Below are 72,089 nucleotides of genomic sequence, written 5' to 3' on the forward strand. Positions count from 1 at the left end.
AACCCCTGCCCCTGTTCTGTTTTCGGAACTGGGCAGATCACTCCCATGGAATATAGGTCTTCTACACAGCGTAAGAACGCCTCTCTTTTTGTCTGGTTTACAGACAATTGAGAAAAATGGAATCTCCCCCTTGGAGGAGAAACTTTGAAATCTAGAATGTACCCCTGGGTTACGATTTCTAAAGCCCAGGAGTCCTGAACGTCTCTTGCCCAAGCCTGAGCAAAGAGAGAAAGTCTGCCCCCTACTAGATCCGGTCCCGGATCGGGGGCTACACCTTCATGCTATCTTGGTGGCAGCAGTGGGCTTCTTGGCCTGTTAACCTTTGTTCCAAGTCTGGTTAGGTCTCCAGACTGACTTGGATTGAGCAAAATTCCCCTCTTGCTTTGCAGCAGGGGAAGAGGTAGAGGGACCACCTTTGAAGTTTTGAAAGGAACGAAAATTATTTTGTTTGGTCCTCATCTTATTTGTCTTATCCTGAGGAAGGGCATGGCCTTTTCCTCCAGTGATGTCTGAAATGATCTCTTTCAGTTCAGGCCCGAATAGGGTCTTACCCTTGAAAGGGATGGCTAAAAGCTTAGATTTTGATGACACATCAGCAGACCAGGACTTAAGCCATAACGCTCTATGCGCTAATATGGCAAAACCTGAATTCTTTGCTGCTAATTTAGCCAGTTGAAAAGCGGAATCTGTAATGAAAGAATTAGCTAGCTTGAGAGCCATAACACCAAAAAGCAGCTGCAGTAGTTACAGGAACAATGCACGCTATAGGTTGGAGAAGAAAACCCTGATGAACAAATATTTTCTTTAGGAGACCCTCTAATTTTTTACCCATAGGATCTTTGAAAGTATGCTTAGCCAGGGTAGAAATAGCTCCCTCCACCTTAGGGACTGTCTGCCACGAGTCCCGCATGGTGTCTGATATGGGAAACATTTTCTTAAAAGTAGGAGGGGGAGCGAACGGAATACCTGGTCTATCCCACTCCTTAGTAACAATGTCCGAAATCCTCTTAGGGACCGGAAAAACATCAGTGTAGGCAGGAACCTCTAGAAATCTGTCCATTTTACACAATTTCTCTGGAACTACAATAGGGTCACAATCATCCAGAGTCGCTAAAACCTCCCTAAGCAACAAGCGAAGGTGTTCTAGTTTAAATTTAAAAGCCATCATATCTGAGTCTGTCTGAGGGAACATCTTTCCTGAATGAGAAATCTCTCCCTCAGATATAAAATCCCTCACCCCCAACTCAGAACATTGTGAGGGTACATCGGATATGGCTAATAAAGCGTCAGAGGGCTCAGCATTTGTTCTCACACCAGACCTACTGCGCTTCCCCTGCAACCCAGGCAGCTTAGATCAAACCTCTGTGAGGGAAGTATTCATAACTGCGCCCATATCTTGCAGGGTGAAAGAATTAGACGCACTAGAAGTACTTGGCGTCGCTTGTGCGGGCGTTAATGGTTGTGACACTTGGGGAGAATTAGATGGCATAACCGGATTCCCTTCTGACTGAAAATCATCCTGCAACATACTTTTAGTAGCTAAAATATGTTCTTTGCAATTTATTGACCTTTCAGTGGATGAGGGACACATTCTAAGTGGGGGTTCCACAATGGCTTCTAAACATATTGAACAATGACTTTCCTCAATGTCAGACATGTTGAACAGGCTAGTAATGACTACAAACAAGCATGAAAACACTTTATTTAGTGAAAAAAATAACAATCTTAAAAAACGGTACTGCGCCTTTAAGAGAAAAAAAGCATACACGTTCTGCAAAACTGCTTTAAAATGCACCAAATTTTTGATAGCAGGCTCAATATGTATAGTTAAGTTTGCTCCACAAGAAAATTTAACATTTAACCCTTTATTGTGCAAACCGGATTGAAATAAGGCCTAAATCCAGAAAAAAGACCCAACACCTTGCCACAGCCCTGATGTGGCACCTACCTGCCCTCAGGGATTGTAAATATGGGGTTAAAGCTTCGATTTGGCCCAAAACATTCACAAGGGCCCTCAGGAGTTGGAGCTTGCTGCTTGCAGAGTGAAAACAACTGCGCATCTAAGGCGCGAAAATAGGCCCCGCCCATCTCACTCGATGTCTCTACAGCCTCAAAGAACCGCACCAGAGCGGTTTAAAACTAGCCATGTGGGTTCTGAGACCCAAAAGATAAGCCAAGTGTACCCTCAATAAAGTGCCCAAAAAACGTTATTGCCCACAAAACGTTAACAGCACTCCCAGTTCTAAAAACGTTTGCCCACAAACATTCAAAACTCAGTGTCAACCATTTTTTAATTAGCCCCTTATACAAGCTTAGTAATGCCTTTCTATAGCTCTTAGGATTACTGCTTACCCTTACCCTCATGGGGATACTGTCAGCCTTTCTGAAATACACAGTCTCTCCAGAACAAAATGACTAAACATATCTCACTGCTATATAGCATTAAATTATTTTTTATCACCTCTTTCACTTTACCCTTCCTAGTACTTAGAGTAGGCAAAGAGAATGACTAGGGGGTGGAGCTAAGGGAGGAGCTATATAGACAGCTCTGCTGTGGTGCTCTTTGCCACTTCCTGTTAGCAGGAGGATAATATCCCACAAGTAATGGATGAATCCGTGGACTCGTCGTACTTTATAGAAGAAATGTGGTATGTGTTTATGTATATTTATTTAACAAAGTTTTAAATGTTATCCATTTATCCTCTGTATTTTTATTAGAGAATACTTTCTCCCAATTTATGTTATTTGACGATTTCCTTATATCATTGAATTTTACTTTCTTAAAATTAAAAGTCTTAGTTATAACTTTTAGACACTGCTTATGAAAAGTGATTTAAAATGTGACCATGTTATGATCACTGTTACCCAAATGTTCTTTGACTTCTATGTGTATCGTTTGATAGCACTAAATCCAATATAGCTTTATTCCTAGTTGGCTTCTCTATTAATTGTGACAAGAAGTTATCGCTATGAACATTTAAAAATTAGGCAATATTTGGTACTGAAAACAAAGGAGGAAAAGACAAAACCTCTTTAGCGTAAAGCTTTATGCAGCCCCATCTACTTAACTCCATTTAGAAACTTAACACCAGCAGTAAAGGATAAGCACTACTTGAGGAGTTTAAAGGGCCATGATGTCCAAATGTTGAAACACTTGAAAGTGATGCAGCATAGCTATGTAGAAAGATGACTAGAAAATATCACCTGAACATCTCTATGTAAAAAAGAAAGTTATTTTACCTCAAAAGTTCCTCAGTAGCCACATCCCATTGTAAAGGACTTCTAAGCAGCAAATCAGTATGTTTGTCCCGGGACAGCGAAAGGAGCGAGCATTCGTGCACACTCATATTATTTCCCTATTCAGTTTAAGGAAGTTTGCTATGAAATCTCATGAGAGTTAAGTCAAATCTCATGAGATCACAGTAAAAGAGTTCATGACCTCAGCACTGTTGATGCTGATTGGCTGCTGTTCATTTCTTCATTTTTTTTAATTATTTTTTTTTACCTGAAGCTGGGAGCAGCTGAGTATAACTTTTTACACAGCACTTTCTCTGCTGAGCTGAGGAAATTGTGAGGTAAAATATCTTCCTTTTTTACATAGAGATGCTCAGGTGATATTTTTCTGTCAGCTTTTTACAGTTATACTGCATCAGTTTCAAGTGATTTAGCATATGAGTATCATGTCCCTTTAAACAAATTCAGTAAGGAATGAGATAATACTCTGACATATCAGAACCCTGAATATAAATCTGACAAAATTTAAATAAATGTTACTGTTTTTTTAAACAAAAAAGAAATAGGAAAAAAAAACAGTAAAACACGCAAAAAAAAACACAAAAACGCACAGCACATGAGATAAAAGAAAAGAATCTTTATTTAGTAGCCTTTTACATATTGCTAAAACAATTCTGTACTTTTCTAATAGTGTTATATTTACATCTTGGCCAATATAAAAGGCACTTGACATATTCCTTTCATTACAATCAAAGTAGCAAAATTAGTATATTATGGTGCAAAATACATTAGTAATTGTTTATCATAATTACAATGGCATATAATGCCAATGCATGAAGCTGCATTTGCACCTCATAAAACCCATAAAAATCAACCCTGTGTATCACATTGGCAGTACTTTTGTGCACTAGGTCATAGAAGCGTTGTTCTTTTGCATAAATACTACCAAAATATCATAGCTTCATATGAAACTCAAATTTAACATTGTATATGTTTGGAGAATCATTCCCAAGACAAACAGACCATCCTGGAGTCATTTGTTGATAATCAAACTACTTTAAAAGTCATTTGCACATCATCAGACAATATCAGGCTTGTAAAGTCATCAGCTAAGGTAAAAAAATCTGGACAATGACTTCAGAATGATTAGCTGATTACTTCACAAGCATGAACAGCCAGTGAATGACTCTAGTCATCTCATTTAAATATTTTGGCCTGTGGGCATACTTCAGGGTGGTTTCTGATGACTAGTCTGGAGTCATCAATTGCGTCAGAATGACTCAAGGTAGATCATCCATTTTCACTAGGGATTGTTTTCCACAAACAGAACACCAGTCAAAGCCATGTATTACATTTTTTTTTCTAGGCAAGAGTAAATAGATTCTCCATACACTATTTTTATAGACATTAAACAAACATCTGGACATATCTTCAGTTCCACATTACAGATTTTTCATATAGACAATTTGAATATCACTCTCATTCTTAGTATGTTGCTGGAATCCCTGGTTGATCATTTTCTTTTGTGCGCTGTCCAATATTCCCTTTTCTGCAGAGAGAGTCCATATTTGATTATGCAACTGATCAATAACCGATTGCTCCATTGGCATAGGTATGATTTAGATGAATTTATGCAAATAATTAATGCGGGGAAAGTTAAACTATGGCATAAGTGTCCAAGGTGGCCCTCATAATAAATGTATCCAAAAATAAATGTGATAATGTTATTTCATTTTATAAAAATAAACAAAGACAATAAAATGTGAGTAAGCTCACTGGAAATATTCAGTTTGTACTTTATTTAATAGTGTTCTGCTATGGTCTTTTTACTTTGATACAAGGTACAGAAAAATACAAAAATAATTTTATATAAATTTTACATTGGAATGATTAGCATAAGTTTTTATAAGGTTATTATCTTATTTATTTTTGGATAAACTTATTTAACCTGTGATTTAGTTGTGGTTCATTTATCCACTCCTCATTATATATTTTCTAGTCCTCTGCTTCTGGCCTACAACTAGGGATGGGCGAATGTGGTGAAAGTACAATTCGTTTGGTAGAACGAATAGTCCTACGGACATACGTTTTGGAGAATCGAATGTTGATAAGAAGGAAAATCCATTAAAATTCTGTAATCAAATGTTATTTTCGGTTTTCGAATGTTCATAATTAGATCAAACATCCACAGTCAAAATTGTAAAGGTAACATTTGATTTAACAAATACTATTCCGAAGTTCAATAGTTCATGCAGTAGGAAATTTAGAAAAATATTATACATAATAGATACAAATAGGTTGATTTAAATTTTTCAAATTTAAATATTGCATAATTTAAATTAAATTATTAGAAAAAAATGAATAGAATATTACAATTAAAGATAGCATTAGAAATACTATTACATTTAACAAATTTTAGAATGTTGTACAAACATTAAAAATTCTAAATGAACAAACTGATGTGTTGAAAATTAGTTTAATTTTTTGAATGTTGCAAAACATTTGCCCATCCCTACCTACAACTATACTGCTTGGTAACTGGAGATTTAAATAAATGATTTTCTTATGAATTTGAGCTACAAATCAGCAAAATAAGCTTTAACTGTTGATATATATTATGGATTTAAAAGAAATTAATTTGAATATTTCTTTAATGTCCTTTAAAAAATTTCAAATTATACCATGGGCACTCAGGAGATTTTTAGGATCATCATCAATTTGGGCACACATTCTCAAAAAGTCTACCCCTTATTTAATGCTTCAGCATGTAAGATCAGTCTCAATTCAAATAGTATTTTCGTTTTACAAGGATTAACACAGTGCAATACTCTGTTTTCAAATTCAAAGCCATTCTTCAAATTAATTATTTTTTGGGGGGAAATAGTTTTATGTTTTTCTAATTATTTTGTTTTTCAAATACCACCCTATTTAATCAAATACTTATTATTGAAAATGGTCCCTTATATTTTGATCATTGTGATATGGCATAACTAGCAACTTCTGTCTTGCTTAATTACAATATTAAAGGAATAGTCTAGTCAAAATTAAACTTTCATGATTTATATAGAGCATGCAATTTTAAGCAACCTTCTAATTTTTCTTCAGCGAGCGCTACCTAGGAGCTGAAACAAAAATGGGCCGGCTCATAAGCTTACATTCAAATAAAGATACCAAGAGAACAAAGAAAAATTGATAATAGGAGTAAATGAGAAAGTTGCTTAAAATTGCATGCTCTTTCTGAATCATGAAAGTTTAAAGGGACAGTCAAGTTAAAAAAAATATTTTGTCATTAAATAGGGCATGCAATTTTAAACAACTTTCCAATTTACTTTTATCACCAATTTTGCTTTGTTCTCTTGGTATTCTTAGTTGAAAGCTAAACCTAGGAGTTTCATATGCTAATTTCTTAGACCTTGAAGGCCGCCTCTAATCTGAAAGCATTTTGAAAATGTTTTACCACTAGAGGCGTTAGTTCATGTGTTTCAAATAGATAACATTGAGTTCAAGCACGTGAAGCTCCTAGGAGTGAGCACTGATTGGCTAAAATGCAAGTCTGTCAAAAGAACTGAAATAAGGGGGCAGTTTGCAGAGGCTTAGATACAAGGTAATTGCAGAGGTAAAACGTGTATTATTATAACTGTGTTGGTTATGCAAAACTGGGGAATGGGTAATAAAGGGATTATCTATCTTTTTAAACAACACAAATTCTGATGTTGACTGTCCCTTTAATTTTGACTAGACTATTCCTTCAAGGAGTGATGCAGAGTTTTAAACAAATAAAATATCAATATCTGAATGTTCATACATCATTAAAAAAAAAAAAAAGGTTTTTATTTGCATACATTTGAGTTGAAAGTATTTATACACACACAAAAAAATACCATATAGACACAAAACACTGTAATGTAGTCTTTTAATAGTATATATGAGAAGTAATATTATTCTCCTTGACTAAAAAATGTATTACTTCTAATAAAAGGGAAAAACAAAACTTACTTTCTTCTCAATGTCTCAATCACAAATGAAATCAAGCTATTACCTAATAGTGCATTTTCTAACAAATATATATACATTATCATATTCCTATATTCATATATAGATATGTTCATATATATACACACACATTTATATCTATTCAATATTTTGGTTTGTATATGTAAATATTAGCAAAGACTATCATGAAAAGCAACAATAGCAATAAAAAAATATTTAAAAAACAAAATAAAATTATATAACAGTATTTTCTCTTTAAGGAACTTTTGTTTTAGGATAGAGGGTGTATTTAATATTTTTGAGTCAACTTAAAAAAATTAAGTTTTGCTACACATATTTAACAATGCCTTGTAATATATGAATGAGGTTGTGAAAAATATATATCTGTATAATGAACTGCTGTACTCAGTCCAATATTGTATGATCTGCATGTATTTATGAGAACTATCTACACCTACATTGATACTTTAAACAAATTCCCTTTTTCAATTTGAGTGTATTTTAATGGAATGCAAGATACTAATTAATCCAATACAATAGAATGTTCTTAAAATATCAAACCAGCCAAAGATGTAACATGTACTCCCTCTTTATGATTTAGTAAGACATTACTGGATTCACATGATGTAGAGTTATTTATGGGACTAAAATCATAACCTCATTTTTAACATCATATTTTTACTACCACTCCATAATATTAATTTTAATGGTATAAAAATACCCTTTAGATGGGAATACGGTGGCGCTAAAATTATTTAGATATAGTAAGCTATAATGAAGAATAAGTGCAAAAAAAGAGAACTGGCCTGCTTCTCTTTCAACCCCTTTGTTGTTTTTTGTGTGTGACAAACTTCTAGTGTAAAACTCGTTGCCCAACACATTTAAAATATAATTAGACATTGTGGATTCCATCAAAGTTTTGTAACTGTTACCAGTATAGCATGGATACTATGCTTGTTAGTCAAACAAGATTCCTCTAATAGCTCAGAGTGAGCTAAAATGCGCATTTAATATTGCAATCCCAATTACTGGAGGAATGATTTATTATGGTCACATGACCATGAAACCTCTGGGGATCCTGATGCTAATTCAATGTCATTTCTAAATTTTGTTCATAATTTAACAATGCTTTATAATTGTGTACAACAATATTGTTCCTTTAATCTATCTTCACATTGAATTATTAATGAAGGAATGTAAGAAGTATGAAATATTTGAGAAATAATTAAAGCAGTAATGTAATCAGTGCATTAAGCCCAATATTATATGATAGTGCTGCTAGATCTGTTTTCAAACAGTAATATACAAGCTTTAGTCTTGTTACTACCAATTCTGGAGTGCTGTCTCACATCTCTACCACTAGGGGGCAGAAGACATTTTATAAAGAACGACAATTTACATGAATATGAGGTCCTTTGGCAAGTAAATTTCAGACCCCTTATAAGTCATGTGATACTGCATGTCTGGAGAGTGGAAAATACTGATACAAAGTAGGTGTGACACAAATGCAACTACGTGATGACAAGCATATGCACCACTGGAATAATGTTGCTATTTAGCTGGGTAAAACTAGTACGGTCTTTTTTCCATTTCAAAACCCATTTTCAGTACTTAAGAGTTCATTTTGCGTATGATCATTCATCATCTATATAAGAGTTAACTTAGTGCTCATTTTTATTTACAATATGTCTCCACATCCGATATACACTTTCTAGCTAATAAAAACAAAGAGCTACTTTTGAAAGTAAAAGAAAATGCATTGCTCACTGTTTCTAACTTTGATTCGGTTACAAATTCATCATAAAATGGTTCATAAGAACCATTGCTATTTTTTTAAGGCACTTTAAAAAAAAGAAATTAACTTACATCAGGTACTGGATATTGCACAGATGATACAAAAATCGCAGGGGGAGAATAAATTGTACCGCCTTTAAATACTCCCATGACTGGATGTGCCAATAGACAAAGTAACTTTTCACAGAGCAACACATGACTGGCTTGTCATGAAACATTTCTATTAACTACCATTTAAATTTATTGTGCTTTAAACATGGCTGTCAGGTATAGACAGATAAATGGTCCATCCAATCGTTTAAGTCATTCAAAAATGTATAACCCGCCTCCATTACTTTGCACTTTACATGGTGACAACAAAGCCCATTTCTTCCCAAACTTCATTATTCACAGAGATCCTTATATAAGGAAATCTAGTAAAAAAGCAACAACAAAGTTTACAGTCCAGGAGTCGGCCTACCTTTTACCTTTGTAACTTGATTGGCCTGATTAGATGAGCTTCAACTGGATTAGAAGGTCCCATCTAGGCAGAAGACTAGATAATAAAACTAAGATGCATGTCAAACTCTGTTATCCCAACGTTAAAAGGTTTTAGAGGTTGTTTTTGTCTAAGAGCGAGGCAATTTGGAAACAATGTACATATAATATGTGCATCTCACACTTCCAACCAGTGATAGTATGGAGTGAATTTTGCTGTTTACATGTGAGTCAACAAAGTCACCTAGTGGACAGTGACTGGACCACATTCATTATAATTAAACTGGTGCTGACAGATTGAGTAGAACAGTAATGGAGAGAAAATCACTTACTGTGTTCGTCCCTTTTAAAAATAATGCATAAGAAAAAGATGTAAAGTTTTTAAACATCATCAATAGCTCACTCCAGATCTCAGATTGCAATAAGATTTCCCTCAAAGTGCAATGTAACACTTTTGATCTGTGCTTAATATTAGACATAAATAAAATAAGTGGACTCTAATAGCGCAAGAGTTAGACAGGACATGCTTGAAAGCATAAATTCTAGAGTAATTATGTTACAATGCAACATTGTCATACATTTTTTTCAAGTGCAGACATAACATTGTCCTTTCCTTTTAGAATGAGCATAGCAGATAACTGTCATATCTATGTACTATATGTTTCACTAGTTGTTTAACCCACCTGTATGTCTCATTTTAGACAAATTGTGCACATCTTAATAACTTCCAAAATGTCAATACTGCACATTATAAATGAAAAAAATATAAATTTTCATGAACCAAGCAAGTGGACACACAAAATAAGCCATTTTTAAAGCAGCAATCAGAACTGCTTGATAGATGGTTCCATAGATTTTGGGAGTCAACACAAAATAACCTCTAACCTTGACACCGAAAATCCTACACATTATTGGCAGGTTCCTTACACGTTTGCATTCTACCTCTCAATCACTTTTATATTGGCCCTTGCATGCATATCAGTGTTTACATGGAGAGTAACTCAATGCCTATTGCGTCTCTACACATGAAGACTGAATATTATATTCAGAGTTAACTGAATGGTTAGAGGAAACGGTTGCAGAGAAAAAAAAAAATACACTTCGATTAAAGAAGGCAAAGAATATATAAAATACAAATATTACACAATTTTCTCTACTACCAAAATAAATAACATGTATGTTTGATCACCTTAACTGTGTAAAGTATCTAGGCATGGAAAAGACTGTTTCAGCTGTATGCTTTAGTCTTGAAATGCAGCTACAAAATGCTGGTGTATCACTAGCTACCAGATGGCATCATTATTTCAATCTCTTTCCCATTTGTAAGGGAACCATTGTTTGAACAGTAACTACTGGATATGTCCACTGAAGTACCCAAAGGTTGATTGAGAGCTTTGGCTGGTGGTATTGGTGAGGCTGGGGACTGGGCTAGCCCTGGTTTCTTTGGAGGGATGGGTGGGGGGTTTCCTCTTTCTACTCTAGATATAGTAGGAGATTTGATCCCAGGAGAAACAGGGCTGAGAGGGCTGGAGACTTTAATGGGGTTTGGAGAGTGACTTCCATCGTTCTTCTGGCTGGAGGTATTTGCAAGGGTTCTGTAGTCTGTGCCAAAGGGGGAACTATTGGGAGGCACAGATTTGCTAGAAGTTTGCTGACTGGTGAAACGAGACAGAACTTGAGTGACAGTATTACGGGCAAGTTGTTTTGCTGCCAAGTTATCTGCCAATGTTGGTGACAAATCCCTGGAAGGAGGGCTTTGTAGGCCAGAAACATGCTGGTCATGCTCAGCCTGAGACTGAAACTTGTGGCGAGCTGCGTGAAAACGTTGGTTTATGCCTACTTGGTATGATGATTGATAACCAGGGCTGCTGGCTGTGGCACCAATCAATCTCCTGGACAGCACTGGAGAAGAGCATGGAGAGGAAGTTAATGAGGAGGCTGCTGTACTGCTGGGTGAAGAGGAAGCACCACTAGATGGAATGTGTGTTATCATATGTAGTGGAGATTCAACTCTGACAGGTGAACTTCCATTTTCAGACGAGCTGTCTTGCCCTGCTAGCTTCTCTTTCTGATTTTCCCCTACATTTAACTTTAAAATGTGCTCACTACTCTGTGCACTTGTATTACAGTGTCCGTTTATTTTGGAATATGGCTGGGGAATCTTAGATGTGGTTGGCAAGGAGTTGTGAGCTTTTGTGGAACAATCCACATTATTTTTCTCTTGCTGGATGCCTTCTGTTTGGCAAGCCACAGATATAACTTCAGGCTTTTCTGTTGTTACACTGATGGATATCATCTCTGGATTGATCTTAGCAAGAGGTTCACTAGTAGGGCAAGCAGATTTCAGCTCCTCCACAAGTCTCTTCAATGATTCTAACTCATCCTTTAGAGTTTTGGTGCGATTTTCTTCACGGTTCAGTTTGGCTTTCAACTGCTCTCTCTCTATATCAAATTCTGAAAGTTGCTTCTCCACCTGGGCTTCCATCTGAAGGCTACGTTTCTTCTCCAGAGCAAGCTCTTCCTCCAGTTGGGTCACTCTGCTTTTTACCTTCTCCAGCTTCAGGCTGACATCCTCTACTTTTTGGCCTTCTTCCATTGCTCTGTTTGTTGCCTTTGTGTATTCTTTCATTAACATGGTGGACAGGTGCTTGTGTTGAGACTTCTCTTCCTCCAACTGGGTAGAAATTTTCTTCTGTTCTTTTTCAAGTTTCTTCACTTGTGACTTCTCAAATTCCAACTGTTAATTGGATATATAAACAAAAACAAACATACATAAATGTGAAAAAAGCCTCAATTTGTCATGAAATTAAACATATAAACTGTACTTTGGTGTAAAACCTAGTTTCTCTTGAAATGTAACTAATGAGCATTGAATAAAATTCTCATAATTTATTTTTATTACCTTTACTGTCCACATTTGTTTTCATTTTCTTTAAATGGATAATACACTAAAAACCCATGTAAATATGCTAAAATATGAATAAAAAGGTTGAAGATGTCTATTTTGGAACTAACAGGAAGTGCCACAGATGCTCACAGGCTAATTAGAAAAATGCTCACCACTCTATTGATAGAGAGTAACGGTGCCCTCTTTTTTCACTATATTTAAAAAAATACTATAAGTATTATATATTTCCAAACAGCCAATATAATACACAGTGTCATACAAGGGTATATACAGCACATCCTAATAAGAAAACATATATTCTCGTACTTATGGAGCGGGAACCATATACCTGTTATGATGGGAACTTTCACAGTGGGCTACTACCCTGAATCCAATTTGAAGTGCATGAACTGCATTATGCCTTCCTTTGATTTATTGTTTATGTGTTAAGCCCCTATAGAATAGGGGGCAGTGGAAATAATAAAAAAAAATAGGTCTTGTAGGATGTTGATGGTTGTTGATCAATGTTGACCATGTTACCTGCTGTGCAAGTCTTTCCCTCTCCTTCTCCAGCATGTAGGTGACATCATCTCCATCGGCTGCATCCTGTGCATGTCTTCTTCGTTCTTCTTCCAGGTCCAGAATAACCTGCATGGCAATGAGAAGAGACAGTTGTTTTTAAACAGTACATTATTTAAACTACTCCTTTAACAAAGTTAAGCTGGTTACAAAAGAAAAGATTATACGACTTCTACTTTAAACATTTTTAAAGACTAAATTCCAAATTCTTAAGACTTTTCTTGGTTCTTAAAGGGACATGAAACCCACAATTTTTCTTTCATGATTCAGACAGAACATGTGCTTTTAAACAACTTTCCATTTTACTACTATTATCTAATTTGCTTAATTTTCTTTGTATCCTTGGTTGAAAAGCATACCTAGGTAGACTCAGGAGCAGTAATACATTAATGGGAGCTAGCTGCTGATTGGTGGCTGCACATAAAAGTCTCTTTTCATTGGTTCAATAGATGTGTTCAGCTAGCTCCCAGTTGTGCATAACTGCTCCTTCAACAACAACAACAAAAAATACCAAGAAAAATGAAGCAAGTTTGATAATGGAAGTAAATTGGTAAGTTGGTTAAAATGACTTCAGCTGGATAATAAAAGAACAAAATCTGGTTTCATCTCCCTTCAAACTTTTTTATCTCAGTATAATGGTAAAGTAAGACAAAAGAACAAAATTATTTTAGAACAGATATCATGTTATCTCTAGCAATGTTTATTTCTCTCCACACTGATCTTACCCCACTCCTATATACCGAAGAGCTAAATAATTAATACCAATACCCTTTACTACTGAGAATTATGGCATAAAGTTAACTTTACTTATACCTGTCAACTCCATAAAAAATAAAAACTTACCTGGAAACGTAAGAAAAAAAAAAAAAAAAAAAAAACTTACCTAACCTTTACAAAAAAAAACTACCATTACCAAAAATAAAAAACCTACCATTATAAAAAATAACTAATTACCAAAAATAAAGAGTTATGCCTATTCTAAAACACCACTTAAAAAAAACCCACACCAAAATAAAAGTTTTCCACTATTACGATCTTTAACAAAAAGTCTGAATATCAGGAAGCTTAGCAAGTTCCTGTGAAACAGAAGAGTTAAGGAGCTACCAGACAAATCCTCTAAACCATACTGGAGTAACTTCAGAACTCTAAAACTTTCATAGTAAGTGCTTGCATGGCACCAAGTCAAACAGGTATGCAATATCTTGAGGTAAATACGACTGGAAAAAGGCTTCTGAGCTGAATTGAGGTATCGGTCATTTTATCCAAAAGACCTTTGTCAGATAAAATCAGACATTCAAACTCCAAGCTGTCAAAATCAGAAACTACAGTTCCAGATGATCAAAAGGACCTGTGACAACAGATCTCCTCTTGGAGGATGAAGTCACTATCAGGTCAGAGTACCATGTCTTCCAGGGCCATGCCAATGCAATGAGAATCACTGGTGCTCTGTCCTGGTGAATTGCCACCTTTACAAGAGGGAGCATCACAAATGGAGGAAATATATACATTAGGCTGAATGATTAAGGAACAACTAATGCATCCAGCAGAACTGTTGGAGGATCTTTGGTTCTGAAGCAACAGCAGGGAAGCCATGAGATCATCCTACAGCGGACCCCAGTGCCCGTCAATGACCAAATATTTTCTGATGGAGAGCTCACTCTCCTGGATTTAGGCGTTGCAAACTAAGAAACTCTGCACCCCAGTGGCCTACTCATGAACGTAGATAGCAGAAAGGACTACCAGATGAAGTTGCACCCATGTTGCATGCTACTGCCGTTTTTGTGTAGTGACTCCTCATATCTCCCTAATGATTGACATGCTAGAACTGTATCATTGTTTGGGTGGAAGCATATGTGAGACAACAGTTCCAAACTGTTGATTGGTTACCTTGCCTCTAGAGATGACCAAACTCCTTGTGCCCGCTCCCACCCTGCTCCCCAGTTAACTAAATGAACATATATTGTAAGGACTATCCAGACCAAAGGAGGCCTCTAGGTTTATGAACAAGAGAAAAATCCACAACAACAGGGAACCTCTGGTTTCCTGATTTAGGATTATCACCTGGAATACAGCCTCATAAGTCTTCCAGAGGATGTTGATGAAACAGGCAAAAGGAACCACATATAAAAACAAAATTTATGCTTACCTGATAAATGTATTTCTCTTGTGGTGTATTCAGTCCACGGGTTCATCCATTACTTGTGGGATATTCTCCTTCCCAACAGGCAGCTGCAAGAGGACACCCACAGCAGAGCTGTCTATATAGCTCCTCCCCTAACTGCCACCCCCAGTCATTCGACCGAAGACAAGCAAGACAAAATGAGAAACTATAGGGTGCAGTGGTGACTGTAGTTTAAAAATAAAAAACACCTGCCTTAAAATGACAGAGTGGGCCGTCGACTGGATACACCACAAGAGAAATAAATTTATCAGGTAAGAATACATTTTGTTTTCTCTTGTAAAGGTGTATCCAGTCCACGGGTTCATCCATTACTTGTGGGATACCAATACCAAAGCTTTAGGACACGGATGAAGGGAGGGACAAGGCAGGCACTTAAACGGAAGGCACCACTGCCTGTAAGACCTTTCTCCCAAAAATAGCCTCCGAGGAAGCAAAAGTATCAAATTTCTAGAATTTAGAAAAAGTATGAAGCGAAGACCAAGTCGCCGCCTTACAAATCTGTTCAACAGAGGCCTCATTTTTAAAAGCCCATGTGGAAGCCACCGCTCTAGTGGAATGAGCTGTAATTCTTTCGGGAGGCTGCTGGCCAGCAGTCTCATAAGCTAAGCGGATTAAGCTTCTCAGCCAAAAAGAAAGAGAAGTTGCCGAAGCCTTTTGGCCTCTCCTCTGTCCAGAGGACAACAAACAAAGCAGATGTTTGACGAAAATCCTTCGTAGCTTGTAAATAAAACTTTAAAGCACGAACCACATCAAGATTGTGTAATAGACGTTCCTTCCTTGAAGAAGGATTAGGACATAATGAAGGAACAACAATCTCCTGATTGATATTCTTATTAGATACCACCTTAGGAAGAAACCCAGGTTTGGTACGTAAAACTACCTTATCTGCATGGGAAATCAGATAAGGGGAATCACACTGTAAAGCAGATAACTCCGAAACTCTTCGAGCCGAGGAGATAGCTACTAAAAACAGAACTTTCCAAGTGTCAGGCAGACAAATTTTCTAAAGAGCAAAGAGAGTATTTTAGTAAAACCACAGCTGCTGAGATTAGAATTGAGTTTTGTAGCTTAGGAGTAACTGATAAACACAAGTGCTACTTGTAAGCGAAGTGTGTCCCACAATAACTACTAAGCAATTTGATATATGGTTAGTTTGAATTAACAAACCCTGATTCTGCCACATGTGAATAAACACTGAATTTGCAGCAAGGTCGTTAAATCAGAAACCAGAATGTAGCAGAAAAAATAAAATAATTGCAAATATGGAAAAGAGGAAAAAATCATAAGATGCTAATGAGGATAATAATGCCTGAAAGAGTAATGAGGAATCACATGGATAATATCCAATAGATATAACTGGATAGGTAAACTGAATCAATTTTAGGAACCAAACATACAGGTTGATAATTTAAATGAGAGTATCCGTTTAAAAGTCACTTAAAGTCTGGTTATAATTATCACAGTGAGTGAAGATACCTGTAGAGAAGTGGTTGTCTATAATATTAGATACAGAGGTTCTTGCAGTCCGGTTTGCGGTATTCCGTGATATAGAGAGCTGATGTGTACCGGTCGGTCAGTGTAGTTGGCGTGTGACGTCACCGCGAATGAATCCAATAGATCCGGCCGGAATGATGTTAACTGTAGCAGCTCAAAGCAAGTTAGCAAGATACGTACACAGACTTGGATGGATTGCAGAGTAAGCCTAGAAACGTGTAACAGCTTCAATACCAAGCAATGAACTAAAGGGCTGATGGTCTTTTATAGGGAACAGGAAGTGAATGTAAAGTTGTCTTAAAGGTACAGTGGTTAGATAACACTAAGGAAAAGAGAGTCCTGCACACAATCCTGACAGAATCCCCCCTTCAAGGAGCAACTCCGGGGCTCAAGGACTGGGACGGTCAGGGTTCCTTCGATGGAACAGGTTAACCAATCTAGGAGCGGAGATGTTACCTGCAGGCTCCCAAGAATCATCATCTGGTGTATAACCCTTCCAACGAATCAGATATTGGAGATTACCACGATGAAGTCTTGAGTCAAGGATGGAATGTACTTCATACTCCGTGTTAGGGTCCACTACTACATCTGGGATGAAATCAGCGGAGGCAGGGTTCCTGAGGGCTCTATAGGGTTTCAACAGAGAGACATGGAAGGTAGGATGTACTTTCATAGACTCAGGTAATTTAAGACGAACAGCATTAGTATTGATGATGTGTATCACAGGGTAAGGTCCGATGAATAGTGGAGTAAATTTTCGACAGGGAGTGTTCAATTTTAGGTTTCTAGTTGACAACCAGACTAAGTCACCAATTGAGTAAGGTGGAGAAGGCAATCTTTTCTTATCGTAGTAATATTTCTGAGATCTTTTTGCATCTTCTATTGCTGCTTTAACAGTTGCGAAATTGGAGGCTATAAGATTTGAGAGATCAGAGATGTTAGGGGAATTACTTCGGTTGTCTGGAAGTATCTGAAATCTGGGATGAAAACCGTAGTTCACGTAGAATGGAGTTTGTTTGGTGCTAGAGTGAATAGTGTTATTAAAGCAGAACTCTGCGTAAGGAAGATGATCTGACCAATGAAGTGGTTGTGAAGAGCAATAAGTTCTAAGGAATTGCTCAAGCCATTGGTTTGACCTTTCTGTCTGGCCGTTAGTCTGAGGATGATAAGCAGTGCTGAGGCGTTTGTCGATGGAGAAGGCCTTGCAGAATTCACTCCAGAGTTTACTTGTGAATTGGGAACCTCTGTCAGTAAGCATGGTGTTTGGGAGACCATGATGTTTAAAGACGTGAGAAATGAGTAGTTGAATGGTTTCAGAGGCAGAAGGGAGTTTATGGTAAGGAATGAAATGTGACATCTTGCTAAAAAGATCAACTACAACAAGAATGGTTGTATTGTTTTTTGAATTTGGGAGATCTACGATAAAATCTAGAGCTATCTCAAGCCAAGGTCTACTGGGAGTAGGTAGCGGAGTCAAAAGTCCATAAGGTGGATGTTTATCCTTTTTGGAAATAGTACAATCTGCACAGGTGAGAACATAGTCTTTAACATCCTGACTGATTCTTGGCCACCAATAAGAACGCGTGACAAGTTCCTGTGTTTTCTTGACACCTGGGTGTCCTGCGAATAAAGAATCATGTGAGGATTGAAGTACAATCTGTCTGAGAGTAGGGGGAATGTACAATTTGTCCTGAAAGTAGAAGAAGCCGTCAGGTTTTTTCTGTAACTGGGAGATTGGTTTTGATGTATCCATTGTTTGTTCACGGGAGAGATGAGAATTAGTATCAATAGTGAAAGATACAAAGTTCTCGAGAGGAATAACAGTGTTTCTGGGAGTCTCAGATCGGATGTGCATTGGTAATCTTGATAGAGCATCAGCCTTATGGTTTTTGTTTGCTGGTCGGTAGACGATCTGGTAGTTAAACCTAGAGAAGAAAAGGTTCCAGCGTACCTGTCTTGCTGAGAGTGTTCTGGTGGTTTTCAGGTATTGTAGGTTCCTATGATCCGTGTATATGACGGTGGGAATTGAGGTGCCTTCCAGTAAGTGGCGCCAATGTTCCAACGACATTTTAATGGCAAGAAGCTCCTTATCTCCAATAGGGTAGTTTTGTTCCGAACTGGATAGACTGCGAGAAAAGAAGGCTACAGGGTGTAGAGGTTGATTGATGCCTGTTCTTTGGGAGAGAACTGCTCCTACGGCTACGTCCGAAGCATCCACCTCTAATACATAAGGCAAGTCAGGATTAGGAAACCTCAAAATCGGTGCAGTTGTAAACCGATGTTTAAGCATATCAAAGACCTTTTGTTTGTCATCATTCCATATAAAGGGTGTGTTATTTTTTGTTAATGAAGTTAAAGGTTTTGATATGTTTGAGTAGTTCTTTATAAATTTACGGTAAAAATTAGCAAACCCGAGGAACCTTTGCACATCTTTTTTGTTTTTGGGAGGAGGCCAATCAAGAATGGCCTGAATTTTAGATTCCTCCATGTGGATTCCAGTGGATGTTATTACATAACCTAAGAAGTTTATGCTTTGTGTATTAAAGATGCATTTCTCAGGTTTAGCATAAAGGGAGTTACTTCTTAATCTAGATAGTACCTGTCTCACGTGTAGAATGTGTTCAGGCAAAGTTTTTGAATAGATCAAGATGTCATCCAGATAAATGACAAGGAAAACATCTAGAAAGTCTCTGAAAAGATCATTGATTAAATGCTGAAACGTGGCAGGGGCATTACATAGCCCGAATGGCATCACGGTATATTCGTATAAGCCGTAGCGTGTACGAAAAGCCGTGAGCCACTCATCTCCACTTCTTATACGAATTAGGTTATAAGCTCCCCTCAGATCTAATTTGGTGAAATATTTAGCCCCTTCTAATCTTTCAATTAGTTCGGGGATTAGAGGTAAGGGGTATCGATTTTTTACAGTTACTTTATTTAGCTGTCTGTAGTCTACTATAGGACGTAGAGAACCGTCTTTGTTTTTAACAAAAAATATGCCAGCTCCTGCTGGTGAGGTGGAGGGGCGAATAAATCCTTTTCTTAAGTTTTCCTCAAGATAAACTTTTAAATGAGTAAGTTCGGGATTGGATAATGGGAATATATGCCCATAAGGTATTTCAGCTCCTGGTACTAACTCAATAGGACAGTCGTATTTCCTGTGGGGAGGTAGATTCTCTGATTCACTTTTGCTGAATACATCAGCAAAATCTCTATACTGTTCAGGTAGTTGTATATCAGACTGTATAGCAGAAGCGAGCATGATGTTCATTGGAAAACATGTATTATTGCAATAGTTGGACTCAAAAGTGAGAGCCATGTTTGACCAATTAATCTGTGGATTATGTAGAGATAACCAATTTAAGCCTAAAATGACTGGAGATACAGGTGAGGCTATGACATCGAATGATAAGTACTCCCTATGATGTTCAGGGGTTACCATTAATAGTGGGATTGTTTGATATTCTACTAAACCTGAAGATATGGGCCTCCCATCTATACCCCTTAATAATACAGGACATTTTTTGTGCACAAGTGGAATTTTATTGACAAGTGTAAAGTCCTTATCTATGTAGGAAGCTGTAGCTCCCGAATCAATTATTGCGGGTACGTTGAGGCGATGATGATCCCACTGAAAAGAAATTGAGAGTTTACAGTAGAATGTTTTTTTATCATAAATGCTGCAACACACAGTAGAGTTATTTGACTCACCCTTAATTTTCAGCAGGACTGGACAATCTTTAACAGAATGTTCATTTGAGGCACAATAGAGACACAGGTTATTCTCTCTTCGTCTGATTTTTTCTTGGGGGCTTAGAGGGCCTTTGATGAATCCAATCTCCATGGGTTCAATGTTTGATTTGTTAGAGGAAGTTGTTGGATTACAACTAGTACTTTTCTTAATATAAGTTTCAGGGTATGCTCTTTCATGTTGTCTTTCCCTTAACCTTCTATCAATAGTAATACTAAGTTTAATTAACTCCTCTAAAGTGGGAGGAATCTCCGTGCGGGACAACTCATCCTTAACGGCGTCTGAAAGACCCAGACGGAACTGATTCCTCAAAGATAAATTGTTCCACTCGGAATCTTTCGCCCACCTCTTGAAATCTGTAATGTAGTCTTCGACTACCCTTTTCTTTTGTTTCAAAGCCCTGAGTGCGGTCTCTGCAGTTTGTTGTTTGAAGGGGTCTTCATAGAGTTGACCCATAGCTAGGAGGAACTGATCCAATGAGTTGAGTATAGCTTCATTAGTCTCAAAAAAACTATTAGCCCAGCTACGTGGTTCCCCTCTAAGGAAAGAAATAATAGTTAAAACTCTAGTCCTATCGTTAGGATAAGACTGAGGTTTTAATGTAAAGAGCAGGAGACATGCGTTCTTAAAATCTCTATAGTGTGCCCTGTCTCCATAGAATTTTTCTGGCAGGCTAACCTGTGGCTCAGGTGAATGTATTTTAGTTTCAAGATAATCTTTAATATAGGCTTTAAGAGCAACATTCTCGGCCTTCAAGGTATTAAGGCCATCAGCTAGTAATTCTACTTTTTGATTTAAAGTTTGAATTTGTGTAGTCATCTCAGCTGGGTCCATATTTTGTAAGGCTTGGTATTCTGTCAGGCAGACAAATTTTCTAAAGAGCAAAGAGAGTATTTTAGTAAAACCACAGCTGCTGAGATTAGAATTGAGTTTTGTAGCTTAGGAGTAACTGATAAACACAAGTGCTACTTGTAAGCGAAGTGTGTCCCACAATAACTACTAAGCAATTTGATATATGGTTAGTTTGAATTAACAAACCCTGATTCTGCCACATGTGAATAAACACTGAATTTGCAGCAAGGTCGTTAAATCAGAAACCAGAATGTAGCAGAAAAAATAAAATAATTGCAAATATGGAAAAGAGGAAAAAATCATAAGATGCTAATGAGGATAATAATGCCTGAAAGAGTAATGAGGAATCACATGGATAATATCCAATAGATATAACTGGATAGGTAAACTGAATCAATTTTAGGAACCAAACATACAGGTTGATAATTTAAATGAGAGTATCCGTTTAAAAGTCACTTAAAGTCTGGTTATAATTATCACAGTGAGTGAAGATACCTGTAGAGAAGTGGTTGTCTATAATATTAGATACAGAGGTTCTTGCAGTCCGGTTTGCGGTATTCCGTGATATAGAGAGCTGATGTGTACCGGTCGGTCAGTGTAGTTGGCGTGTGATGTCACCGCGAATGAATCCAATAGATCCGGCCGGAATGATGTTAACTGTAGCAGCTCAAAGCAAGTTAGCAAGATACGTACACAGACTTGGATGGATTGCAGAGTAAGCCTAGAAACGTGTAACAGCTTCAATACCAAGCAATGAACTAAAGGGCTGATGGTCTTTTATAGGGAACAGGAAGTGAATGTAAAGTTGTCTTAAAGGTACAGTGGTTAGATAACACTAAGGAAAAGAGAGTCCTGCACACAATCCTGACACCAAGATAAAAGTTTAATATCTATGGAATGCAAAGGTTCAAACGGAACCCCTTGAAGAACTTTAAGAACTAAATTTAAACTCCATGGCGGAGCAACAGGTTTAAACACAGGCTTGATTCTAACCAAAGCCTGACAAAACGCCTGAACGTCTGGAACCTCAGCCAGACATATGTGCAAAAGAATAGACAGAGCAGAAATCTGTCCCTTTAAGGAACTAGCTGACAATCCCTTCTCCAATCCCTCTTGGAGAAAGGATAATATCCTAGAAATCCTGACTTTACTCCATGAGTAACCCTTGGAGTCACACCAATGAAGATATTTACACCATATCTTATGATAGATTTCCCTGGTGACAGGCTTTCGAGCCTGAATTAAGGTATCAATGACCGACTCGGAAAAACCACGCTTTGATAGGGACCTTGAAGTAGAAGGTCCTGCCTTAGAGGCAGAGTCCATGGTGGAAAGGATGACATGTCCACCAGATCTGCATACCAAGTCCTGCGTGGCCACGCAGGAGCTATCAAGATCACCGAAGCTCTCTCCTGCTTGATTTTAGCAATCAGACGAGGGAGCAGAGGAAACGGTGGAAACACATAAGCCAGGCTGAAGGACCAGGGCGCTGCTAGAGCATCTATCAGCACTGCCTTGGGATCCCTGGACCTGGACCCCTAACGAGGAAGCTTGGTATTCTGACGAGACGCCATGAGATCCAGTTCTGGTTTTCCCCATAGTTGAATCAACTGGGCAAATACCTCCGGATGGAGCTCCCACTCCCCCGGATGAAAAGTCTGCCGACTTAGAAAATCCGCCTCCCAGTTCTCTACTCCTGGGATATGGATAGCTGAGAGATGGCAAGAGTGAACCTCTGCCCATAGAATTATCTTTGAAACCTCCAACATTGCCAGGGGGCTCCTTGTTCCCCCCTTATGGTTGATATAGGCTACAGTCGTGATGTTGTCCGACTGAAGTCTGATGAACCTGACCGCAGCTAGCTGAGGCCAAGCCTGAAGAGCATTGAATATCGCTCTTAGTTCCAGAATGTTTATCGGAAGGAGGGCCTCCTCCTGAGTCCACGGACCCTGAGCCTTCAGGGAGTTCCAGACTGCACCCCAGCCCAGAAGGCTGGCATCTGTCATTACTATAGTCAATTCTGGCCTGCGGAAACTCATTCCTCTGGACAGATGGACCCAAGATAGCCACCAGAGAAGAGAATCCCTGGTCTCTTGATCCAGATTTAGTAGAGGGGACAAATCTGTGTAATCCCCATTCCACTGATTGAGCATGCAAAGTTGCAGTGGTCTGAGATGTAGGCGGGCAAACGGAAATATGTCCATTGCCGCTACCATTAAGCCGATTACTTCCATACACTGAGCCACTGATGGACGAGAAGTGGAATAAAGAGCACGGCAGAAAGTTAGAAGCTTTGACAACCTGACCTCTGTCAGAAAAATTCTCATTTCTACTCAATCTATCAGAGTTCCTAGGAAGGAAACTCTTGTGAGAGGGGAGAGAGAACTCTTTCCTTTGTTCACCTTCCACCCGTGAGACCTCAGGAATGCCAGAACAATGTCCGTATGGGATCTGGCGATTTGAAAAGTTGACGCCTGTATCAGAATGTCGTCTAGGTAAGGGGCCACTGCTATGCCCCGCAGCCTTAGAACCGCCAGAAGGGACCCTAGAACCTTCGTAAAGATTCTTGGTGCCGTGGCTAACCTGAAGGGAAGAGCCACAAACTGGTAATGCCTGTCTAGGAAGGCGAACCTGAGAAACTGATGATGATGATCTCTGTATATCGGAATGTGTAGATAAGCATCCTTTAAGTCCACGGTAGTCATATATTGACCCTCCTGGATCATAGGTAGGATGGTTCAAATAGTCTCCATCTTGAAGGATGGGACCCTGAGAAATTTGTTTAGGATCTTGAGATCCAAGATTGGTCTGAAAGTTCCCTCTTTTTTGGGAACTATAAACAGATTTGAATAGAAGCCCTGCCCCTGTTCCTCCTTTGGAACTAGGTGGATTACTCCCATAACTAGTAGGTCTTGAACACAACGTAAGAATGCCTCTCTCTTTATCTGGTTTGCAGATAATTGTGAGAGATGAAATCTCCCCTTTGGTGATGAAGTTTTGAAATCCAGAAGATATCCCTGGGAAACAATCTCTAGAGCCCAGGGATCCTGGACGTCTCTTGCCCAAGCCTGGGCGAAGAGAGAAAGTCTGCCCCCCACTAGATCCGGTCCCGGATTGGGGACTACTCCTTCATGCTGTCTTAGAGGCAGCAGCAGGTTTTTTGGCCTGCTTCCCCTTGTTCCAAGCCTGGTTAGGTCTCCAGACTGGTTTGGACTGGGCAAAATTTCCTTCTTGTTTTGTAGTAGCGGAAGATGAAGCTGCGCCACTCTTGAAGTTTCAAAAGGAACGAAAATTAGTCTGTTTGGTCCTTAATTTGTTGGACCTATCCTGGGGAAGGGTGTGGCCTTTTCCTCCAGTAATATCAGAAATGATCTCCTTCAGTCCAGGCCCGAATAGGGTCTGCCTTTTGAAGGGGATGTTGAGAAGTTTAGACTTTGAAGTAACGTCAGCTGACCAGGATTTAAGCCATAGCGCCCTACGCGCCTGAATGGCAAAACCTGAATTCTTAGCCGTTAGCTTGGTTAAATGAAAAACGGCGTCAGAAATAAATGAATTGGCTAACCTGTAGAGCCTCCTCAAGAGACTCGAACCAGAAAGCCGCTGCAGCAGTGACTGGGGCAATGCATGCAAGAGGCTGGAGAATAAAACCTTGTTGTATAAAGATTTTCTTAAGGAAACCCTCTAATTTTTTATCCATTGGATCTAGGAAAGCACAACTGTCCTCGACGGGGATAGTTGTACACTTAGCTAGAGTAGAGACTGCTCCCTCCACCTTAGGGACCGTCTGCCACGAGTCCCGTGTTGCAGCATCTATAGGGAACATCTTTTTAAAAGCAGGAGGGGGGAGAGAACGGTACACCTGGTCTATCCCATTCCTTAGTAATAATTTCTGAAAACCTCTTAGGGATTGGAAAAACGTCAGTGTAAACAGGCACTGCAAAGTATTTGTCCATTTTACACAATTTCTCTGGGACTACAATGGTGTCACAATCATCCAGAGTCGCTTAAACCTCCCTGAGCAACAAGCGGAGGTGTTCAAGCTTAAATTTAAACGCTGTCATTTCAGAGTCAGACTGAAGTAACGCCTTCCCTGAATCAGAAATGTCACCCACAGATAGAAGCTCTCCTGATTCGGCTTCTGTACATTGTGAGGGTATATCAGACATAGCTACTAAAGCGTCAGAGAGCTCTGTATTTGTTCTATCCCCAGAGCTGTCTCGCTTTCCTTGTAACCCTGGCAGTTTGGACAATACCTCTGTGAGGGTATGATTCATAACTGCCGCCATGTCTTGTAAGGTAAATGCATTGGACGCGCCAGATGTACTTGGCGTCACTTGAGCGGGAGTTATAGGTTCTGACACGTGGGGAGAGCTAGATGGCATAACCTCCCTTTTGTCAGTCTGAGAAACCTCTGGTGATAAATCTTTAAAAGCCATAATATGGTCATTATAACTTATAGAAAGGTCAGTGCATTTGGTACACATTCTAAGAGGGGGTTCCACAATGGCTTCTAAACATAATGAACAAGGAGTTTCCTCTATGTCAGACATGTTTAACAGATCTTGATAAAGCCCATAGGAGGGCGAAACGCGTCGTGTGTGGTGGCAGTGTTGTTGTTTTTATTTCTGTGACAACAATTTACATATCCTACTTAATAACCCGGGTTATACATTTTGAAACTATTTTCTCCAAAATAGGAGTATATCATCTTGTTTGGCAGCAATTCTGGGATATCATTCACATTGCCCAGTATCCAATCCCTTGCGTGCTATAAGCACTAAGTGCAGGGCTCATCTGAGAGGACCGTGACTACAGGTCATAGAAGTAAGCGCAGGAATCGGCTTCTTCTCCTGAACCGGAACATCTTTCAGTGACGTCAGACGCCAGAAAGTTTCAGTCGGCCCCGCTCGAGGTGAATACCGGGCGAGGGGAAAAGACATCCACCTCACGTATAAGGATCTGGTAAAGTACACGGCTGAATGTTTTGCTAAAGTGATATCTTACACAGTAAGAGGACTTTGGAATTGCAAGTATATAACTATCTACTTACACTGTTTGGCAGCAATTGGTCTATCAATTTGGCAGCTTGGTGGTATTTGACTAGTGAAACGCTGACCGCATACTCAGTTACTTTTTATATGGAGAAAAGACATTTCTTTCTGACCTTAATATAACGAACTGATTGGGACTGCTCTATACAGACTGTATGTTTTTTATCTGTGGGAATTTATATCAATTGTATTTTTTAGTATTTTAAGTAATTAAATAGTAGTATTCGTTTTGGGGAGACGTCCCCTTTTATATATGATATTGTATGCATATGTGTTTTTATAAAATTTTATAAGTGCTTGATACCTTTGGCTTTTTTAGCGCCTCCCTTAGTACCTGTATTATTCTCTCTTATTTTAGACAATTGTAGGGATATTTGTCTTTTTAAGGGGGTGTTTGGTTATCTATTTGGCCTAGCGCACCTATCTCTCCCTTTTACTTCATGTTTAACAGACTAGTAATGAGACCAGCAAGCTTGGAAAACACTTTAATAAATGTGAAAAGGCAATTATATAAAAACAGTACTGTGCCTTTAAGAGAAAAAAACTACCACATAAAACTGCAAAACAGTGATAAAAAGTATGTTTACAGTGTGTATAAGGTACTAAAGCAGCATTGCACCCACTTGCAAATGGATGATTAACCCCTTAGGCCCAAAAACGGATTAGAAAAATGTTAAAACCGTTAACAAACAGTCAAACACAATGCCACAGCTCTGCTGTGGCTCCTACCTGCCCTTAAACACGAATTTTGCAGGAACAAAACCCTCTATAGTGGCCCTAGATGCCAGAGGACTCCTTTAGGGAAGCTGGATGTCTCAGTCTGAAAATCAACTGCGCATTTAGAGCGCAAAAATAGGCCCCTCCCACCATGCACTCAATGTCAGAGGGCCTTAAAAAAGTACTCCTAGGAGTAATCTAGCTAGCCATGTGGAAAACTAGGCCCCAAATAAAGATTTATCAACCTCAGAGAAAAAACGTTTTTTCTATAAACCAAGCAAACGTTTTTACACTAAGCAATATGAGTATAAACATGAATATTACCCTTTTTTGCAAGCATGATCCCAGTCGTTGTTAAATCACTGTATCAGGCTTACCTCAAATATATCAGGCACTGTCAGCATTTTCTAGACCTTATCATCTCTCTAGAAAAAAATATACTGAACATACCTCAAAGCAGGTAATCTGCAGACCGTCCCCCCAACTGAAATTTTCTTTCCATACTCTTCAGTTAAGTGGGAGAACAGCAATGGACCTTAGTTACAAACCGCTAAGATCATCAAACCTCCAGGCAGAATTCTTCTTCCAATTTCTGCCTGAGAGTAAATCAGTACAACGCCGGTACCGTTTAAAAATAACAAACTCTTGATTGAAGGCAAAAACTACACTAAGTCACCACATATCTCTTGATACTTCCTTTCTTGTTGAGAGCTGCAAGAGAATGACTGGGGGTGTCAGTTAGGGGAGGAGCTATATAGACAGCTCTGCTGTGTGTGTCCTCTTGCAGCTTCCTGTTGGGAAGGAGAATATCCCACAAGTAATGGATGAACCCGTGGACTGGATACACCTTTACAAGAGAAAAGGCAACCATCAATGCCACAATGTCCATAAATGTCCACTATAGGGCAAGGATTGTCTCACAGCGTATATGAGGCTTTAAGTAGGCTGATTGAAGCTTCTGCCTGTATAACGCTATCAGCGACAGCACCATTGATGCTACGTTTAAACTCCTAAAAAGGGGGACCAACAAACTATTTAGTACATTTATGCACCAATTATGATTCCTGAGTAAGGCCAGCAGTGGAAATTGAGGGATAGTTCTGTGACTCATGGATAGCTTTGAGTGACTATAACATCCTGAGGTCTGGAAAACAACTTTTTTGCCAGTTACAGTGGAAATAATAGCATCCAGTCTTTGATGAAACAGGATCTTTCCCTGGAAGGGCAAAGGAAGCAGTCTACTCTTAGAGACCATATACGCTGACCAAGACTTCAGCAACAGAGCCTGTCTAGCTAACATCATTACAGTGAATCTCTTCAGCAGAGTCACAGAAACCTCCATAGGATTATCACACCATTCAGACTTGCCTGATCTTTTAACAAAGTACTTTCCTCTAGAGCTATAGTCGTTCAGTTGGCCAAAGTAGAAACAGTACCATCCACCTTGGGAATAATTCTCCATGCTCGCTATAATAAAAGGTAGGAATAAGAAACATGGCTTCAAATTTTGTTAAATGAACAAAAGAAGTTCCTGGTTTGTTCCATTCCTTGGTCACTATTTCAGAGATGGATTCAGGAAAAGGGAAGCAACATGCTACTTAGGTAGGGATTTGAAAAACTTTTCAATCACCCTATGCACTTCTCTTAGCAAAAGTGAGCATATACTCTTTCCAACAATAAAAGGATACATCCTCCACTGGAGCACACACAGACAGACAGCTTGGGATTCAGGCACTGACTCCTTATCAGAGGAATGGTCAGCAGAAGGCATAGCCTCTACTCTCAGAGAAGAACCTGACAATCCAATCACTAGAAAATACACTTTAGATATAAATCCTGGGGTCAAATGTGCGTAAACACCAAACAAAAGGTAGCTACCAGTAGTGTAGGATATGTACATATTATTTTCCAACAAAGGATATCAAAGGAACAAGGTCAATTTGAAACCAGACGTGCATTTAAAAGTGTCTTAAAACTGCATGCTCCATCTAAATCACGCAAGTTTCATTTTGACTTTCCTATATCTTTAACATAGATGCATGAAGTATTCAGTTTATAATAAAACTATTTTTCTGTTTAAACATTTTATAAAAGCAAAACTGAGATCAAAAATAGACAGTTTTATTTGAATATTATTTGTGCACGTTTCATTATTTAAAAGTGTGATTTTCTTCATATTTTTTTTTTAAAAAACTTTTTTTAAAGTGGGACACAACAGTGTTTATTAACAGATAAACTGAGCTGCATAAACTCATTTAAGCCTTTTAAAGTTTGAAACCCCACAATATGCCACCTGAAACTAGAGAGTAATACTGTGCAGTTAGATAAATCCAAAAACTGAATCTGGTACACTGCTATAGAGGGCTATTGATGCCAAATACGTGGAAGTCAGGAGAAACCATTCAAAACCCATAGAAAAAAAAAAAAGATATGAATGGCTGTGAATTTGAAAAACCCTACAAATAATGGTTCAAAGATCTCTTAACACACTGACTTCAATAACTGTAATAGAAAGCAAAGATATATATAAAAAAAAAAAAAAAATTAAATTCAGGTGAATAAATTATTTTGAAGGCATTGTAATTCCAAAAAGTGCAATATATCCAGAAGCCACTAGGGGACGCAATAGCATTGCTTTAACACTTTTCAAAAATGGAAGTTAATCTACAAATCATTAGAAAAAAAAAAATGCTCTTGTACCCACTATATTCATTATCAATCTGTTACTTGTCAGTAACAAAAACAAGCACTTGTCATTAAATAGTTTTGAATAATGTAAAACCTTTTCTGCATGAGATTGCATATTTATTCTTAAAATGTATATACCTCAAAGATGTTTTGTTTTCCATTAACTTTTTAAAAACACAAAATGTTAGATTTGAATGTGAGTTACCATAGACAATGTACACAAATAGGCAACCACGTGTCATTAATGCTCCCCCCTAAGTAGATGACAACACTAATGGTTTCAGGTTTCACATTCCTTGTGCCTGAGCTGTGGACAAAAAGCAAATTCCCTGTCTCTGAAACTGTCCTGTTTTGACAGCCAAGTCCTCAAAGTCTTTGTTTTTTAAGGAATTTCAAGCAGAAATGACTTGAGGAAGCAGGGCTCTCTAGTCCCTTTAGTCTTTTGTCCTAGTTTGCCTTCCTTGTTCTGTTTATTTATTGTACATCCTTCCTTGTATAGCACTGCAGTATCTGTAGTTTCATTACAATTTATTATTAGTAGTAGTAGTAATAATACATTTTTTTAATTATAATAATATGATTCATTGCATAGGGGACATAGCCCTTCAGAATCTGTTTATCTAAAAATAAATGATAATAATAATTGGGGAGCACCTATTTTCCTTTTATCCAGGCCAATTGGTGCTTTATGTATGTTCTATACACTCTGTGTAGCCATATTGAATGATGGTAAAATACCAATGTAAACTGTTTCAACAAAAGAAAATATTGAGCAACTGAAGTAGTTAGACAGAGGTAACAAACCCCACATGATGCGTCAGATGAGACCCCAAAGCTCTGCTGCTAGTTTCTAGAACACAGATGAGACGCTATAGCTCTTCTGACATTCTAGGCCTCATGTCCACATCAGATTTCTAATGAGACTGCTGCCATTTTCTAGGTCACATGACCACATCAAAACTGAGATGAGACCCCATAGCTCTGCTGTCAGTCTCAGGCGACATTCCCACACCAGACTAGATACCCTAGCTCTGCTGCCTCTCTCCATGAAACATACTCATATGTACATCAGATGAGGTCCAATAGCGCTGATGCCAGTCTTTAAAGTGAATGTAAATTTTGATGATAAAGTGCCCGGTTTTTAAAAATTCTATTAAAAACAGGGGCACTTTAATTCATCAAAATTTACATTTCACTTGTGTTGTGAAAAGACTTACCTTTTAATCTTGACAGCAGCTCCAGCTTCCTCCACCCGTCGCAAAGCCTCTTCCTGGATCTAAAATGAGGAATCCGGCTTCCTCCAATCACGGCGTTGAACCAGACACTGATTCCCCCAGGGGGGAAGCCGTGATTGTAGGATGACCGATCCGTCATTTCTGACGTAGGAGAAGGGTTGCGACGACCGGGGGAAGCAGGAGCGGCTGTCAAGATTAAAAGATGAAGTATTTTCACAACACAGTGAAATGTACATTTTGATGAATTAAAATGCCCCTGTTCTTAATCAAATTTTTAACTTTATCTTTAAACTTTATCTTTAAACTTTATCATCAAAATTTAAATTCACTTTAAGCCTCCTGCCCATTAAAGATCTCTGATGAGACTGCTGCCAGTCTCTAAGCTATAGGTCCACATCCGACCTCAGACTAGACCACATAATCCTGTTGCCAATTTATAGGCCACACGCCCCTATAAGACCCTTTATCTCTGCTGACCTTCTCTTTGCCACATAAACACATCAGACCCCAGTGCACACTGAGAAACATAAACATATGATGTTTTTCTTGCACCAGTTGTTAGGTTCGTGTATATATAAATTTGATGAACATTATTGGACAGGATTTTGGGTCTTTTAGTACCATAGCCTGAATATAATATAGCAGTGGAGCCATATCACAGGTTCATCTTTAAGAAATCCTTACAGGAAGCTGCTCCCAAGGTAATAATACACCAAATACCTTCCGATTTAGCCTTGTACCCTGAGATTATATCTGAAATACAAGTCTTAGAACCAAATCCAGAAATCCCCATATCTGTTGATAGCCTCTAAAATCCCCTGGTTATGATTTACAACCTTAAAGGGACGGTAAAGTAAAAATGAAACTATTGTGATTCAAATAGAGCATGCAATTTTTCAATTTACTGCTTCTATTTCATTTTCTTTGTTCTCTTGGTATAGTTTGTTGAAGAGCATAACTTGGTATGCCCAGAAGCAGCAATCCACTGCTGGGAGCTAGCTGTTTGCTGCCTGCACATATATATATTCCTAAACCTACTATTCAACAAAGGATACCAAAAGAATGAAGCGGATTTAATAACAGAAATAAATTGGGAAGTTGTTTAAATATATATAAAACAGTCTATTTCATTGTTGTAATAAAAAAGCACTAAGCAGGGGTCATACTTAAAGGGACATTGTACACTAGATTTTTCTTTGCATAAATGTCTTGTAGATGATCCATTTATAAAGCCCATCTGGGAGTGTTTTTGTAAAAATGCATAGTTTTACTTATATTTAAATAACATTGTGCTGATTTTCAGAATCCTAACCAAGCCCCAAAGTTTTAGATGTATACTGATGTTTACAGACTCCTGGTTGTGTAATGCCGCGTCTCTCAACCTCAGTCCAGATTTTTATTATAGCTGAACTAGAGCACAGGGGAAATAATCATCTGATGGGTGAGAGCAGGTTAATAACCATGGTTACTGATCAGCTGATTATTTCACCTGTGCTCTAGTTTAGCTATAATGAAAACCTGGCCTGTTATGGGTACTTGAGAACTGTGGTTGAGAAACATTGGGGTAATGGCTCTTTCTTTCATGTAATTAGCAAGAGTCCATGAGCTAGTGACGTATGGGATATACATTCCTACCAGGAGGGGCAAAGTTTCCCAAACCTCAAAATGCCTATAAATACACCCCTCACCACACCCACAATTCAGTTTTTACAAACTTTGCCTCCGATGGAGGTGGTGAAGTAAGTTTGTGCTAGATTCTACGTTGATATGCGCTCCGCAGCAAGTTGGAGCCCGGTTTTCCTCTCAGCGTGCAGTGAATGTCAGAGGGATGTGAGGAGAGTATTGCCTATTTTGAATGCAGTGATCTCCTTCTACGGGGTCTATTTCATAGGTTCTCTGTTATCGGTCGTAGAGATTCATCTCTTACCTCCCTTTTCAGATCGACGATATACTCTTATATATACCATTACCTCTGCTGATTCTCGTTTCAGTACTGGTTTGGCTTTCTACAAAACATGTAGATGAGTGTCCTGGGGTAAGTAAATCTTATTTTCTGTGACACTCTAAGCTATGGTTGGGCACTTTGTTTATAAAGTTCTAAATATATGTATTCAAACATTTATTTGCCTTGACTCAGAATGTTCAACTTTCCTTATTTTCAGACAGTCAGTTTCATATTTGGGATAATGCATTTGATTTATTCATTTTTTCTTACCTTCAAAAATTTGACTCTTCCCTGTGGGCTGTTAGGCTCGCGGGGGCTGAAAATGCTTCATTTTATTGCGTCATTCTTGGCGCGGACTTTTTTGGCGCAAAAAATTTGTTTCCGTTTCCGGCGTCATACGTGTCGCCGGAAGTTGCGTCATTTTTTGACGTTATTTTGCGCCAAAAATGCCGGCGTTCCGGATGTGGCGTCATTTTTGGCGCCAAAAAGCATTTAGGCGCCAAATAATGTGGGCGTCTTATTGGCGCGAAAAAATATGGGCGTCGCTTTTGTCTCCACATTATTTAAGTCTTATTTTTCTTTGCTTCTGGTTGCTAGAAGCTTGTTCTTTGGCATTTTTTCCCATTCCTGAAACTGTCATTTAAGGAATTTGATCAATTTTGCTTTATATATATGTTGTTTTTTCTCTTACATATTGCAAGATGTCTCACGTTGCATCTGAGTCAGAAGATACTACAGGAAAATCGCTGTCTAGTGCTGGATCTACCAAAGCTAAGTGTATCTGCTGTAAACTTTTGGTAGCTATTCCTCCAGCTGTTGTTTGTATTGATTGTCATGACAAACTTGTTAAAGCAGATAATATTTCCTTTAGTAAAGTACCATTGCCTGTTGCAGTTCCTTCAACATCTAAGGTGCAGAATGTTCCTGATAATATAAGAGATTTTGTTTCTGAATCCATAAAGAAGGCTATGTCTGTTATTTCTCCTTCTAGTAAACGTAAAAAATCTTTTAAAACTTCTCTCCCTACAGATGAATTTTTAAATGAACATCATCATTCTGATTCTGATGACTCTTCTGGTTCAGAGGATTCTGTCTCAGAGGTTGATGCTGATAAATCTTCATATTTATTTAAAATGGAATTTATTCGTTCTTTACTTAAAGAAGTACTAATTGCTTTAGAAATAGAGGATTCTGGTCGTCTTGATACTAATTCTAAACGTTTGGATAAGGTATTTAAAGCTCCTGTGGTTATTCCAGAAGTTTTTCCTGTTCCTAATGCTATTTCTGCAGTAATTTCCAAAGAATGGGATAAATTGGGTAATTCATTTACTCCTTCTAAACGTTTTAAGCAATTATATCCTGTGCCGTCTGACAGATTAGAATTTTGGGACAAAATCCCTAAAGTTGATGGGGCTATTTCTACCCTTGCTAAACGTACTACTATTCCTACGTCGGATGGTACTTCGTTTAAGGATCCTTTAGATAGGAAAATTGAATCTTTTCTAAGAAAAGCTTATCTGTGTTCAGGTAATCTTCTTAGACCTGCTATATCTTTGGCTGATGTTGCTGCAGCTTCAACTTTTTGGTTGGAAACTTTAGCGCAACAAGTAACACATCATGATTTTCATGATATTATTATTCTTCTACAGCATGCTAATAATTTTATCTGTGATGCCATTTTTGATATTATCAGAGTTGATGTCAGGTTTATGTCTCTAGCTATTTTAGCTAGAAGAGCTTTATGGCTTAAAACTTGGAATGCTGATATGGCTTCTAAATCAACTTTACTTTCCGTTTCTTTCCAGGGTAACAAATTATTTGGTTCTCAGTTGGATTCCATTATTTCAACTGTTACTGGTGGGAAAGGAACTTTTTTACCACAGGATAAAAAATCTAAAGGTAAAAGCAGGGCTAATAATCGTTTTCGTTCCTTTCGTTTCAACAAAGAACAAAAGCCTGATCCTTCATCCTCAGGAGCAGTTTCAGTTTGGAAACCATCTCCAGTCTGGAATAAATCCAAGCCAGCTAGAAAGGCAAAGCCTGCTTCTAAGTCCACATGAAGGTGCGGCCCTCATTCCAGCTCAGCTGGTAGGGGGCAGGTTACGTTTTTTCAAGGAAATTTGGATCAATTCTGTTCACAATCTTTGGATTCAGAGCATTGTTTCAGAAGGGTACAGAATTGGTTTCAAGATGAGACCTCCTGCAAAGAGATTTTTTCGTTCCCGTGTCCCAGTAAATCCAGTAAAAGCTCAAGCATTTCTGAAATGTGTTTCAGATCTAGAGTTGACTGGAGTAATTATGCCAGTTCCAGTTCCGGAACAGGGGATGGGGTTTTATTCAAATCTCTTCATTGTACCAAAGAAGGAGAATTCCTTCAGACCAGTTCTGGATCTAAAAATATTGAATCGTTATGTAAGAATACCAACGTTCAAGATGGTAACTGTAAGGACTATCTTGCCTTTTGTTCAGCAAGGGAATTATATGTCCACAATAGATTTACAGGATGCATATCTGCATATTCCGATTCATCCAGATCATTATCAGTTCCTGAGATTCTCTTTTCTGGACAAGCATTACCAGTTTGTGGCTCTGCCGTTTGGCCTAGCTACAGCTCCAAGAATTTTTACAAAGGTTCTCGGTGCCCTTCTGTCTGTAATCAGAGAACAGGGTATTGTGGTATTTCCTTATTTGGACGATATCTTGGTACTTGCTCAGTCTTTACATTTAGCAGAATCTCATACGAATCGACTTGTGTTGTTTCTTCAAGATCATGGTTGGAGGATCAATTTACCAAAAAGTTCTTTGATTCCTCAGACAAGGGTAACCTTTCTGGGTTTCCAGATGGATTCAGTGTCCATGACTCTGTCTTTAACAGACAAGAGACGTCTAAAATTGATTGCAGCTTGTCGAAACCTTCAGTCACAATCATTCCCTTCGGTAGCCTTATGCATGGAAATTCTAGGTCTTATGACTGCTGCATCGGACGCGATCCCCTTTGCTCGTTTTCACATGCGACCTCTTCAGCTCTGTATGCTGAAGCAATGGTGCAAGGATTACACGAAGATATCTCAATTAATATCTTTAAAACCGATTGTTCGACACTCTCTAACATGGTGGACAGATCACCATCGTTTAATTCAGGGGGCTTCTTTTGTGCTTCCGACCTGGACTGTAATTTCAACAGATGCAAGTCTCACAGGTTGGGGAGCTGTGTGGGGATCTCTGACGGCACAAGGAGTTTGGGAATCTCAGGAGGTGAGATTACCGATCAATATTTTGGAACTCCGTGCAATTTTCAGAGCTCTTCAGTTTTGGCCTCTTCTGAAGAGAGAATCGTTCATTTGTTTTCAGACAGACAATGTCACAACTGTGGCATACATCAATCATCAAGGAGGGACTCACAGTCCTCTGGCTATGAAAGAAGTATCTCGAATTCTGGTTTGGGCGGAATCCAGCTCCTGTCTAATCTCTGCGGTTCATATCCCAGGTATAGACAATTGGGAAGCGGATTATCTCAGTCGCCAAACGTTGCATCCGGGCGAATGGTCTCTTCACCCAGAGGTATTTCTTCAGATTGTTCAAATGTGGGAACTTCCAGAAATACATCTGATGGCGTCCCATCTAAACAAGAAACTTCCCAGGTATCTGTCCAGATCCCGGGATCCTCAGGCGGAGGCAGTGGATGCATTATCACTTCCTTGGAAGTATCATCCTGCCTATATCTTTCCGCCTCTAGTTCTTCTTCCAAGAGTAATCTCCAAGATTCTGAGGGAATGCTCGTTTGTTCTGCTGGTAGCTCCGGCATGGCCTCACAGGTTTTGGTATGCGGATCTTGTCCGGATGGCCTCTTGCCAACCGTGGACTCTTCCGTTAAGACCAGACCTTCTGTCACAAGGTCCTTTTTTCCATCAGGATCTCAAATCCTTAAATTTAAAGGTATGGAGATTGAACGCTTGATTATTGGTCAAAGAGGTTTCTCTGACTCTGTGATTAATACTATGTTACAGGCTCGTAAATCTGTATCTCGAGAGATATATTATAGAGTCTGGAAGACTTATATTTCTTGGTGTCTTTCTCATCAATTTTACAGTTTCTTCAGGATGGTTTAGATAAGGGTTTGTCCGCAAGTTCTTTGAAAGGACAAATCTCTGCTCTTTCTGTTCTTTTTCACAGAAAGATTGCTATTCTTCCTGATATTCATTGTTTTGTACAAGCTTTGGTTCGTATAAAACCTGTTATTAAGTCAATTTCTCCTCCTTGGAGTTTGAATTTGGTTCTGGGAGCTCTTCAAGCTCCTCCGTTTGAACCTATGCATTCATTGGACATTAAATTACTTTCTTGGAAAGTTTTGTTCCTTTTGGCCATCTCTTCTGCCAGAAGAGTTTCTGAATTATCTGCTCTTTCTTGTGAGTCTCCTTTTCTGATTTTTCATCAGGATAAGGCGGTGTTGCGAACTTCTTTTGAATTTTTACCTAAAGTTGTGAATTCCAACAACATTAGTAGAGAAATTGTGGTTCCTTCATTATGTCCTAATCCTAAGAATTCTAAGGAGAAATCGTTGCATTCTTTGGATGTTGTTAGAGCTTTGAAATATTATGTTGAAGCTACGAAATCTTTCCGTAAGACTTCTAGTCTATTTGTTATCTTTTCCGGTTCTAGAAAAGGCCAGAAAGCTTCTGCCATTTCTTTGGCATCTTGGTTGAAATCTTTAATTCATCTTGCCTATGTTGAGTCGGGTAAAACTCCGCCTCAAAGGATTACAGCTCATTCTACTAGGTCAGTTTCTACTTCCTGGGCGTTTAGGAATGAAGCTTCGGTTGACCAGATTTGCAAAGCAGCAACTTGGTCCTCTTTGCATACTTTTACTAAATTCTACCATTTTGATGTATTTTCTTCTTCTGAAGCAGTTTTTGGTAGAAAAGTACTTCAGGCAGCGGTTTCAGTTTGAATCTTCTGCTTATGTTTTTCGTTAAACTTTATTTTTGGGTGTGGATTATTTTCAGCAGGAATTGGCTGTCTTTATTTTATCCCTCCCTCTCTAGTGACTCTTGTGTGGAAAGATCCACATCTTGGGTAGTCATTATCCCATACGTCACTAGCTCATGGACTCTTGCTAATTACATGAAAGAAAACATAATTTATGTAAGAACTTACCTGATAAATTCATTTCTTTCATATTAGCAAGAGTCCATGAGGCCCGCCCTTTTTTTGTGGTGGTTATGATTTTGTATAAAGCACAATTATTCCAATTCCTTATTTTATATGCTTTCGCACTTTTTTATCACCCCACTTCTTGGCTATTCGTTAAACTGAATTGTGGGTGTGGTGAGGGGTGTATTTATAGGCATTTTGAGGTTTGGGAAACTTTGCCCCTCCTGGTAGGAATGTATATCCCATACGTCACTAGCTCATGGACTCTTGCTAATATGAAAGAAATGAATTTATCAGGTAAGTTCTTACATAAATTATGTTTTTCATATGCAGGGGAGGGGCGTGTGCCTGTTCCTGCTTTCCCAGCCCCTGTCAGTAGGTCTCCCAGTCTAACCTCAACAACAGAGCTAAACTGGGAGCTTCTAAGTAAGTTTTTAAAAGGTTTTATACTTTATTTTTATATCAGTATCTGTGCATATTATTGTTTATAGTTGTGTCTATTACATGCAGCTATATGAAGATTGGTGTATACTGTCCCTTTAATATAAATAATTGCAATATGTATTATTCATCATTTTAAAAGGATTTAACCTGTTTCTTTTCAAGTTTACTTTGATTTAATACATTTTTTTACTAAAGGAGCACTGTTCCATATCCCTTTAAAACTGTATGCTCTATCTGAGTCATGAAAGTTTAATTTTGACTTCACACAGATTAATCTGAACAAGCAGCATCTGCGTTAGTAGGTGGTGTTTATCTCAGAATGAAAAATAAGCTAAAACAGACCTTTTTTAACACAGTATGCATTGCTATGTATTCTGCAAAAGTATGACTATGTGTGGGTTTGGTTAACCCATTTATATAAACACATATTACAAAACTATCTTCCTCCTGTTTCAATCTCTTAAAGGACCATTAAGTTTGTGAAACGTTATTGCAATATACATTCATTATTTATTTTGCTTCCTTTTGCTGTAAAATACATGTAAAAATTTCTTATTTTACTTTCTCCCAGAGAGGTTTGGGTTAATACTTTTAGGCAATGTATGTGAGCTTTTGTTTGCTTCACCCTCCCCTCTAAGACTCTAAGCAGTCATGTTTGTAAAAGGTGGATTATCAGTATTGCATCAACAATCATGATAGGAGAATCATTCTTTGCAATAGTAACTAAGTTGAATTAGTGCTAAACCTCCTTAAGGGAAGAGATAAGGACAGGCTTCCCCAGTCTCTCTCAACTGCACATGTGCAAACAGAGTTCATGCTATATATGAATATTAGTTTGTGATTAGTTAGCAAGGGATCTTTTGTTCTGGGGGACAGGGAAGTCCGTGAAATAAACGAGCATAAAACAATATACTCCTTTGACAAAATAAATCTGAAGTTTTCATTGCAAAATTATCTCAGATCTGAGGGTTCAAAATCATTTAGTTTACAAATTTGTGTTTAGTGGTCCTTTAATACTAGGAGCTTAGAAGTTAGAAGCTTAGAGGTTTTTCCTCTATTTTGAGCTATAAAAGTCTTTCCCAGTATGAAGCAAGAAGAACAAGATACATAGTTAAACTCTGTGTCTTTACCTTCCTGTGTCTGCTTTCTGCTGCTGCCAGCTGACCCAGCATCCTCTCCTGCATATTCTTGCACTGCTTCATCACCTCCTTCAGGATGTACAGAGGGTTGGAACAGACTGGAGGCTTCTGGCCATGATTTTCTTCCTTTAGTATCTCATAATCCCTCTGCAGTGCAAGCATGGGGTCACTGATATTGAATTTCCCATAACGTTCCTCGATAAATCGATCTTTATGCTGAGCCTGAGAAATCAAAAACGCTGTAAGTAATTCCATTCAAAATATTACCCTCATTTACACCAAAACGAATTACAACAATGTGGACAAAGTCTCGATATCACATCTGTAGCGGTTTCAAAATAAATACATAAGTACTGCTGTACATAAAATCTAAAATCAACTGAGTACACTGACAGCAAATATGTATAGATATGGGCATATTTAAAGAACATTAAACACTAAATACGTTTTATACGCATAGCATTGAGGGTTTTCCCTGCCTCCCTCTAGTCACAGGTTCCGCCATGTTGAAATCTGTCTTTCACTACATTCCAGTGCTGATGCGTTTGCACATGTGCAGAAACTCTCCTTGAGATACCTGCGGTATAACCTAGGTTCTAATATGGCAGCAACCACAATTAGAGGAAGGTATATGAAATGTGTTTAGTGTCCCTTTAACAAGGCTCCTATAAATGTCATAATTTAGGACTCCTGTCATATTTTACGTAAATAAATATCCTTGGTCTATATTTAATTTCAAATGGTAGTTACACACAAAATCCCATTAAAGGGATTATTCCCTTTATAATGTCAGAATGAAAAAAACAGAATTACTTACCTTTAATGTAAAATAAGGAAATATTTAATAAAATCACCCCCCTCCAAAAGCTATAACGCTCTGCCGGTTGAGGATGAAGTTTCACGCTCATGCTGCATTCTCTCAGCCTCTGTATAAGCAATCTGACATTGTGTTGGAGGCAGCATGAGCTTGTGCCTTCAATCTCAATAGAAGGGAACGTTACAGCTTCAAATTGGCCGTAGCGCTCTGTTTCTGGTAGGGCAGAAAAAGTGTCTGCCTAGGGGGGAGGAGGAAACCTAAGGTGATGGTAAAGGGAGGATGATTTTTGGAAGTATTGCATTATAATGTTTATTTATTTATTTTTAAATGCGAAAGGTAATTATTTGATATTTTTAAAGGGACTGTTTTGTGTCCCTTTAACACTATGAAGATTTTTTTTTTATTACTAATAATTGTTAAATTTACAAGTGGAATGTGAGCTGTGTCTCACTCTTATTATAGGGTGACTCGCCCATACTGCGAGTATCTACAGAGCATTAGGGAATTGTTTTTAGAGGGTGTTGGGTATGTATTAGTATTTTTAACACCAAATAAAGAATACCATAACTTTTTCAGCAATTCGATACAAATTTAGAACCTGTGTTGTTGTCCATATTGGGTAGGAGATAAGGTTGCAATATTGCCGCTTTAAAGGAGGATACTATTAAAAAATACATAAGTCAGGGGTCTCATAATGGAACATTATTTAAAACCATTTATGGAACAACCCTGATATATATATTTCTCATATTTGTCCTCCTTTAACCCCTTGAGTGCTAACGACGGTTCTGAGCCGTCGAAGAGTTTCCCACTCTGGTGCTAACGATGGCTCAGAGTCGTCGCTAGCACTCTCACACTTTGAAGGAAATCTGGGGGCATCCACCTGCTCCTACCTCGGCAATCGGGCCTGCATAGTGACAGGCATCGCCGGGGCTTCCCGTTATGTGTGGTGACGTCACGCGCAATGACGTGATGTCGTCACCGTGCAACTTTATTTATACTTAACAATGTTAAGTATAGGAGCAGGGGGCATGCTGCTTAGAAGCCTGTATCTCAGGCATCTAAGCAGCTACAGACCCCCAAGACCCACCGTTGGAAAGGTAATCGCCTACCCTTTCCAACAGTGTAAGTCTTAGGGATCTGAAAAGAAAAAAAAAAACTTAGTACCTAGGTGGGAAAATGCTTAGCACTCAAAGGGTTAAAGAGGCAACATGTGCATATCTGCCTATATACAATGTTCTTACTCCAACACTAGAACAAAACGGTTCATTAAAAGGGACAGTAAACTCTTTGCTATTGTAATATAAAAAGTTAAATTATGCCCAGTAAAAGATCTTTGCAATATTTTTTTATTATTTATTTTGCAAACTTTTACTGTTATTTTAACTCTAAAAAGTATTGACTTTCCAATTTTCCTTGGTTTCTATAAAGTAATCGGCACCACAAGATTTAAAAGTCTGTTCCTCTTATACTCAATATTTAATTGAGCAATAAAATAAAAAAATAATATATCTGCACATTATTATCTACTAATCTTTGAATACACCTTGATATCTATCATTAATTTACTGTTAAATATCCCCTTAACTGGTGTTTCTCTTCCACCTCATTTTTCTCGACTACATACCCACAAGCCCTGCAACATTTTTACCTCGCATCATTTCACTAAATATTTACCTTTTTCACAAAAGTAAGCATGAATTTTTATATGTATATTAAAAGACAATAAGCTTTTTCTATTACTTTGTGAGAGTTTTGATGTTTTGTCACTACTATGTAGGTAATATGCAACAGCACATTAATAAAAAAATAAGATATATTACTATTTTAGAGAAGTGCAATTTCCTATACAAATGCACAACGACATAGATTACGAGTGGAGTACAAAATTATTAGCGCTATAAGGGGGTAACACAACTCTCTAGTTAAATCAATAGCGCTTATTTTTGCGCTCATATTGCAAGTTAAAAGTACTATGTTAACTCTCAAGCAAAATCCTAGGGTGTTCTAACATCGAGGGGGGGGGGGGGTCAGATAGTGTGGCCATGCTTTATCGCTCACCTAATAGACTTCTACAAAACTCCGGTTCTGGCCTTCTCTCGAGCGCAAAAAACAAAGTAGTGCTAAGACAAAGATGCATTACAAGAAGAAATAGTGGAGTTCTTCACAAAGTATAACATTATGCTTTACTATTAATTCTCTCTCTGGCTTTTTTTAAATGTATTAATAAAAGTGTGTTAATGATATCAACTGATATGGTATATGACAAGGCTGTGCATACACAGTCACAAATATACATACACACACACACACATGTATACATACATAAACACATATGTACACACATATATACATACATATACACACACGTATACATAGATAAACACATATGTACAGAAATATATACATACATGTACACACACACACACACAGATGTATACATACACCAATATATGTATACACACATATATGTACACACATATATAAATATATATATATATATATATATATATATATATATATATATATATATATATATATATATATATATATACAGGGAGTGCAGAATTATTAGGCAAGTTGTATTTTTGAGGATTAATTTTATTATTAAACAACAACCATGTTCTCAATGAAACAAAAAAACTCATTAATATCAAAGCTGAATAGTTTTGGAAGTAGTTTTTAGTTTGTTTTTAGTTATAGCTATTTTAGGGGGATATCTGTGTGTGCAGGTGACTATTACTGTGCATAATTATTAGGCAACTTAACAAAAAACAAATATATACCCATTTCAATTATTTATTTTTACCAGTGAAACCAATATAACATCTCAACATTCACAAATATACATTTCTTTCATGTAATTAACAAGAGTCCATGAGCTAGTGACGTATGGGATATACATTCCTACCAGGAGGGGCAAAGTTTCCCAAACCTTAAAATGCCTATAAATACACCCCTCACCACACCCACAAATCAGTTTTACAAACTTTGCCTCCAAGGGAGGTGGTGAAGTAAGTTTGTGCTAGATTCTACGTTGATATGCGCTCCGCAGCAAGTTGGAGCCCGGTTTTCCTCTCAGTGTGCAGTGAATGTCAGAGGGATGTGAAGAGAGTATTGCCTATTGAATGCAGTGATCTCCTTCTACGGGGTCTATTTCATAAGGTTCTCTGTTATCGGTCGTAGAGATTCATCTCTTACCTCCCTTTTCAGATCGACGATATACTCTTATATTTACCATTTCCTCTACTGATTCTCGTTTCAGTACTGGTTTGGCTTTCTACAAACATGTAGATGAGTGTCCTGGGGTAAGTAAGTCTTATTTTCTGTGACACTCTAAGCTATGGTTGGGCACTTTATTTATAAAGTTCTAAATATATGTATTCAAACATTTATTTGCCTTGACTCAGAATGTTCAACTTTCCTTATTTCCAGACAGTCAGTTTCATATTTGGGATAAATGCATTGAATTATCATATTTTTTCTTACCTCAAAAATTTGACTTTTTTCCCTGTGGGCTGTTAGGCTCGCGGGGGCTGAAAATGCTTCATTTTATTGCGTCATTCTTGGCGCGGACTTTTTTGGCGCAAAAATTCTTTTCCGTTTCCGGCGTCATACGTGTCGCCGGAAGTTGCGTCATTTTTTGACGTTATTTTGCGTCAAAGATGTCGGCGTTCCGGATGTGGCGTCATTTTTTGGCGCCAAAAGCATTTAGGCGCCAAATAATGTGGGCGTCTTTTTTGGCGCTAAAAAATATGGGCGTCATTTTTGTCTCCACATTATTTAAGTCTCATTATTTATTGCTTCTGGTTGCTAGAAGCTTGTTCACTGGCATTTTTTTCCCATTCCTGAAACTGTCATTTAAGGAATTTGATCAATTTTGCTTTATATGTTGTTTTTTTCTTTTACATATTGCAAGATGTTCCACGTTGCAACTGAGTCAGAAGATACTACAGGAAAATCACTGCACAGTGCTGGAGCTACCAAGCTAAGTCTGCTATAAACTTTTGGTATCTGTTTTCTCCAGCTGTTATTTGTATTGCATGTCATGTCAAACTTATTAATGCAGATAAAATTTCCTTTAGTACTGTTACATTACCTGTTGCTGTCCGTCAACATCTTAATTTCAGAGTGTTCCTGATAACATAAGAGATTTTATTTTTTAAATCCATTAAGAAGGCTATGTCTGTTATTTCTCCTTCTAGTATACATAAAAGTCTTTTAAAACTTCTCTTTTTTTCAGATGAATTTTTAAATGAACATCATCATTCTGATACTGATAATGGTTCTTCTGGTTCAGAGGTTTCTGTCTCAGAGGTTGATGCTGATAAATCTTTGTATTTGTTCAAGATGGAATTTATTCGTTCTTTACTTAAAGAAGTGTTATTTGCATTAGAAATAGAGGATTCTGGTCCTCTTGATACTAAATGTAAACGTTTAAATAAGGTTTATAAATCTCCTGTAGTTATTCCAGAAGTGTTTTATCTCCCTGATGCTATTTCTGAAGTAATTCCAGGGAATGGAATAATTTGGGTAATTTATTTACTCCTTCTAGACGTTTAAGCAAATTATATCCTGTGCCATCTGACAGATTAGAGTTTTTTGGGACAAAAATCCCTAAGGTTATGGGGCTGTCTCTACTCCTGCTAATGTACTACTATTCCTATGGCAGATAGTACTTCATTTAAGGATCCTTTAGATAGGAAAATTGAATCTTTTCTAAGAAAAGCTTACTTATGTTCAGGTAATCTTCTTAGACCTGCTATATTTTTAGCGGATGTTGCTGCAGCTTCAACTTTTTGGTTAGAAGCTTTAGCGCAACAAGTAACAGATCATAATTTTATAGCATTATTATTATTCTATAACATGCTAATAATTTTATTGGTGATACCATCTTTTGATATCATTAGAGTTGATGTCAGGTATATGTCTCTAGCTATTTTAGCTAGAAAAACTTTATGGATTAAACTTGGAATGCTGACATGTCTTCTAAGTCAACTTTGCTTTCCCTTTCTTTCCAGGGTAAATAATCATTTTGTTCCTTTCCTCACAACAAGGAACAAAAGCCTGATCCTTCATCCTCAGGAGCGGTATCAGTTTGGAAACTATATCCAAGCCTTATAGAAACCTATAGCCAGCTCCTAAGTATCTATGAAGGTGCGGCCCTTATTCCAGCTCAGCTGGTATGGGGCAGTTTACGTTTTCTTCAAAGAAATTTGGATCAATTCCGTTCTTAATCTCTGGTTTCAGAAACATTGTTTCAGAAAGGTACAGAATTGGCTTCAAGTTAAGGCCTCCTGCTAAGAGATTCTTTTCTTTCCCGTGTCCCAGTTGACACAGCAAGGCTCAGCATTTCTGAAATGTGTTTCAGATCTAGAGTTGGCTGGAGTATTTATGCCAGTTCCAGTTCTGGAACAGGGGCTGGGGTTTTATTTTATCTCTTCATTGTACCAAAGAAGGTCAATTCCTTCAGACCAGTTCTGGATCTATCATTATTGAATCGTTATGTTAGGATACCAACATTCAAGATGGTTACTGTAGGACTATCTTGCCTTTTGTTTAGCAAGGGCATTACATGTCTACAATAGATTTACAGGATGTGTATCTGCATATTCCGATTCATCCAGATCACTTTTAGTGTCTGAGATTCTCTTTTTAGACAAGCATTACCAGTTTTGTGGCTCTACTGTTTGGCCTAGCCTCAGTTCCAAGAATTTTTTTCAAAAGTTCTCGGTGCCCTTCTTTCTGTAATCAGAGAATAGGGTTTTGGTATTTCCTTATTTGGACGATATCTTGGTACTTGCTCAGTCTTCTCATTTTCGAAGAATCTCATACGAATCGACTTGTGTTGTTCAAGTTCATGGTTGGAGGATCAATTTACCAAATCAGTTCATTGATTCCTCAGACAAGGGTAACCTTTTTAGGTTTCTAGATAAATTCAGTGTCTATGACTCTGTCCTTGTCAGACAAGAGAAGTTTAACATTGATATCAGCTTGTCAAAACCTTCAATCACAATCATTCCCTTTGGTAGCCTTATGCATGGAAATGTTGGGTCTTAGGACTGCCGCATCAGATGCGATCTCCTTTGCTCGTTTTCACATGCGACCTCTTCAGCTCTGTATGCTGAACCAATGGTGCAGGGATTACTCAAAGATATCTCAATTAATATCTTTAAACTGATTTTACGACACTCTCTGACATGGTGGACAGATCACCATCGTTTAGTTCAGGGGGCTTCTTTGTTCTTCCGACCTGGACTATAATCTCAACAGATACAAGTCTTACAGGTTGGGGAGCTGTGTGGGAGTATCTGACGGCACAAGGGGTTTGGGAATCTCAGGAGGTGAAATTTCCGATCAATATTTTGGAACTCCGTGCAATTTTCAGAGCTCTTCAGTCTTGGCTTCTTCTGAAGAGAGAGTTGTTCATTGTTTTCAGATAAGACAATGTCACAACTGTGGCATACATCAATCATCAAGGAGGGACTCACAGTCCTCTGGCTATGAAAGAAGTATCTCGAATTTTGGTTTGGGCGGAATCCAGCTCCTGTCTAATCTCTGCGGTTTTTATCCCAGGTATGGACAATTGGAAAGCGGATTATCTCAGTCGCCAAACGTTGCATCCGGGCGAATGGTCTCTTCACCCAGAGGTATTTCTTTAGATTGTTCAAATGTGGGAACTTCCAGAAATAGATCTGATGGCTTCTCATCTAAACAAGAAACTTCCCAGGTATCTGTCCAGATCCCGGGATCCTCAGGCGGAGGCAGTGGATGCATTTTCACTTCCTTGGAAGTATCATCCTGCCTATATCTTTCCGCCTCTAGTTCTTCTTCCAAGAGTAATCTCCAAGATTCTGAAGGAATGCTCGTTTGTTCTGCTGGTAGCTCCGGCATGGCCTCACAGGTTTTGGTATGCGGATCCTGTCCGGATGGCCTCTTGCCAACCGTGGACTCTTCCGTTAAGACCAGACCTTTTGTCTCAAGGTCCTTTTTTCCATCAGGATCTAAAAATCCTTAAATTTAAAGGTATGGAGATTGAACGCTTGATTCTTGGTCAAAGAGGTTTCTCTGACTCTGTGATTAATACTATGTTACAGGCTCGTAAATCTGTATCCAGAGAGATATATTATAGAGTCTGGAAGACTTATATTTCTTGGTGTCTTTCTCATCATTTTTCTTGGCATTCTTTTAGAATACCGAGAATATTACAATTTCTTCAGGATGGTTTAGATAAGGGTTTGTCCGCAAGTTCCTTGAAAGGTCAAATCTCTGCTCTTTCTGTTCTTTTTCACAGAAAGATTGCTATTCTTCCTGATATTCATTGTTTTGTACAAGCTTTGGTTCGTATAAAGCCTGTCATTAAGTCAATTTCTCCTCCTTGGAGTTTGAATTTGGTTCTGGGGGCTCTTCAAGCTCCTCCTTTTGAACCTATGCATTCATTGGATATTAAATTACTTTCTTGGAAAGTTTTGTTCCTTTTGGCCATCTCTTCTGCCAGAAGAGTTTCTGAATTATCTGCTCTTTCTTGTGAGTCTCCTTTTCTGATTCTTCATCAGGATAAGGCGGTGTTGCGAACTTCTTTTGAATTTTTACCTAAAGTTGTGAATTTCAACAACATTAGTAGAGAAATTGTGGTTCCTTCATTATGTCCTAATCCTAAGAATTCTAAGGAGAAATCGTTGCATTCTTTGGATGTTGTTAGAGCTTTGAAATATTATGTTGAAGCTACGAAATCTTTCTGTAAGACTTCTAGTCTATTTGTTATCTTTTCCGGTTCTAGGAAAGGCCAGAAAGCTTCTGCCATTTCTTTGGCATCTTGGTTGAAATCTTTAATTCATCTTGCCTATGTTGAGTCGGGTAAAATTCCGCCTCAGAGAATTACAGCTCATTCTACTAGGTCAGTATCTACTTCCTGGGCGTTTAGGAATGAAGCTTCGGTTGACCAGATCTGCAAAGCAGCAACTTGGTCCTCTTTGCATACTTTTACTAAATTCTACCATTTTGATGTATTTTCTTCTTCTGAAGCAGTTTTTGGTAGAAAAGTTCTTCAGGCAGCGGTTTCAGTTTGAATCTTCTGCTTATGTTTTTTGTTAAACTTTATTTTTGGTGTGGATTATTTTCAGCAGGAATTGGCTGTCTTTATTTTATCCCTCCCTCTCTAGTGACTCTTGTGTGGAAAGATCCACATCTTGGGTAGTCATTATCCCATACGTCACTAGCTCATGGACTCTTGTTAATTACATGAAAGAAAACATAATTTATGTAAGAACTTACCTGATAAATTCATTTCTTTCATATTAACAAGAGTCCATGAGGCCCACCCTTTTTTGTGGTGGTTATGATTTTTTTGTATAAAGCACAATTATTCCAATTCCTTATTTTATATGCTTCGCACTTTTTTTCTTATCACCCCACTTCTTGGCTATTCGTTAAACTGATTTGTGGGTGTGGTGAGGGGTGTATTTATAGGCATTTTAAGGTTTGGGAAACTTTGCCCCTCCTGGTAGGAATGTATATCCCATACGTCACTAGCTCATGGACTCTTGTTAATATGAAAGAAATGAATTTATCAGGTAAGTTCTTACATAAATTATGTTTTCTGACATTCAAAAACAAAACAAAAACAAATCAGTGACCAATATAGCCACCTTTCTTTGCAAGGACACTCAAAAGCCTGCCATCCATGGATTCTGTCAGTGTTTTGATCTGTTCACCATCAACATTGCGTGCAGCAGCAACCACAGCCTCCCAGACACTGTTCAGAGAGGTGTACTGTTTTCCCTCCTTGTAAATCTCACATTTGATGATGGACCACAGGTTCTCAATGGGGTTCAGATCAGGTGAACAAGGAGGCCATGTCATTAGATTTTCTTCTTTTATACCCTTTCTTGCCAGCCACGCTGTGGAGTACTTGGACGCGTGTGATGGAGCATTGTCCTGCATGAAAATCATGTTTTTCTTGAAGGATGCAGACTTCTTCCTGTACCACTGCTTGAAGAAGTTGTCTTCCAGAAACTGGCAGTAGGACTGGGAGTTGAGCTTGACTCCATCCTCAACCCGAAAAGGCCCCACAAGCTCATCTTTGATGATACCAGCCCAAACCAGTACTCCACCTCCACCTTGCTGGCGTCTGAGTCGGACTGGAGCTCTCTGCCCTTTACCAATCCAGCCACGGGCCCATCCATCTGGCCCATCAAGACTCACTCTCATTTCATCAGTCCATAAAACCTTAGAAAAATCAGTCTTGAGATATTTCTTGGCCCAGTCTTGACGTTTCAGCTTGTGTGTCTTGTTCAGTGGTGGTCGTCTTTCAGCCTTTCTTACCTTGGCCATGTCTCTGAGTATTGCACACCTTGTGCTTTTGGGCACTCCAGTGATGTTGCAGCTCTGAAATATGGCCAAACTGGTGGCAAGTGGCACGCTTCAGAAGCTTTGCAATTTTAAGAGTGCTGCATCCCTCTGCAAGATATCTCACTATTTTTGACTTTTCTGAGCCTGTCAAGTCCTTCTTTTGACCCATTTTGCCAAAGGAAAGGAAGTTGCCTAATAATTATGCACACCTGATATAGGGTGTTGATGTCATTAGACCACACCCCTTCTCATTACAGAGATGCACATCACCTAATATGCTTAATTGGTAGTAGGCTTTCAAGCCTATACAGCTTGGAGTAAGACAACATGCATAAAGAGGATGATGTGGTCAAAATACTCATTTGCCTAATAATTCTGCACTCCCTGTATGTATATATATATATATATATATATATATACATACAGGGAGTGCAGAATTATTAGGCAAATGAGTATTAGCTCTAGCAATAGTGCTCCACTTGTAATCTAGGACTATGTGTGCAAATAACTGTGTAATCCCTAAACCCCTGAGAAAATCAAAACATGCTTTATTTACATTTATTATGTGTTATAACATAAGTTAAAATCTATCTACTATTCAGGTGGATTATGTTATAACAAGATAACGCTATTTTAAAAACTTAAATTATGCTTACCTGATAATTTTCTTTTCTTCAGATGGAAAGAGTCCACAGCTGCATTCATTACTGTTGGGAAATAAGAACCTGGCCACCAGGAGGAGGCAAAGACACCCCAGCCAAAGGCTTGAATACTCCTCCCACTTCCCTCATCCCCCAGTCATCCTGCCGAGGAACAAGGAACAGTAGAAGAAATATCAGGGTGAAAAGGTGCCAGAAGAATAAAGAATAAGACGCCCCACATAAAAGACGGGTGGGGAGCTGTGGACTCTTTCCATCTGAAGAAAAGAAAATTATCAGGTAAGCATAATTTAAGTCCACAGCTGCATTCATTACTGCTGGGAAAACCATACCCAAGCTATAGAGGACACTGAATGCCAAAATGGGAGGGTACAATACGCGACCCATTCTGAGGGCACCAAGCCAGAAAAACCCAACCCATCCTAACCTCGCTTCGTCAGAGCCGGGCAGAAAAATTAGAGTGAAAAAGGCCCCCAAGGACACAGACTCATAGACAGTCCAAAGCCCAACCAGAGATCTCAAACAGACTCACTGAACCAACACTCCTCCAAAAGGACCGTTGCACCAAAGGCAGTCCAACACTCCTTGTACTAGTACAAATACCCAAATACCCAAAAAGAAGAGGATAAGGGGAGCCAACAGGATACCCAAAAGGTATAAATATCCTCTAAAGGAACAGTCTCCTGTAAACAAAGAAGAGATTCCAATACCCCGGAACCCCTAAGGATCCCGAGCATCAAAGTAAATGACGCCCAGCCCAGGAAGAACCACTAGGCAAAGGCAAAGGAGAGGAAACATCTCCCAAAGATCATACAGAAGCATAAAAAAGGACAGCAGAAAACCAAGTCCTTGACATCGGAACTCAGAAAAACTGAGTAACGAAGATATGGTAGGGAACCCAGGAAAAAATACCTGAGTCCCGAAACTCACTGTCCTCAGTAAAAAATCTGAGACATCCGCAAGGAAAACTGCCAAAAAAAAAGCAAATACCAAATTGCCCACCCTCCAAGACAGAGGGCACCTATCGGGCAAACTAAGGCGCCAGACTATCCACTGGCCCCCTAAAGACCTGCGGACGAACAACAGATCTCAGATCATACCCCCAGCCAGACCAGCCCAAACAACGGCAGATCTGAAGCAGGGGAACAAGGTAACCCAAGACCGACCCTCAAAGGCGGAAGAGTAGACACAGCTACTTCAATCTAGAGACACTCGAGAAGGCACGAGATCAAAGGAAAACTCGTGAGTCAAGCCACTAAGTCTCAATGTAGGGTCAATAGTCCTTAGAAAAGAACAACTGAAGAAGTCGACCAATGTCCGAAACGAAGGAAAAACATTCAGTTCCACCTCCCACACACCGGAGAGTTCCCACAAAGAAACTACACCTCCGAAGAGAGGAGAGAAAGAGATAGAGAGCCCCCAGAATGAGAGCATCGAGAAGCACCTGTCCAAAGAACAGGAATTTCAAGGAAGAAACCGGGAGAAAACAAGGTCGCTCCACTGGTGATCACGGAAGAGCCCCTCAGCGAAAAACACCATTGAGTCAGCAGGCCTAACAGGCGCCAGAAAGAAAACCTTGCAACTGCAACTATCCCCTTGTGAGGCAGGAACTGACCCCAGGGAACTGCATCTACCACACCAGATAAGCCCCAAGAACCCTGGCTCTTAGAAAAGCTGGCCAAAAGATACAGCCAGAACAAAAACAAAATCCAAGAAACCCGGAACACTGGAATTCCCAGGCCAGACCTAGGATCTTGTATCCGGTAACGTCCCACAGCGGGATCCAAAGGAAGAAGCCGAGAGCAACTCCTCGACAACCAGAAGATTAAGCCAGATAAGCCACCTGGGTCCCACAGAAGTTTAAACTAAACGATTATGCAGGAACAGGAATCCCTCATCTGTGAAACCGGCAGACGCCCCCAGGGAACATCCGGACGAAGCCGAATAACAAAAGCAAGAGCTCTAAAAGTCTCAATCCAAAGGGAAGAGGTCCCCTCTAACAGAGGACCAATGCTCTAAAAGTAGCAAAGGACTCCCAAGGACGTATAGAGACGCCAGAGTAAACAGGCAACCAAGCGACATGAACACGAATGTGCCTGAACAGCGCAGCTACTCCCCTTCCAGGGAATCAAGCCCCACCTTGTAAAACTACCCGAAGGAAGAAAGGCTGAACATGCCTCGCCGTGGATTGAAACTGTAACCCGTCAGGTTACCACAATGCCGAGCACCTTCAGAGTATAGCATTCCGATCTAACCTTTCAGCTAGTCACGAACCCCAGAAACAAGGGGACAGGGAGGGCAAGCTACCCACAGAACGACTGCAGGACTCTACATTCCTCAGGGAGAACCAGAGGGCAGAAACACATGGGTGTGGGTGCCACCTGAGTAGCAATCTCTAAACCACACAAGGAAGGTCATTAGGACCTCTAGAACCTAGACGGAAAATAGAACATTTCCAACACCAGGAAGGACCCTGAAATGGAGTCCCAAGACTACACTGCCAGATGTCCTTAAGAGGAACAAAACAACTCCGAAAGGAATCCAGATCCCCGAAGGTGACCGTCCCCAGGGAGAAACAGATATAGTCCAAAGAAGGTCGCAAAAACAGAGACCCAATGGAACAAGTCCTAGAAGGACAAATTCCCAAGCCTCCAAAAGGCAAAAACCACCCTGACAGGCGGAAAAAAAGGCGCTAGGGCCTCTATCCTTCACACCATGTGGAAGGAATACTCCAGCTCGCCAAAAAAAAACAGGAACAACGGAAGTGACGCAGCAATTTCGCTGACCCAGTCACCTGAGAGACGGCTACAAAAAGACTAAAACATTCCCAGAACCATCTAGACCCAAGAGTCCTGGTAAATGCTGAACTAGAAGCAAAATAACACAACAGTATTGTGAGAAATCGGCGCCCCCGCCAGACTAGCTAGGCCGATAGATGCCACGTGTCTGAAAAAGTTGCGTGACAGAAGAACTGAATCCAAGCAGGGCCAGCCCGCAACAGGGTTACAACTGCCAAGCAGACTAATTCTACTCTTAGAGAGAGGAAGAAATTAAACAGTTAAACATGGAACGAACATGTTCCTAACAACTTCTTTAGAAGCAAAACAACGAGCATCGATCCCAGAAAAACGTTCCCACAAGAACTATTATAATGAAAACAAAAAAAAACATAATTTATGCTTACCTGATAAATTTATTTCTCTTGTGGTGTATCCAGTCCACGGATCATCCATTACTTGTGGGATATTCTCCTTCCCAACAGGAAGTTGCAAGAGGATCACCCACAGCAGAGCTGCTATATAGCTCCTCCCCTAACTGCCATATCCAGTCATTCGACCGAAGACAAGCAGAGAAAGGAGAAACCATAGGGTGCAGTGGTGACTGAAGTTTAAAATTAAAAAATACCTGCCTTAAAATGACAGGGCGGGCCGTGGACTGGATACACCACAAGAGAAATAAATTTATCAGGTAAGCATAAATTATGTTTTCTCTTGTAAGGTGTATCCAGTCCACGGATCATTACTTGTGGGATATCAATACCAAAGCTAAAGTACACGGATGAAGGGAGGGACAAGGCAGGTACTTAAATGGAAGGTACCACTGCCTGTAAAACCTTTCTCCCAAAAATAGCCTCCGAAGAAGCAAAAGTATCAAATTTATAGAATTTTGAAAAGGTATAAAGCGAAGACCAAGTCGCCGCCTTGCAAATCTGTTCAACAGAAGCCTCATTTTTAAAGGCCCATGTGGAAGCCACAGCTCTATTAGAATGAGCTGTAATCCTTTCAGGAGGCTGCTGGCCAGCAGTCTCATAAGGTAAGCGGATTATGCTTCTTAGCCAAAACGAAAGAGAGGTTGCCGAAGCCTTTTGACCTCTCCTCTGTCCAGAGTAGACAACAAACAAAGCAGATGTTTGACGAAAATCTTTAGTAGCTTGTAAATAATACTTTAAAGCACGAACCACGTCAAGATTGTGTAATAGACGTTCCTTCTTTGAAGAAGGATTAGGACACAATGATGGAACAACAATCTCCTGATTGATATTCTTATTAGATACCACCTGCATGGAAGATCAGATAAGGAGAATCACATTGTAAGGCAGATAACTCGGAAACTTTGCGAGCCGAGGAAATAGCTACCAAAAAAAGAACTTTCCAAGATAAAAGTTTGATATCTATGGAATGAAGAGGTTCAAACGGAACCCCTTGAAGAACTTTAAGAACCAAATTTAAGCTCCAAGGCGGAGCAACAGATTTAAACACAAGCTTGATTGAAGAAAAAAACAACTACATTTCAGCACTTCTCTCTTACTACCTCCATGCTTGTCGAGAGTTGCAAGAGAATGACTGGATATGGCAGTTAGGGGAGGAGCTATATAGCAGCTCTGCTGTGGGTGATCCTCTTGCAACTTCCTGTTGGGAAGGAGAATATCCCACAAGTAATGGATGATCCGTGGACTGGATACACCTTACGGATAAAAATAAAACAGGCAACCCGAAGGTTAACGCCCCAAAAAAAAGAACAGAAAGCCCGCAGGACTAGCCCAACGACAAACCTGTTCTTCGACAAACTGGAAAGGATCTTGATAACAAGACTTAGAGGAGATTATGCCACCCCCCCATGTCTAACAAGGTTGTGTCATTCAAAGAAAGAGCTGCCGAGTCCCATAGCCAAGAAGGATTAGGGTCCCCCAGCAACTCGAAAACGTGTCTGAGTAAGACACTAAGGCGAGCCCGCCTGTAACGAAAAACACAGCACTCTGGAAAAGTTACTCCCGCAGGGAGCTGCATATGTCCTCCCAAGGCCGAGAGACCCGGGACATTCGGGCACAAGCACAATCGCGAACAAACATCTGGACTTTGTAGGTGAGCCAGCGCCAAAAAAAATGTAGAAGCGAAAACACGCCACCACCTCCGGGGGGAACATACTCCCTTCCGAGGAGGGGAAGACATAACCTGGGTTACCCGCATGTTTTTATCTTCTACCCGCATGTGTAGTAGTAGTAGAAGGGAGCGGTAGGGAACTCGCCTCCCAGAGGACAGGGCCCCCCGAGGCGGAAGGCTCAGCGGTCCTTTGAATCCTCGTGCCCGAGGAACAAGGCGCTCTAGGACGGCCTGAGGAACATAACTGATGGACCTGGGTCCAAGGGTCCGATTCACACTCATCATAGGACGAGGAATCTGAACCAGAAAGTTGAACTGATTAAACATCAGTATCCTCCATAGCTGCATACCCAATAGTGGACTATACAACAAAATAAAATGGCACCCGACACCCACAATGGCTGGGGCACTCGCCACCTCCTGAGAACCAGACAGCAGCGGACTATTACTCAGACGCCACACAGACAGGAATGCGGAAATAGGAGATCCAGACGTAAAACGCCCGGTCACAAGGTGAACCGTACAGTCCAAAAAAAAGCACACCCAACCATAAGGTTGCGTCACTTGGAAAGGCGTATATGTTCCAAGCCAAGAGCCAGAAAAAACACTACACATAAGCAGGTTAAATCACATAACAAAAACATGATTAAACCCCCCCCCCCCTGTTCAATAATCCCCATCAGGGGATATTAACCCTTGATTCCAAAATACTAAAGGAGTCCCACTGAGACCCTAAATTATACCTAGCAATTCCCGCCGTTTCCTCTCATCCCCAGGCTGGTAGCCAGGATCAATCAGGAGAGGGCATCGGTGATCTTGATAGCAGGTAGCGAAGCGAAGTTCGGCAACGCCAAGTGCTGAAAAGGAGCTGTAAATATGAGTCGGGATCGTGTCGCAGGGGAAGCTCCCACTGCATCTCCGGACTCTCACTTTCGCCCAGGCCCTTACACGAGAGACCGACAGGACTACTTAAAACTCCCGTCTCGTGTCAAAGGGTAGCACCCTCCATAAGAGACAAAATATAGAAAAAAATTAAAACATAATTTATGCTTACCTGATAAATGTATTTCTCTTGTAGTGTGTTCAGTCCACGGGTCATCCATTACTTATGGGATATATTCTCCTCCCCAACAGGAAGTTGCAAGAGGATCACCCAAGCAGAGCTGCTATATAGCTCCTCCCCTCACATGTCATATCCAGTCATTCGACCGAAACAAGACGAGAAAGGAGAAACTATAGGGTGCAGTGGTGACTGGAGTTATAATTTAAAATTTAGAACCTGCCTCAAATAGACAGGGCAGGCCGTGGACTGAACACACTACAAGAGAAATAAATTTATCAGGTAAGCATAAATTATGTTTTCTCTTGTTAAGTGTGTTCAGTCCACGGGTCATCCATTACTTATGGGATACCAATACCAAAGCTAAAGTACACAGATGATGGGAGGGACAAGGCAGGAACATTAAACAGAAGGAACCACTGTCTGTAGAACCTTTCTCCCAAAAACAGCCTCCGAAGAAGCAAAAGTGTCAAATTTGTAAAATTTGGAAAAGGTATGAAGTGAAGACCAAGTTGCAGCCTTGCAAATCTGTTCAACAGAGGCCTCATTCTTAAAGGCCCAGGTGGAAGCCACAGCTCTAGTGGAATGAGCTGTAATTCTTTCAGGAGGCTGCTGTCCAGCAGTCTCATAGGCTAAGCGTATTATGCTACGAAGCCAAAAAGAGAGAGAGGTAGCCGAAGCCTTTTGACCTCTCCTCTGTCCAGAGTAAACGACAAACAGAGAAGAAGTTTGTCGAAAATCTTTAGTTGCCTGTAAGTAGAACTTCAGAGCATGGACCACATCTAGATTATGCAAAAGACGTTCCTTCTTCGAAGAAGGATTAGGACATAAGGATGGAACAACAATCTCTTGATTGATATTCTTGTTAGAAACAACCTTAGGTAAAAACCCAGGTTTAGTACGCAGGACTACCTTGTCTGAATGAAAGATCAGATAAGGAGAATCACAATGTAAGGCAGATAACTCAGAGACTCTACGAGCCGAGGAAATAGCCATCAAAAACAGAACTTTCCAAGATAAAAGCTTAATATCAATGGAATGAAGGGGTTCAAACGGAACACCCTGGAGAACTTTAAGAACCAAGTTTAAGCTCCACGGAGGAGCAACAGCTTTAAACACAGGCTTAATCCTAGCCAAAGCCTGACAAAAAGCCTGGACGTCTGGATTCTCTGCCAGACGCTTGTGTAAAAGAATAGACAGAGCAGAAATCTGTCCCTTTAGTGAACTAGCGGATAAGCCCTTTTCTAAACCCTCTTGTAGAAAAGACAATATCCTAGGAATCCTAACCTTACTCCATGAGTAACTCTTGGATTCACACCAATAACAGAATTTATGTTTACCTGATAAATTACTTTCTCCAACGGTGTGTCCGGTCCACGGCGTCATCCTTACTTGTGGGATATTCTCTTCCCCAACAGGAAATGGCAAAGAGCCCAGCAAAGCTGGTCACATGATCCCTCCTAGGCTCCGCCTTCCCCAGTCATTCGACCGACGTAAAGGAGGAATATTTGCATAGGAGAAATCATATGATACCGTGGTGACTGTAGTTAAAGAAAATAAATTATCAGACCTGATTAAAAAACCAGGGCGGGCCGTGGACCGGACACACCGTTGGAGAAAGTAATTTATCAGGTAAACATAAATTCTGTTTTCTCCAACATAGGTGTGTCCGGTCCACGGCGTCATCCTTACTTGTGGGAACAAATACCAAAGCTTTAGGACACGGATGAAGGGAGGGAGCAAATCAGGTCACCTAAATGGAAGGCACCACGGCTTGCAAAACCTTTCTCCCAAAAATAGCCTCAGAAGAAGCAAAAGTATCAAACTTGTAAAATTTGGTAAAAGTGTGCAGTGAAGACCAAGTCGCTGCCTTACATATCTGATCAACAGAAGCCTCGTTCTTGAAGGCCCATGTGGAAGCCACAGCCCTAGTGGAATGAGCTGTGATTCTTTCAGGAGGCTGCCGTCCGGCAGTCTCATAAGCCAATCTGATGATGCTTTTAATCCAAAAAGAGAGAGAGGTAGAAGTTGCTTTTTGACCTCTCCTTTTACCAGAATAAACAACAAACAAGGAAGATGTTTGTCTAAAATCCTTTGTAGCATCTAAATAGAATTTTAGAGCGCGAACAACATCCAAATTGTGCAACAAACGTTCCTTCTTTGAAACTGGATTCGGACACAAAGAAGGCACGACTATCTCCTGGTTAATGTTTTTGTTAGAAACAACTTTCGGAAGAAAACCAGGTTTAGTACGTAAAACCACCTTATCTGCATGGAACACCAGATAAGGAGGAGAACACTGCAGAGCAGATAATTCTGAAACTCTTCTAGCAGAAGAAATTGCAACCAAAAACAAAACTTTCCAAGATAATAACTTAATATCAACGGAATGTAAGGGTTCAAACGGAACCCCCTGAAGAACTGAAAGAACTAAATTGAGACTCCAGGGAGGAGTCAAAGGTTTGTAAACAGGCTTGATTCTAACCACAGCCTGAACAAAGGCTTGAACATCTGGCACAGCTGCCAGCTTTTTGTGAAGTAACACAGACAAGGTAGAAATCTGTCCCTTCAAGGAACTTGCAGATAATCCTTTCTCCAATCCTTCTTGAAGAAAGGATAGAATCTTAGGAATCTTTACCTTGTCCCAAGGGAATCCTTTAGATTCACACCAACAGATATATTTTTTCCATATTTTGTGGTAAATTTTTCTAGTTACAGGCTTTCTGGCCTGAACAAGAGTATCAATAACAGAATCTGAGAACCCTCGCTTTGATAAGATCAAGCGTTCAATCTCCAAGCAGTCAGTTGGAGTGAGACCAGATTCGGATGTTCGAACGGACCTTGAACAAGAAGGTCTCGTCTCAAAGGTAGCTTCCATGGTGGAGCCGATGACATATTCACCAGGTCTGCATACCAAGTCCTGCGTGGCCACGCAGGAGCTATCAAGATCACCGATGCCCTCTCCTGATTGATCCTGGCTACCAGCCTGGGGATGAGAGGAAACGGCGGGAATACATAAGCTAGTTTGAAGGTCCAAGGTGCTACTAGTGCATCTACTAGAGTCGCCTTGGGATCCCTGGATCTGGACCCGTAGCAAGGAACCTTGAAGTTCTGACGAGAGGCCATCAGATCCATGTCTGGAATGCCCCACAGTTGAGTAATGTGGGCAAAGATTTCCGGATGGAGTTCCCACTCCCCCGGATGTAATGTCTGACGACTCAGAAAATCCGCTTCCCAATTTTCCACTCCTGGGATGTGGATTGCAGACAAGTGGCAGGAGTGAGTCTCCGCCCATTGAATGATTTTGGTCACTTCTTCCATCGCCAGGGAACTCCTTGTTCCCCCCTGATGGTTGATGTACGCAACAGTCGTCATGTTGTCTGATTGAAACCGTATGAACTTGGCCTTTGCTAGCTGAGGCCAAGCCTTGAGAGCATTGAGTATCGCTCTCAGTTCCAGAATATTTATCGGTAGAAGAGATTCTTCCCGAGACCAAAGACCCTGAGCTTTCAGGAGTCCCCAGACCGCGCCCCAGCCCATCAGACTGGCGTCGGTCGTGACAATGACCCACTCTGGTCTGCGGAAGCTCATCCCCTGTGACAGGTTGTCCAGGGACAGCCACCAACGGAGTGAATCTCTGGTCCTCTGATTTACTTGTAACGTCGGAGACAAGTCTGTATAGTCCCCATTCCACTGACTGAGCATGCACAGTTGTAATGGTCTTAGATGAATGCGCGCAAAAGGAACTATGTCCATTGCCGCTACCATCAAACCTATTACTTCCATGCACTGCGCTATGGAAGGAAGAGGAACGGAATGAAGTATTTGACAAGAGTTTAGAAGTTTTGTTTTTCTGGCCTCTGTCAGAAAAATCCTCATGTCTAGAATGTCGTCCAAGTAAGGTACTACTGCAATGCCCCTTGGTCTTAGCACCGCTAGAAGGGACCCTAGTACCTTTGTGAAAATCCTTGGAGCAGTGGCTAATCCGAACGGAAGTGCCACGAACTGGTAATGCTTGTCCAGGAATGCGAACCTTAGGAACCGATGATGTTCCTTGTGGATAGGAATATGTAGATACGCATCCTTTAAATCCACCGTGGTCATGAATTGACCTTCCTGGATGGAAGGAAGAATTGTTCGAATGGTTTCCATTTTGAACGATGGAACCTTGAGAAACTTGTTTAGGATCTTGAGATCTAAGATTGGTCTGAACGTTCCCTCTTTTTTGGGAACTACAAACAGATTGGAGTAGAACCCCATCCCTTGTTCTCCTAATGGAACAGGATGAATCACTCCCATTTTTAACAGGTCTTCTACACAATGTAAGAATGCCTGTTTTTTTATGTGGTCTGAAGACAATTGAGACCTGTGGAACCTCCCCCTTGGGGGAAGCCCTTTGAATTCCAGAAGATAACCTTGGGAGACTATTTCTAGCGCCCAAGGATCCAGAACATCTCTTGCCCAAGCCTGAGCGAAGAGAGAGAGTCTGCCCCCCACCAGATCCGGTCACGGATCGGGGGCCAACATCTCATGCTGTCTTGGTAGCAGTGGCAGGTTTCTTGGCCTGCTTTCCCTTGTTCCAGCCTTGCATTGGTCTCCAGGCTGGCTTGGCTTGAGAAGTATTACCCTCTTGCTTAGAGGACGTAGCACTTGGGGCTGGTCCGTTTCTACGAAAGGGACGAAAAATAGGTTTATTTTTGGCCTTGAAAGACCTATCCTGAGGAAGGGCGTGGCCCTTGCCCCCAGTGATATCAGAGATAATCTCTTTCAAGTCAGGACCAAACAGCGTTTTCCCCTTGAAAGGAATGTTAAGCAATTTGTTCTTGGAAGACGCATCCGCTGACCAAGATTTTAACCAAAGCGCTCTGCGCGCCACAATAGCAAACCCAGAATTTTTCGCCGCTAACCTAGCCAATTGCAAAGTGGCGTCTAGGGTGAAAGAATTAGCCAATTTAAGAGCACGGATTCTGTCCATAATCTCCTCATAAGAAGGAGAATTACTAGTGATCGCCTTTTCTAGCTCATCGAACCAGAAACACGCGGCTGTAGTGACAGGGACAATGCATGAAATTGGTTGTAGAAGGTAACCTTGCTGAACAAACATCTTTTTAAGCAAACCTTCTAATTTTTTATCCATAGGATCTTTGAAAGCACAACTATCTTCTATGGGTATAGTGGTGCGTTTGTTTAGAGTAGAAACCGCCCCCTCGACCTTGGGGACTGTCTGCCATAAGTCCTTTCTGGGGTCGACCATAGGAAACAATTTTTTAAATATGGGGGGAGGGACGAAAGGTATACCGGGCCTTTCCCATTCTTTATTTACAATGTCCGCCACCCGCTTGGGTATAGGAAAAGCTTCGGGGGGCCCCGGGACCTCTAGGAACTTGTCCATTTTACATAGTTTCTCTGGGATGACCAAATTCTCACAATCATCCAGAGTGGATAACACCTCCTTAAGCAGAGCGCGGAGATGTTCCAACTTAAATTTAAATGTAATCACATCAGGTTCAGCTTGTTGAGAAATTTTCCCTGAATCTGAAATTTCTCCCTCAGACAAAACCTCCCTGGCCCCCTCAGACTGGTGTAGGGGCCCTTCAGAAACAATATCATCAACGTCCTCATGCTCTTCAGTATTTTCTAAAACAGAGCAGTCACGCTTTCGCTGATAAGTGGGCATTTTGGCTAAAATGTTTTTGATAGAATTATCCATTACAGCCGTTAATTGTTGCATAGTAAGGAGTATTGGCGCGCTAGATGTACTAGGGGCCTCTTGTGTGGGCAAGACTGGTGTAGACGAAGGAGGGGATGATGCAGTACCATTCTTACTCCCCTCACTTGAGGAATCATCTTGGGCATCATTTTCTCTAAATTTTGTGTCACATAAATCACATCTATTTAAATGAGAAGGGACCTTGGCTTCCCCACATTCAGAACACAGTCTATCTGGCAGTTCAGACATGTTAAACAGGCATAAACTTGATAACAAAGTACAAAAAAACGTTTTAAAATAAAACCGTTACTGTCACTTTAAATTTTAAACTGAACACACTTTATTACTGCAATTGCGAAAAAGTATGAAGGAATTGTTCAAAATTCACCAAAATTTCACCACAGTGTCTTAAAGCCTTAAAAGTATTGCACACCAAATTTGGAAGCTTTAACCCTTAAAATAACGGAACCGGAGCCGTTTTTATATTTAACCCCTTTACAGTCCCTGGTATCTGCTTTGCTGAGACCCAACCAAGCCCAAAGGGGAATACGATACCAAATGACGCCTTCAGAAAGTCTTTTCTATGTATCAGAGCTCCTCACACATGCATCTGCATGTCATGCTTCTCAAAAACAAGTGCGCAATACAGGCGCGAAAATGAGACTCTGCCTATGATTAGGGAAAGCCCTTAGAGAATAATGTGTCCAATACAGTGCCTGCCGGTTATTTTACAAAATTCCCAAGATTAAAATAATTCCTCAAGGCTATGGAGTATAAAATATGTTTATATATAAATCGATTTAGCCCAGAAAATGTCTACAGTCTTAAAAAGCCCTTGTGAAGCCCTTATTTACTGTCTGTAATAAAATGGCTTACCGGATCCCATAGGGAAAATGACAGCTTCCAGCATTACATCGTCTTGTTAGAATGTGTCATACCTCAAGCAGCAAAAGTCTGCTCACTGTTTCCCCCAACTGAAGTTAATTCCTCTCAACAGTCCTGTGTGGAACAGCCATCGATTTTAGTAACGGTTGCTAAAATCATTTTCCTCTTACAAACAGAAATCTTCATCTCTTTTCTGTTTCAGAGTAAATAGTACATACCAGCACTATTTTAAAATAACAAACTCTTGATTGAATAATAAAAACTACAGTTAAACACTAAAAAACTCTAAGCCATCTCCGTGGAGATGTTGCCTGTACAACGGCAAAGAGAATGACTGGGGAAGGCGGAGCCTAGGAGGGATCATGTGACCAGCTTTGCTGGGCTCTTTGCCATTTCCTGTTGGGGAAGAGAATATCCCACAAGTAAGGATGACGCCGTGGACCGGACACACCTATGTTGGAGAAATAAATATTTACGCCATATCTTATGGTAAATTTTTCTGGTAACAGGTTTCCGAGCCTGTATTAATGTATCAATAACCGAATCCGAAAACCCACGCTTTGATAGAATCAAGCGTTCAATTTCCAAGCAGTCAGCCTCAGAGAAATTAGGTTTGGATGGTTGAAAGGACCCTGAATTAGAAGGTCCTGCCTCAGGGGTAGAGACCATGGTGGACAGGACGACATGTCCACTAGGTCTGCATACCAGGTCCTGCGTGGCCACGCAGGCGCTATCAGAATCACTGATGCTCTCTCCTGTTTGATCCTGGCAATCAGACGAGGAAGCAACGGAAAAGGTGGAAACACATAAGCTATGTTGAAAACCCAAGGGGCTGCTAGTGCATCTACCAGCACCGCTCCCGGGTCCCTGGACCTGGATCCGTAATAAGGAAGCTTGGCGTTCTGGCGAGATGCCATGAGATCCAGATCCGGTTTGCCCCAACGAAGAATCAGTTGGGCAAATACCTCTGGGTGAAGTTCCCACTCCCCCGGATGAAAAGTCTGGCGACTTAAAAAATCCGCCTCCCAGTTCTCCACGCCTGGGATGTAGATCGCTGACAGGTGGCAAGAGTGAGACTCTGCCCAGCGAATTATCTTCGAGACTTCCAACATCGCTAGGGAACTCCTGGTTCCCCCTTGATGATTGATGTAAGCCACAGTCGTGATGTTGTTCGACTGAAATCTGATGAACCTCAGTGTTGCCAACTGAGGCCAAGCTAGAAGAGCATTGAATATTGCCCTTAATTCTAGAATGTTTATTGGGAGGAGTTTCTCCTCCTGAGTCCACGATCCCTGAGCCTTCAGGGAGTTCCAGACTGCTCCCCAGCCTAGTAGGCTGGCATCTGTTGTTACAATCGTCCAATCTGGTCTGCGAAAGGACATTCCTTTGGACAGATGAACCCATGATAACCACCAGAGAAGAGAATCTCTGGTCTCCTGGTCCAGAATTAGCAAAGGGGACAGATCTGAGTAATCCCCGTTCCATTGACTTAGCATGCATAGTTGCAGCGGTCTGAGATGTAGGCGCGCAAATGGCACTATGTCCATCGCCGCGACCATTAAGCCGATCACTTCCATGCACTGAGCTACTGATGGGCTTGGAATGGAGTAAAGGACACGGCAAGCATTGAGAAGTTTTGATAGCCTGGACTCCGTCAGGTAAATCTTCATCTCTACAGAATCTATAAGAGTCCCTAGAAAAGGGACCCTTGTGAGTGGTAACAGAGAACTCTTTTCCACGTTCACTTTCCACCCATGCAACCTCAGAAATGCTAGAACTATCTCTGTATGAGACTTTGCATTTTGAAAACTTGACGCTTGTATCAGAATGTCATCTAGGTACGGAGCCACCGCTATGCCTCGTGGTCTTAGTACCGCCAGAAGAGAGCCCAGAACCTTTGTAAAAATTCTCGGGGCCGTAGCCAACCCGAAGGGAAGCGCTACAAACTGGTAATGCCTGTCTAGAAAGGCAAACCTTAGGTACCGATAATGATCTTTGTGAATCGGTATGTGAAGGTAGGCATCCTTTAAATCCACTGTGGTCATATATTGACCCTCTTGGATCATGGGTAGGATGGTTCGAATGGTTTCCATCTTGAACGATGGAACCCTTAGGAATTTGTTTAAGATTTTCAAATCTAAGATAGGTCTGAAGGTTCCCTCTTTCTTGGGAACCACAAACAGATTTGAATAAAACCCTTGCCCCTGTTCCGTCCGCGGAACTGGGTGGATCACTCCAATCACTAAGAGGTCTTGTACACATTGTAGAAATGCCTCTTTCTTTACTAGGTTTGTTGATAACCTTGACAGATGAAACCTCCCTTGTGGAGGAGAAGTCTTGAAATCCAGAAGGTATCCCTGAGATATAATCTCCAGCGTCCAGGGATCCTGTACATCTCTTGCCCAAGCCTGGACGAAGAGAGAGAGTCTGCCCCCCACTAGATCCGTCTCCGGAAAGGGGGCCCTGACTTCATGCTGTCTTAGGGGCGGAAGTAGGCTTTCTGGCCTGCTTGCCCTTGTTCCATGACTGGTTGCTTTTCCAACCCTGTCTGTAACGAGCAGTAGTTCCTTCCTGTTTTGGAGCGGAGGAAGTTGATGCTGCTCCTGCCTTGAAATTACGAAAGGCACGAAAATTAGACTGTTTGGCCTTCGATTTGGCCCTGTCCTGAGGAAGGGTGTGGCCCTTACCTCCCATAATGTCAGCAATAATTTCCTTCAAGCCGGGCCCGAATAAGGTCTGCCCTTTGAAAGGAATGTTTAGTAATTTAGACTTAGAAGTTACATCTGCTGACCAGGATTTAAGCCAAAGCGCTCTGCACGCCTGTATGGCGAATCCGGAATTTTTAGCCGTAAGTTTGGTTAAATGCACTACGGCATCTGAAACAAACGCATTAGCCAGCTTAAGGGTTCTAATCTTGCTCAGAGACTCATCCAATGGTGCTGTGCGAATCGCCCTTTCCAGAGACTCAAACCAGAATGCCGCTGCAGCAGTGACAGGCACAATGCATGCAAGAGGCTGTAATATAAAACCTTGTTGAATAAACATTTTCTTAAGATAACCCTCTAATTTTTTATCCATTGGATCTGAGAAAGCACAGCTATCCTCCACCGGGATAGTGGTACGCTTGGCTAAAGTAGAAACTGCTCCCTCCACCTTAGGGACCGTCTGCCATAAGTCTCTTGTGGTGGCGTCTATAGGGAACATTTTTCTAAATATCGGAGGAGGGGAAAAAGGCACACCGGGTCTATCCCACTCCTTACTAATAATCTCTGTAAGCCTCTTTGGTATAGGAAAAACGTCAGTACACACCGGCACCGCGTAGTATTTATCCAGTCTACATAATTTCTCTGGGATTGCCACCGTGTCACAATCATTCAGAGCCGCTAACACCTCCCCTAGCAACACGCGGAGGTTCTCAAGCTTAAATTTAAAATTTGAAATTTCTGAATCCGGTCTCCCCGAATCAGAACCGTCACCCACAGAATGAAGCTCTCCGTCCTCATGTTCTGCAAATTGTGACGCAGTATCAGACATAGCTCTCGTGTCATCGGCGCGCTCTGTCCTTAACCCAGAACTGTCGCGCTTGCCTCTTAACTCTGGCATATTGTATAACACTTCTTTCATAACATTAGCCATATCATGTAAAGTGATTTGTAAGGGCCTTGATGTACTTGGCGCCTCAATCTCACGCACCTCCCGAGCGGGAGACGAAGGTACTGACACGTGAGGAGAGTTAGACGGCATAACTGCCCCCTCGTTGTCTGGTGATAATTTTTTAAGCGGTACAGATTGATTTTTCAAAGTAACATCAATACAATTGGTACACATATTTCTATTGGGCTCCACAACGGCTTTTAAACATAATGAACAAGCAGATTCCTCTGTATCAGACATGTTTAAACAGACTAGCAATGAAGCTAGCAAGCTTGGAAAATACTTTCAATAAGTTTGCAAGCAATATAAAAAACGCTGCAGCGCTTTTAAAAAACACAGTTGAGTAACTAAAGAATAATTCAGTTATAGTCAACAATTCTTTAAATGTATGAATTAGCAGAGGATTGCACCCATTAGCAACCGGATGACTAACCCCTCAGTACCCAAAAAAACGGATATCAAATTAATATAAAACGTTTTTATCACAGTCTAAGTACACACTGTCACAGGTCTGCTGTGACTGATTACCTCCCTCAAAAAACGAATTTTGAAGACCCCTGAGCTCTCTAGAGACGTCCTGGATCAAGGAGGAAGAAGCAGGAAGACTGTGCTAGAATTTTAACTGCGCAACAAGGCGCTAAAAAGAGGCCCCTCCCGCTCATTTACAACAGTGGGAGAACTGATATAACGGTTTCTATGCAGAAATATACGTTAGCCATGTGGAAAAAAATTCATGCCCAAAGGATTTATCACCAAAGTACCTCACAAAACGAATAACATGCCAGTAAACGTTTTGAAAATAAACTTCTTTAAATGTCATGCAAAGTTATTACTAAGCCTGCAACCAGTCGCTACCACTGCAGATAAGGCTTAAGCATTATTTCAGTATTAACAGTATTTTCACAGTCAAATTCTAGTCCCTAGAAAATAACTCTACTGTGCATACATTTATCAGCCAGATACCAGTCACTACTACTGCATTTAAGGCTGTACTTACATCATACGGGTAACAGCAGTATTTTCTTAGTCAATTCCATTCCCAGAAAATATTGTACTGCACATACCTCATTTGCGGTGGACCCCGCATGCTATTCCCATGTTTTGAAGTTACCCCACTCCTCAGAATGTCGAGAACAGCCAGTGGATCTTAGTTACGCCTGCTAAGATCATAGAAAACGCAGGCAGTTTCTTCTTCCAAATACTGCCTGAAATAGAAAAAACAGCACACTCCGGTGCCATTTAAAATAACAAACTTTTGATTGAAGAATAATTAAGTAAAAACTCCAACTCCTCCCGCAACCTCCTTCTTTGTTGAGGGTTGCAAGAGAATGACTGGATATGACATGTGAGGGGAGGAGCTATATAGCAGCTCTGCTTGGGTGATCCTCTTGCAACTTCCTGTTGGGGAGGAGAATATATCCCATAAGTAATGGATGACCCGTGGACTGAACACACTTAACAAGAGAAATAAAGAATAATAAAAAAACTTCTGACAATAATAAAAAAACTCTGCCAACCTCCTGGGACGAAAGGCAAAGAATGAATGGGGGATGAGGGAAGTGGGAGGAGTATTTAAGCCTTTGGCTGGGGTGTCTTATTTTCCAACATTAATGAATGCAGCTGTGGACTCTTTCCATTTATGTAGAAAATATTATCTTTTCTAATTGTTAACTGCCAGTATTAACCTTTTCGCTAAATACTTAGGATTTATAGATTATATAGGAGATTTACACACAGCTTTTTATAACATCTTTCGTAGAGATTAACATATTATTGTGCCATAAATCAGTTATAATACTGCAAGTTTTTTTCTGTTCAAAACAAGTATTGAAGGTGTGGCCAGGAGGCAGGGCAGCAAGAGGAGAATTCGGGGAATGCAGTGTTTACATACACAATAGTAATAATAATATATTGTACATTATGGGGGCACTAATTCTGACAGCCATAGCATATGGTCAGAAAGCTGCAGCTCATGATCTATGCATCTTCTAGCTGGGTGCATAATTTGCAAGCAGACAGTCCCCCATAATGCACTACAGTCATATATTAAAGTAGGAATAGGTATGTATGTAGCTAGGTATGTATGTATGTAGAGGTATGTGTGTATGTATTTAGGTACAGCCCAGGTATGTGTGCAAGTATGTACGTATATAGGTATGTATGTATGTCAGTATGTGTGTATGTATTTAGGTATACAAATGTATCTGTGTGTGTATGTATTTATGTATAGCTATCTGCTTATGCACATATGCATATATAGTAGGCATGTGCATTTTCCATTATACTGTGTGTGCAAATTTAGATAGTTGTGTGTTGCACTTTAACACTAATAAATATGGTGCCAAAAATACCTGAATACTGCTGCCCATAGCCATATTTAGCATTTGTTTGCAAAACTAATCCCCCAATAATGAAAAATGCACATGCCTAATGTGTGGATATGCACGTACATATGCATAGGTGTATATGCCAGGTTAAGCATTCTTTCACTTATAGTTACTATATAGTACATCAAAACATAAGTCATAACTTTGACGGGCTATAAATTCTGTTTTTATGTTGAACTCAGTCCTGAATCATCTTGATTAAAAAATCAATACAACAGCTACTTTATGGTTCTTTAGTCATTAATTAAATAAAAAAAAATACTAATTAATTCTATTAAAGCAGCAAGTATTATGTACATGTAGAGAAGAGCAAGCAAAAGTAATGACACATAGCTCACTAAATCATTTCAGATGTCTTTTTATATGCAACTGTTTATATTGTTGTTTTAAAGGGACATGAAACCCCCAAAATTATTTCATGATATTTGATTCAGATAAAAAGATTAATTTTAAAAAACTCTAGTTTACGTTTATTATCAATTTTTCTTTGTTCTTTTGGTATCATCTATTGAAAAGCAGGGACATCAGCTCAAGAGCCTGTCCATTTCTGGAGTACTATTTAGCAGCAGTTTTGCATGAATGTTATCCAACCAGCACTATTTCCTGCCATGCAGTGCTCCAGACATCTACCTAACTATCTTTTCAACAAAGGATATCATGGGAATGAAGCAAATTCAATAATAGAAGTAAACTGGAAACATTTTTTTTTTAAACTGTATAATCTGTCTGAATCACAAAAGAAGATGTTTGGGTTTCATTTCCCTTTAAGCAATAATGTGCCTAAAAATGTCCTCACCGGTGAAATGGTAAGTTTTAGAAGGAATCCCAAATGAAAAGGTTGGACGTTCTTGAGACTGTACGTCATTATATTAATAAGAGTATTAAAGGGACATGAAACCCAAAATTTTCCTGTCATGATTCAGATAGAGAATACAATTTTAATCAACTTTCCAATTTACTTCTATTATTTAATTTGCTTCCTTCTCTTGTTATCCTTTGCTGAAAGGTTTATCTAGGCAAGCTAATGAGCAGCAGAGAATTTAGGTTCTAGCTGCTGATTGGTGGCTGCTTATATATACCGATTGTGATTGGCTCACCCATGTGTTCAAGTCAGAAACCAGTAGTGCATTGCTGCTCCTTCAACAAATGATACCAAGAGAATAAAACAAATTAGATAATAGAAGTAAATTAGAAAGTTGTTTAAAATTGTATTCTCTATCTGAACCATGAAAGAAAAAAAATTGGGTTTCATGTCCCTTTAAACTTGCAACACATCACTATCTGCAACCAACAACTCTCTATGAGGCTGTGCCAAATATTTCAGATGCAATGTAATTACTAGTATGCTATTCTTTTCATTTGCTTTGATCACTTTGGTACAGGAGATTATAGTGGCATGTCTGAATCATAAAAAAACAACAACAACAAAATGATTTAGATTATAGTATTCTGGGTTTTAAAAATGTGCTGTTCAAAAATAAATTAGAGGAATATTTGAAATATTTCTGCATTTGCAAAAACGGTTTCTTTTGATGAATTTTCACTGTTTCAGTGATAACTTGTCATGCGCACGACTTGCTGCTGACAGTGGGCTGCGTGCGTAAAGTATTTTCCTTGTTTTGTCAGCGAGAATGTGAAGCATGCGTGGGAGCAATATGTATGCGCATGCCGTCTAGCACCAAAGAAACCGTGTGCATGGTAACATATCTGAAAATTATATGCACTCTCTAATTTGATACTATGTCATTAAACTTGATAGAGAATGTTATTTTAAGACACTTTGAAATTCACTTCTATTTTCAAAATGTGCTTCATTCTCGTTATCCCTTGTTGAAGATGCATATATCCTACAACAGTGGGAGCTAGCTGCTGATTGGTGCCTGCATACATTTGTCTCTTGTGATTGGCTAACTAGATGTCTTCTGTTCCTTCAGCAAAGAATAACCAGAGAATGAAGCAAATGTAATAATTTAAGTAAATTGGAAAGTTGTTTAAAACTGTATGTTCTGTCCAAATCATGAAAGAAAATGTGGGGTTTCCTATCCCTTTAAAGTATTGCATATAGTGCACATTACAAACACATTTCTGCACTACAGAGATTGAACTACGTAAAAATAGTTAATAAATTCCATTTACCCTTTCACACCATTAAAGGGACATACGAGTGCAAAACAAAAATGCTCTGTGTTCTAGCATTTATGATTGCACTATTGTATGTATAAAGTTATGTATTTATCCCCTGTAAAGGGTTACACAACTAGTTACTATAGTCAGCTCTAGAGAAGCAATGCACTACTGGGAGCTAGCTGAGTACACCTAGTGACCCAATGACAAGAGACATGTGTATAGCCACCAATCACCAGCTCTCAGTAGTGCATTGCTGCTTCAGAGCCTACCTATGTATGCTTTTCAACAATGGAGAACAAGGGAACAAAGCTAAGTTAAAGGGACACTCAATCAAAATTAAACTTTCATTATTCAGATATAGCCTGCAATTTGAAACAACTTTCCAATTTACTTTCATTAACAAAATGTGCACAGTCTTTTTATATTTAAACTTTTTGAGTCACCAGCTCCTACTGAGCATGTGCAAGAATAAGTGTGTATGCATTTGTGAATGGCTGATTGCTGTCACATGGTACGTGTATGCATTTGTGATTGGCTGATGTCTGTCACATGGTACAGGGGGAGTGGAAAAATACATAACTTTTAAAATTGTCAGAAAAAAATCTACTACTTATTTGAAGTTCAGACTAAGTGCTATTGCATTGTCTTGTTATCTTGCATTTGTTGATTATGCAAATCTACAGTGTTGACTGGTCCTTTAAAGACAGCTAGAAGAAAATTGAAAATTCTTTTAAAATTGCATGCTCTATCTAAATTCGTGTCTCTTTAAAAATAGTTGCAAGTTTATTCTGTGTCATAAATATTTCCAAATGTGCCTTTAACTAAGAATCAACGTCAAACATGAACTCTGCACCGTAAAATAAAGTATACAACTTTGCAGTAACTAATGATTATTTACAATTAAATTCAAGCAAATTGTGTTCATCTTTGTGTGTGAATAGAAACG

The 72,089-nt window shown here is 39.7% G+C and overlaps 1 protein-coding gene across 1 annotated transcript; it reads right to left on the bottom strand.

The window, feature by feature from the left end:
- Window positions 1–7,413: 7,413 nt before the first annotated feature.
- Window positions 7,414–40,068, bottom strand: LOC128653381 (CTTNBP2 N-terminal-like protein). The gene is made up of 3 exons (XM_053706628.1): window positions 39,605–40,068; window positions 12,926–13,033; window positions 7,414–12,235 (listed from the first exon to the last, which is right to left on the bottom strand). The coding sequence occupies exons 1-3, from the start codon at window positions 39,866–39,868 to the stop codon at window positions 10,778–10,780; spliced, it is 1,830 nt and encodes a 609-aa protein (XP_053562603.1). The 5' UTR covers window positions 39,869–40,068; the 3' UTR covers window positions 7,414–10,777.
- Between the last annotated feature and the right edge of the window lie 32,021 nt (window positions 40,069–72,089).

This window comes from Bombina bombina, chromosome 3 (assembly GCF_027579735.1).
Source record: "Bombina bombina isolate aBomBom1 chromosome 3, aBomBom1.pri, whole genome shotgun sequence".
Lineage (NCBI taxonomy): Eukaryota > Metazoa > Chordata > Amphibia > Anura > Bombinatoridae > Bombina > Bombina bombina.

Bases quoted from the DNA above. Each gene is read 5' to 3' on its own strand.
- LOC128653381 (XM_053706628.1), bottom strand. From the start codon at position 39,868: ATGGAATTACTTACAGCGTTTTTGATTTCTCAGGCTCAGCATAAAGAT. The intron at 13,034-39,604 runs GTAAAGACACAG...ATTGCCATGCAG, and splicing joins CAGAAAGCAGACACAGGAAG to GTTATTCTGGACCTGGAAGA. The intron at 12,236-12,925 runs GTAACATGGTCA...TCCAATTAACAG, and splicing joins GGGAAAGACTTGCACAGCAG to TTGGAATTTGAGAAGTCACA.